At 39.2% G+C, this 72,089-nt stretch overlaps 2 protein-coding genes and 1 pseudogene across 2 annotated transcripts; 2 read left to right on the top strand and 1 right to left on the bottom strand.

Annotated features, from left to right (window-relative positions):
- The first annotated feature begins 48,369 nt into the window (after positions 1-48,369).
- LOC136231238 (probable leucine-rich repeat receptor-like protein kinase At1g35710) lies at positions 48,370-50,409 on the top strand. The gene has a single exon (XM_066020555.1). The coding sequence runs from the start codon at positions 49,145-49,147 to the stop codon at positions 50,261-50,263; it is 1,119 nt and encodes a 372-aa protein (XP_065876627.1). The 5' UTR covers positions 48,370-49,144; the 3' UTR covers positions 50,264-50,409.
- Positions 50,332-53,924, top strand: LOC136231239 (probable leucine-rich repeat receptor-like protein kinase At1g35710; annotated as a pseudogene).
- Positions 53,925-59,275: 5,351 nt separating this feature from the next.
- On the bottom strand, positions 59,276-61,800 carry LOC136228745 (PLASMODESMATA CALLOSE-BINDING PROTEIN 5-like). The gene is made up of 3 exons (XM_066017212.1): positions 61,196-61,800; positions 60,497-60,524; positions 59,276-59,705 (listed from the first exon to the last, which is right to left on the bottom strand). The coding sequence occupies exons 1-3, from the start codon at positions 61,536-61,538 to the stop codon at positions 59,522-59,524; spliced, it is 555 nt and encodes a 184-aa protein (XP_065873284.1). The 5' UTR covers positions 61,539-61,800; the 3' UTR covers positions 59,276-59,521.
- Positions 61,801-72,089: the final 10,289 nt, after the last annotated feature.

Here is a 72,089-nt window from a genome sequence, read left to right as displayed (position 1 = left end):
AATCGAGATTAACCTCCCGTTTCTTGAACTTCTTGAGAATATGCCCGTGTATGGAAAATTTTTAAAAGAACTGATCTCTAAAAAGAGAAAATTAGGAGATCATGAGACCGTAATGCTAAGCCAGGAATGTTCTGCCATGCTAACAAATCCGTTACCTAAAAAATCTAAAGATCCTGGTAGTTTTAGCATTCCATGTACAATAGGCAAGGTTCATTTTAAATGTGCTTTATGTGATCTTGGTGCAAGCATAAATCTTATGCCGTTGTCTGTTTACAGGAAATTAGGAATGGGAGACCCAAAGCCTACGTCAGTCACAATTCAGTTGGCTGACAGGTCTATAAGGCGTCCGGTTGGAGTGGTGGAAGACCTTTTGGTCAAGGTAGATCAGTTCATCTTCCCAGCTGACTTCGTGATCATGGACATTGAAGAAGATGATCAAGTCCCGATCTTGTTAGGGAGGCCTTTTCTCGCCACCGGACGAACACTGATTGATGTTGAGGGAGGCAAACTGATTCTCAGGCTTCAAAACGAGGAAGTTGAATTCAACATTCTAAAATCTATGAAATTTCCTGTTGATGATGAATGTTGTAATTTTCTGAGCGTAACTGACTCTTTCGTTGAGAATGTTTTCCAGGAAACTGAAGAACGGAACCTGAGTATTGAACTAGATGAGGAGCCATTGGATTTGGAGACCAAGGGAGAAGGTAAAGAGGGTTGTCATTGGGCCCAGCACGACGAACTCCTGGACAGAGGAACCAAGACAAGGCCTAAGACCTCGATTGAAGAACCACCAACCCTCGATCTCAAACCCTTACCTGCCCATTTAAAATATGTGTTCTTGGCACCTCCTTTACACTTACCTGTGATTATTTCGGCTGAACTTACAGGTCCTGAGGAAGATCGCTTAGTGGAGGTGCTGAGGAAGCACAAGGGAGCGTTTGGATGGCAAATGTTTGACATCAAGGGAATCAGCCCGTCTCTCTGTGAACACCGGCTCTATATGGAGGATAAGGTGAAGCCAACTGCTCAACCACAGAGAAGACTCAACCCAAAAATGAAGGAAGTAGTGAAGGCTGAGGTAATTAAGTTTCTTGATGCAGGGATGATCTATCCAATCTCTGACAGCCAGTGGGTGAGTCCCGTGCATATGGTGCCGAAGAAGGGGGGCACAACAGTGACATTGAATGAGAAGAATGAACTAATCCCGGTGCGGAAAACCACCGGGTGGCGAATGTGCGTGGACTACAGGAAATTGAACGACGCCACCAGGAAGGATCGTTTCCCTCTTCCGTTCATTGATCAAATGCTTGAACGCATGGCAGGTAAGTTTTTCTTCTGTTGTGTGGATGGGTATTCGGGCTACATGCAAATATCAGTGGATCCTGACGACCAGGAAAAGACCACTTTCACTTGCCCTTTTGGGACATTTGCATATAGACGGATGCCCTTCGGGTTATGCAATGCACCTGCTACGTTTCAGAGGTGTATGACAGCTATATTTTCTGATATGATAGAAAAATTCATGGAGGTCTTTATGGATGATTTTTCTGTTTTTGGTACCACTTTTGATAGCTGTTTGCATAATTTGGGATTAATGCTGCAAAGATGTGAGGAAACTGACCTAGTCCTAAACTGGGAAAAGTGTCAGTTTATGGTCACTGAGTGTATAGTTTTAGGGCATAAGGTATCACGAAAAGGGATTGAGGTAGACCCGGCTAAAGTTGAGGTCATTGAAAAACTACCTCCCCCTTCCAATGTCAAAGCAGTTAGGAGTTTTTTAGGCCACGCTGGTTTTTATAGGCGCTTTATTAAGGATTTTTCTAAAATTGCCAGGCCTATGACCCAATTGTTGCTGAAGGATGCCAATTTTGTTTTCACACCTGAATGTCTTGAATCTTTTAACACTTTAAAAGACAGATTGATTAAAGCTCCCATAATGGTTAGTCCCAACTGGGATTTACCATTCGAGCTAATGTGTGATGCCAGTGACACAGCTGTAGGTGCATGCTTAGGTCAGAAAGTGGATAAAATTTGCCGACCAATTTCATATGCTAGTAGAACTCTGAATGACGCTCAATTAAATTATACCACCACAGAAAAAGAGTTATTAGCTGTGATTTTTGCACTTGACAAGTTTTGTTCATATTTGGTGCTTTCAAAGGTTATTGTTTACACTGACCATGCTGCATTGAGGTATTTGTTTTCAAAACAGGATGCCAAACCTAGACTCCTTAGGTGGATTCTATTACTGCAGGAGTTTGATCTGGAGATACGAGATAAGAAGGGAGTTGAAAATGTGGTTGCTGATCATCTTTCTAGATTGGAACAAGAGGAGGTGGATACAGACACCGATGCAGACATCCAGGAGACATTTCCCGACGAGCACTTACTGTCAATTAGACATGTCCCTTGGTTTGCCGATTTTGCTAATTTCCTTGTAGGAAAGCTGATCCCTCCAGACCTCTCTTACCAGCAGAGGAGGAAGTTCCTGCACGACGCAAAGCAGTACCTCTGGGATGATCCCTACCTATTAAAGGTTTGTGGCGACAACATCATCCGTCGGTGCATTCCTGAGGAGGAGGTAGCTTCCGTCCTTGCATTCTGTCATTCTAAAGAGGTAGGTGGCCACCATGGCGTGGACAGAACTGCAGCTAAGGTACTCCAGAGTGGGTTCTATTGGCCCACAATCTTCCATGACGCTTTTAATTTTGTTAAAAACTGTGATAAGTGTCAACGAACTGGTAACATTTCACAAAGACATGCCATGCCTATGAAACCAATTTTAGTCTGTGAAATCTTTGATGTTTGGGGGATAGACTTTATGGGACCTTTCCCGAAGTCGTTCAATAACGAGTACATCCTTGTAGCCGTGGACTACATTTCTAAATGGGTGGAGGCTGTAGCCCTGCCTAGTAATGATACGCGGGCTGTCATCCGATTCTTGCAAAAGAATATCTTCACACGGTTTGGCACCCCCCGCACCATTATTAGCGATGGCAGGTCTCATTTTTGTAACCAAGCTTTTAAACAGGTCCTGCATAAATACGGGGTCACTCATAAAGTGGCTACCCCGTATCATCCCCAGACCAGTGGTCAAGTTGAAGTGTCAAATAGAGAGATCAAAACCATTCTTGAAAAAACAGTAAATTCCTCTAGGCATAATTGGTCACTCAAATTAGATGATGCCTTGTGGGCATATAGGACAGCGTTCAAAACACCAATTGGCATGTCCCCATTCAGGCTAGTTTACGGTAAGGCATGTCATCTCCCTGTAGAACTCGAACATAAAGCCTACTGGGCTACCCGTTTTCTAAACTTTGATACACGAGTTGCAGGTGAGAAACGGTTATTGCAGCTTGATGCCCTGGAAGAGTTCAGGCTCAGTGCCTATGAGAATTCACGGATCTACAAGGAGAGGACGAAAAGATGGCATGACAAGAGAATAATCAAACGCCACTTTGAGGTAGGGGATAAGGTTTTACTGTACAACTCCAGGCAGCGATTATTCCCTGGTAAGCTGAAGTCGAGGTGGTATGGACTGTTTGAGGTCACCCAGTTATTCTCCTCCGGAGCAGTCGAGATCACAGACGGCCACAATGCCCCTTTCAAGGTCAACGGGCAACGTCTAAAAATTTATGAAGATAACTTGGGCGTAGTGGAAACACTGCGTTACATAGAGGCCCCCTGAGGGAGTTTTTCCTATCCTATCTCTTTTCTTTCACTTACTGTTCAATTTCATAAATATGCATCTTTTGGAATTAAATGCATGATTTAGTGTGGGGGAGGAGGCAATAGGATAGGACATTTTGTACATGTACCAATTGCATGTTTTATGCCACTATTTGTATTTGTGTTTTGTGGCATGTTTAGCTTTTGCTTTCAATTTTTCGCTTTCAGTAGTTAGAAATAAAAAGAATCTTGGGCAGTTGATTTTTGATGCATCTAGCAATCCTGACATTACAGTTGAAATTGTGCTTTGAAAGTCTGAAAGCTCAGTTGAAATCGATGCATGCAAAAACTTGTGAACAACATTTGAGTCTCCAAAGAGTGTTATTTAACTAAGATTGACATGGAACGTTTCGTTAGGTGAGGCTAGGATTGTTGCAAATAACCCCTAAATTGTGAGCTAGAGCCTAAAGGTCAATATTTTAGACTCATTTTTAGGAACAATCGATCTCTTAGGTGTGGGATTACAGTTATTGTCATTATGCTCATAGGAATTGCATCCAATACTGGTTGAATATTGTGTTATAATCGAACTTGAAATGATTAGGCAATCTAGGTTTAGCCTTTTGTGAACTTAGCCTATTCTTTGATAAGCCAAAATCCCTTACCAACCCCACTAGATAAGCCCCTTTGAGCCTTATTTACCCCTTTTCTTTGATCAACCTTGTTACAAGCCCTTAGCCTTCCTAAATACCCTTTCTCACCCAAGTTAATTGACTCAATTTCGGTTAGAAAATCCTTAGGCACACATCCTTCAAATTTCCATTAGCTACCATTGAAAGGTTGTAATTCTAAATAGAAGAAGTAACCAATTCAAATTGACCCTTTGTCCCCTCTATCTCAAAAGAAAAGAAAAGAAATATATATGGTTCAAAATTGAACCAAATAAATTATAGAGGAAATGATAAAAGGCATTCTTTAATTACTTCCCAAACTGAAATAAATCAACCTTGAGCTTCTATCTCGCATATAGTGGGAAAAGTGCCAATTTTTGCAAAAATATTCCAGCTAGTTGAGTCATTAACTTTTTGCCTAAATTCCCTTTTTCCTACCCCAAACCTTAGCCTATGTTACAACCCGTTGAAGACCTATAATCTTGTTTGATTGTGATACGTAATTTCGACTGGATGGATGATGCAATTCCAACGTGACCATTTTGTGCAATAGACTGTAGAGCGTTTGCCAAATTCATATTTCACCCAAACACTTGAGTGCAAGAGCGACCACCTGTGAGCTAGCAATCATAGTCCTCGCCTTTTCGTTTTCGCAAAGTGTTGGTTGATAAAACTAATTAATCAGTTTTGGAGATTTATCTGAGGTTCACTTTGTTTTTAATTGTAACTTGCGTAGTCTGAGACAGTATAGATGATAAAAGTGCAGTGGATCTTTGTCTGTGTACGGGAGCTATTTGTTGAGTTTTCGTTGCCTTTGATTCTTTCTTGCTTGCGGACAAGCAAGATTCAAGTGTGGGGGGGTTGATAGCTCCCATTTATATAGGGTTTTTAGGATTGTTTTAGTTCGTTTTTGCTTTATTTCCATTCAATTTCAGTATCATTTTGCTATCTATTAGTTAAAAGGAATCATTTCCGTTATTTATGGCATTTTCTGTATTCTCAGGTGTTTTTAGGACGTTTTGAGCATTTTCGGGCAGTTCAAGGACCACCAGAACAAATGCTGGAAGCAGGGACCGAAACAGATGCGTCTAGGAGGGGTTTACGGACTTCTCAACACCTGTCTCGCTGAGACAGTGTCTGTCTCATCGAGACAGGCCCTCGTCTCGCCGAGACACAGCCTGTCTCGCCGAGACGAGGCGGCCCGATGGTTCCCAAAGGGAACTATCACGTGGTGTCTCGACGAGACACCCATTGTCTCGCCGAGACACCCTTTCGTCTCGTCGAGACACCTCTTGTCTCGATGAGACGAGACGCTGAGAAGCAATTTCCCAGCGTTTTCTCACCTTCAGGGCGCGAATTCTGGCCAAAATAAATGTCCAAAATACCCCTGACACACCTAGCACTATAAATAGAACAATGTGCCTCCTTTGTGGGGGTTACCTTTTTCTTTTTCTGCTTTATTGATCTCTTCCTCCTCCTTCCTTCTTCTTTTTAGTAGATTTTAGGGTTTTCTACCATTGTAATTGCTGTTTTATTGAAGATTAGTGAGGGGAGTTCTCTCCATTGTGTAATCAGAATCAGACGAAATCGGGTTTTATATTCCTAATTCCTTACTCTGTCTCTTGCTTTTTGCTTATTTGAATTAATGATGATTCAGGCTTATAATGCGTGTTATAGTTGCTTGTTTAATTTAACTATGAACTAATCCCCATCCAATCTGGGATGGGGATAAATTGATTGCATAACCATGTATGATTAGGGATTTAGTTTACTGGATTGTTTCCAATTGATTAGATTATGTGAGCTTAATGTCTAGATTTGTCAGAGATAGGATGATTGCTAGAATGAGATTCGATGATGATCAACTAGCCTGACATAGCAGAACCTAATGCCTTGAGTCTGACAAATTTAGGATTGCAGATAGGTAGATACCTGACCAAGGAATTACCTAATCCGAATTAGCATAATCTGACCTCGCTAGAGACCACTAGGAGTGCGGGCTAGTGGCTGGGCTACGGCTTTAGCCTTAATCACCACAGACCTTAATGCTTTGCATGCCCTAGGTTATATGCCTAATCAAGCCGTCAACCAAATGCATGTGAATAGACTACAGGAGACTGACAATCTCCACGTGGTTAATTAGGTGGTTACCGTCAATTATCATTATGATATGAAACTAAATCCCAATAAATCATACATGGGATCCAATTAAGGGAATCCCCATCTTAGATTGTCTCATCAATTAATTCGAATTCTTCCCTGTCAAACGTTTTTATCTTTCATTTAAGAAATTAGCCTCTTTAATCACTCTACTCCATATTTACCCTTCCGAACAATTGTGTTCCCACTTTGGGACGACTAGTTGTGATAAATAGTCCTTATGGTTCGATCATATGCTTAGCACTGTATTACTTGCTGCGATAGGATACACTTGTCCTGTCAACTGCTATATATTTTACGAGCATCAGTTTCTTCCTCTTGAACTTCGTCGAGTTCAATCATGCTTCCCTTTTGTGTTTCTTCGAGAAACTCTTTCTCTAAGAAGGTTGCGTGTTTGGATACTATTACTTTCTTATCATCTGGATGATAGAAGTAATACCCTATGGTTTCCCTGGGATATCCAATGAAGAAACATTTATCAGATTTAGAATCTAATTTATCGGACGCAACGCGTTTGACATATGCTGAACAACCCCATACTCTCATGAACGAGAACACGAGTTTCTTACCAACGAACAATTCATATGGTGTGGAAACAGCGGATTTAGTTGGTACTCGGTTCAGGGTGAAGAGGGCAGTTTCTAAGGCATAGCCCCAGAACATCTTTGGAAGTAAGGCCATGCTCATCATAGATCGTACCATATCTAATAGGGTACGGTTTATCCTCTCGGATACACCATTGTGTTGCGGTGTATAGGGAGGTGTCCATTGTGAGCATATCCCACATTCAGTTAGATAATTCAGAAAATCATCAGAAAGATATTCGCCACCTCGATCAGATCGAAGTGTTTTTATTTTCTTTCCTAATTGATTTTCCACTTCATTCTTGAAGCATTTGAACTTGTCAAAGGCTTCTGATTTGTGCCTCATCAAGTAGATATAACCATAGCGAGTATGATCATCTATGAAGCTAATGAAGTATCTGAATCCTCCTCTTGCTTGGACTGACATAGGACCACATACATCTGAATGAATGAGTCCTAGAGTGTCTGATACACGCTCACCTTTATTGCTAAAGGGTGTCTTTGTCATTTTACCTTTTAAACATGATTCGCATGTTTCCAATGATTCAGAATCGATTGGATCTATAAGCCCATCTGAATGTAGCTTTAGCATGCGTCTCTTGTTTATATGGCCTAAACGACAATGCCACAAGTAAGTTGAATTATCTAGCTTATGTCTTTTGGTATCAATTGCAAAAACAGGAGTTTTATCATCTAACACATAAATCCCATTTTGTGATATTCCTGAAAAATAAAAGATCGAATCTTTATAAAAATTGCAACTATTGTTCTTTATTGAAATATGAAAACCGTCGTCAACGAGACGGCTAATAGAAATAATGTTACGAGACATCTCAGGAACGTATAAACAATTCCTTAATTCTATTACAAGCCCAGAGGGCAAAAGTAAAACATAATCTCCAATTGCGAGGGCGGCAACTCTTGCTCCATTTCCCACTCGCAAGTTTATGCTTCCTTTCTTTAGTTCCTTAGTCTGTTTTAGCTCCTGCATATTTGTACAAATATGAGATCCACATCCGGTATCAAGTACCCAAGATTCAGACAATGAAACCGTATTTATTTCAATATAGAACATACCAGACGTAGAAGCACCGCCTTTTCCCTTCTTGAGGGTGGCTAGATACTCCTTGCAGTTTCTCTTCCAATGCCCGTCTTTACCACAGAAGTGGCATTCTCCTTTGGGCTTCTTCACTTCCTTTCCCTTGGACACATCTCTCTTACCTTTCTTGGGATGTTTAGGATTGTGAAAATTCCCTTTCCTTTTCTTCGATCCCTCGATTACAAGAGCCGGTATAGCCTTGTCTTTCTTCATATTGGGCTCAACTGATTTGAGCATGTTTGCAAGCTCTTCAAGAGAGGTTTGCAAGTCATTCATTTGGTAGTTCATGATGAACTGTGAATAACTCTCTGGGAGGGACTGAAGAACCAAGTCGGTACTTAATTCGTTGTCCATCACAAATCCAATACTAGAAAGTTTGGTAATATAGCCTATCATCTTGACACAATGTGTCATGACAGATGTGCCCTCTTGCATCCTGCAACGATATAACAATTTTGATATCTCGTAGCGTTCGCACCTGGTTTGTTTCCCAAACAATTCCTTTAGGTGGATGATGATGGAATAGGCATTCATCTCCTCATGTTGCCTTTGTAATTCCGATGTCATCGATGCAAGTATGATGCAAGCGGCATGATCATCATCGGCCTTGTGCTTCTGATAAGCATCAATTTCCTCGATGGGAGCATCATCTTCAGGGACAGGGGGTATCGATGTATCAAGTACATACCCAATTTTCTCGAACTTCAAAACAATTTTGAGGTTACGAAACCAGTCAGTGAAGTTTGAACCATTCAATTTGTTATCGGTAAGAATGTTTTGCAGATTGGTTTTAGTCATGATTTTAAGAGTGTGTGTTTAAACAAAACCTGAGAGTGAGAAAGAGTAAACGTATGTCATTCATTTGCTTTAAAGTATAACAATCTAAAATTATAGGCCTTTTAATTTATTTCAGATTGCTTCCACTATTTTGTCAAATTAATAGCCCTCCATATTAATTCGAAGAATTTCACAAATCCTTTAGTGAGCTAGGATCCTAACTCCTGAGATTTCGCCTTGAGTTTGCTCAACAAGCTAGTCCCATTTGTTAGGTAGATTCATGTAATCAATCACATCTTGAATGTGATTCCTAGGTTATTGGGTTACTAACCACATTAGTAACTAATATGTTATTCACATTAATCCCAACCATATTGCCCATTAGTTTATGACAACATGAGTTTGCTCATCCAATTATCATAATCTAATTTAAGTATTACCCCATATTCATGAAAGAATGACTTTCGATAATTCAGGTGTTACCATAAGACCCCGAGCTTGAGTTTGCTCAACAACCCAAAGGCCCCCAGTACTGCCGGCTGAATTATAATATTAGGGAGGGGCAATCGATTTTAATAACTTGCTTATTTACTTAACTTTTTAACGAGGGATTTTATTTAAGTCTCATAATCTAACTTAGTCTTGATTTGCTTTAGCATACATCAGACATACATACATTCACATACATTGGCGTTATGGACATATCATCTAAATTATTCCGTCGAGCCAGAGACGGAATAAAAGGCCAAACCTAAGGAAATACTAACTATTACATATTTCTCTTTAGGTCCTCCGTCTTCTCCATGGCGCCTTGAAATTACATATTAATTTCTATACTACTATAAGAAAACTTCAATTGAATTGAAGGGAATCAGATAAGAGGAGAAATTACAATAGATAGTAGAAAGGCAGGACGCGCATGCCCTATTTCAAAATACCAAAAGACTAAAAGAGGGTCCAAATATGTCCATAACTCCAAACATGCATAGACTCAATTAAATAAATTTAATTGGTTAATTACATAATCGGCTTATGTAATATTTAGGTTAATCACATTAACTCGTCAAATTAACTTTCATCCAATTTTACTTCTAATCGTTTTGTATCTTTACATTAATCCTTAGATTAATATAACCATATAAAACGTTGATTATGCACGTCCCAATTATTTTGATTTCAATTCATTTAACACTTTGATTTACATATTGGTAAAAACAAACATTTAAACGAATTTTTCATTCGATAATCAAAACAGAAAACTATTAATTTCTGAAACATATATATACATTTAATACAAAACGATTTTAAACCATTTAAAATCAAGTGGGTATCGGGCCGGGCCCGAGAGCGGGCTGCTGCCGATTGGCAGCAGCCCTTAGGGCACGCGGGACGCCGCTGCCTTGCGGCAACGGCGCCCCTGCGCCGCACGCGGCTGCTGCCGCGAGGCAGCAGCCGCGCGACAGCGGCCAGTCGCGCCGTGAGGCGCGACTCGGGCTGCTGTCGTTATATATTTATTTTTTTTATTAAATATATATATATATATATGTATATATATATCAGTTCTAAAACAATTTTAAAACGATTTTCAGAAATAGGAAAAACTACAATAGATTTCCGTTTTATCATTTAGAATTAATAAAACTAATTTTATCAACCTAACTATAAAACTAATAGATTTTGTTATAATGATTATCAACCGAAATAATTAGGAACATAAGCATAATCAAAACTCTATTTATCTTTAGAATTAATTAATCAAAACTAATTGTCAATTAATCCTAACCATAAATATTTATTCAATCCTATTGAAAACTTCTATATTTTCATATATGAAATAACGGATTTAACGATGGCTCTGATACCACTGAAGGAAATTAGGGCTAAGGTATAGCAGCGGAAATATAAAAATTTTAGCCTATTTCCTTTTAACCATAGGATCCGTTAATCGTTATTTCATATAAAGAGGGATAAGAAGGAATACCTTTCGATGAACAATCTACCGTTGTTAAAGAAGTGCCCACAATTCTTCTCCGAGATTCCAACCACAAAGTTTAACACGGAGAGGTTAAGATGAAATCAACCCTTATGAGATGCAACCAGAATAGATTGCCTCTAATTAACCAACACAAGATCAAAGAGAAAGAGGGATGAATAAGATTAATCAATCGATGGAATGCCGTATGAATTCTTGTCCACGAACTAGGGGATAGGAATTCTTTTTCTCTCTCTAATTAGTAATTTCGAAAATCACTATACGGGAGGTTAGAGGCTTGGTCGAAATTCACATGGGAGGGGGTATATATAGTTGCTTGAATCTAAACCCTAGTTAGATAGGAATAGGTTACTTAATAGGAATACAATTCGGAAAAGGATTCCTAATTATTATCTTAGGATAATAATAAATAACCTAATTGGATAATAATAGGAGTATATTAATCCAATTAAAACTCCTAATTTAATTATCTCTTAATTAATTTAATTCATAATCCTAATCAAATTAGGATTAATGGAATAAAATTAATTCCTTATCTCTATATACAAATTTCGCCCCCCTCCATATATTTGGGCCTTACTGGGCTCAATTGGGCTTCCATATATTAATCATATCCATCTCTCTTTTGGTTCCAAGTCTTATGTGTGATCCATTAGGTTCTTACTACTTCTGGCCGTATGCAACTATTAAATTAATTTCTTCAAGAATTATATTTAATCCTTGCATAACGGAATGATGTACTGAGTATGTTATTGGCAAGTCTGTAATCATTCCCCCAGAGTCCGTTAAGAAGACAGGTTGATTCTGTCGTTAACCCTTCCGTATTAGTTACGTTATAATACGATCCTTTATCAACTACATCCTTGAACTGAATCTTATGACTATGGGTAATGTCAAGTCACATATAGCGAGACGTTCGTTTTACTTGTTCTTGGCCGAGTCAACTCAAAAAGATAGGTTAAGTGAAATCTGTATTTCTACTCTTAAGCTATCACCTTGCAAGGGTTTAGAGTCGAGTCTTCCACAAGCGATCCTTGGATGTATCTCCCATTAATCGGGAGTGATAAATGCTCAATCCAATGTATAACTACCCTGACATTACTTCCCGTGACACCCAACCTTTGTAGTTCACACCCTAGAGTCATCTCTGTTAAGGATCGTGGGACCGCAGGATCAAAGTCTCACATTCAGTAATTCAGGATGACCAATTAACATTCTTTTGAGTCTGAGGATTAGTTATACCTAGTAATACCAATGAGATGAACAGTTGACAAGGATGAATCTACCCATCCTGTTATCTCAAATCGGATCCCCAATCCTAATGAACAACGTTTCACCGAATCTATGTAACTGTCCAGATATCTATATATATGAAGCTTGTGAGATCAGCTTTCTGTCGGACAGAAGACATTGTTACATACAAGTCTCAACCGTGATATATCAATCCTAAACATATCACTTGACTTGGGGTGGTTTTAAGTTTATTAGTTTATTATAAAGTTTTGTCTCACTTCATGCTTGTATGAACACTTTATAATCACTTTAAACAAACTTACAGATTTCCTTTTATTAGGGATTGCCTTTATATAGTTATAAAACATATATCTCATTAAAACAAATGATATAAAGAACAATTCATTTACAATAAGTTTGTATCCCGCAACAATTGACTATAGGACACTAAACCCCAACATCCTCTTCATTTTCCCCGAAGGATTCCACAACCATGCTTTCTTTCAGCCCGACTCCGATCATGCTCACCCTATGATTAGGCAGTGTATTGCGCCTAGTGGAAGGGTTCGCTGACGAAGGATCAGCTATCTTCTTCTCCTCAATCAAATATTGGATCTCGTGCTTCAACCTCTCACAGTTCTCAATAGTATGCCCATAACTGATGTGGAATTCGCAGTATCCCCTAGCTTGTATCTGCTGAGTGGGCGGAGCTTTGTTATAAGGAGTAAGAGCTTTCAACAACCCCTTTTTCTGCAATCGTTCGAAAACTTTTACGTAGGTCTGATCAAATTTGGCGAACTGCCTTTTTTCGATAGCATTAAGATCAAGCACTTTCACTGCTGCAGATTCTGCACTCGCACTTGGCCCTCCGGCACTATATCCAGACTTCGTCCACTTGGTATAAGCTTTCTTCGGTTCTCCATCCCCCTCAACTGTCAAGGCGCAGCTATACATCTGGTTGAAATCGGTAAAAGGCATGTACCGCAGCTCATTCTTAATATACGGCAATGTATTACCGACTACCATTCGGATCTGATCCTGCTCAAGCGGCTTCTGCTTCATAACCGCGGCCTTAGCCCTCCATCTTTTCACGAAATCGGAAAAAGATTCCCCGGCCTACTGCTTAGTGCTCTCTAGATCCTTCAGAGTAACCTCAAGCATAGTGTTGAAACTATACTGAGCGATAAATGACTTTGCCAACTGGCGGGTGTCGAATCCACCAAAAATAATTGATACTTTACTTGACCGAAATATGGATTTGCAACAAGGGTAAGCAAAGGTCGAACCCAAGGGAATATTACTGACTCAAAACAATAATGACTTGATAAATAAACAAAGCAAATAAACAGGGGGTTTTGATTTGTGAGATTTAACCAATTGAGAATTTCAAATAAAATAAAATTAGCAAGAGTAAATATGATTTGTAAACAACGTTTTGGAGAAATCCGATCAAGGGGGTTCGTAGGTAGGTAATTCACTCAGTATCGATCACAGACAGATAAAATAGACTCTTATACACATACCGGATCGGTTTGGAGTATTCTTCCTTAATATTAAACTGGTCAAGCACGCGCATATAACCAGTTCCTAATCAATAAATAATCCTGCCTTAGCGGTCAAGATTTAATCTATTGACAGCCTGATGAATTAGAAAAACCCGACCTTAGCCAACCGACACTCAGCGTAGACGATTCAGAAACTAAATTACTTGTTCATTCGACTCAAATAAACCTAATTAATTTTGTATTAATGTCACATGAAAGACAATCTCAGGTTGTCAAATCTGAATCTATTCTTTCAAATACAAAACTAACCTAATTTAGATTATCGATTGCTACTATGATTGGTTCGTTTAGGTGAAACTCTAACTTTACCAATTCAGCCGTATGACAATCCAATTCAAAGAACGACCTGCAGTTATCATTCGAAGATTGAATAATCAATTGAGAATAAATCCCTAAATGCAATGAACAAATAAACGGTACATTAATAAGAATAATTAAAGCGAAACAGTCTCACGATAATGAAGAAAAACCTCCTTTGAATTAACCCTTAACCGAATATAGAAGTTTAGCTATGAATAGCCATGGAAGAACACATGTTTCTGCTTCAAAGAGAGAACAAAATAATACTGAAAAATAAAGCCTAAAAAGAACCTATTCTAAGAACGTAAATGAGGCTTTTTGTAGAGAAAAGCCTCTCCTAAAAATTAGCTAACAAAATAATCTTTTTCCTAATCACAAATCTTTTCTAATCTGTCATATCTCCTAATTTCGTGCATGCTTAGTCATTGCCAACTGTCCAGGTTCATTCTTGATAGAATAAGGGAGAGTCCTGGTCAATCTGAACATCAGCAGATTCGGAGGTCCTTAGTCTTGGGCAAGACTAACTCCATTTTCGTTTCAGCTCCTCTGAATCAGCTCCAAATTCCCTTTTAGTCCAAATTTGCTTCAATTAAGTCCAATTCTGCTCCTTTTAATCATTTGAGTCCTGTGGAGGCAAATCAAACCAAAACAAGCAATAATACCCAAAATAACACCAAATTAATTAAATAACCTAGCATTAAAGTGGACATTTGAACGTTGAATTGGACACTTATCAAATACCCCACACTTACCCAATGCTTGTCCCTAAGCATATCAGATCATGTCAACAGCTCTTTTACTCTTATGATTTCGTGTTAACCAACCTTTCTCAACCCCCCCCCCCCTCATAATGTAAAGATTATCAGCCATCAACTCTCAAAGCCAAGACATTATTCATGTTTAAACATACAATGTAACCACTTGAAAAATCTCAGGAAACAAGCTTTTGACCATGTACATAAGGTATGAATTAAAATCAACAACACCCTCATGGAAGCCACTCATTGCACTCAAGTGTTTAGGCTATGATTAGTTTTCAAGGAATCACTCAAGTAGCAACCTAGAATGAAATTACCATAAGCTTGCCAATATATCAAATCTCCACCACTTAGTATGAATTCAAGACACTAAATCAAAGGGACTTAAAACAGGGTGTAATGTTGGCTGGGGGTAAGGTTTGGAAAGGAAATGAAGGAGAAGGGTAATTGATCAAAATGGAAATGGCCAAATGAAAACCAAAACACAATTATATACAAATTACTTACAATTCTCAGACTTCAGAATGAATGAATGAATGAGACAGACTTAATCAACTATAAACAAATTGAAATGAACAAACTAACAAGAATTTTTTTTTTCTTTTTTTTTCTGCCTCTGATTTTTTTCTTTTTCTCTTTTTTTTTTCTTTGAGGCTTTTTTTTCTTTTTTTCTTACTAAAGATCATACTTCAGACTAGAATAAGAAAGCTACTACTCTTCAAGCTAATGTCCATTTAGACACCTTTGAAGCACAACCATATATATATATATCTTAAGGATCATTCAGTTGAATCCTCATACTTTGATGAACTTATGGTTAATTTGAATATGGAAATTGCTCAAAGCAACAACTAAACACTAAGATAAATGAAAGAATGTACAGACTCCGATGGCTAGCATGTCCCTGGCCAAGGGATTCAAACAAAGGTGTGTCAAGAATGGGAAAAGGCTCAAATGTGGCTAACTAAGGGCTGGTACTGTTATTTTTGTTAGTCTTGAGCAAGACTAAGGGTTCGAATTTTCTTTGAAATGGCTAAGAAAAGAAACCTACTGCCCTTATCATTTTTAATGCTTGAATACATCAGTGTGGTCTCGAAATGCATAACATGGCAAGTTCTAGAATCCAAACTAGAATTGGATAACACTCAGAAAGAATAGAACAAAGTGTAATGTTTTTGTTCTTGCATTTAGGCGAAAAACTTTCCAAAAATTGGGGTAAATTGGTGTTGTTTCATTCAAAACGTCTGTCATGTAATGGGAAATTAACCAAGTGGTTCATATGCATGCTCAAGACAATTGTGCAACCCTGACCTTTTGAAATTGACAGTTTTACTCAAAACAAGACTTAGGGGTTTCGATACTGAGTTGGTAACCTATTTTCAACCAAGTGCAAAACTGAGAGCTAGCATTGTTATTTCTAGGGACAAAACAAAGGGTGGACACCCCACACTAGACTCGAGCATATTTTCTGGGTTTTTTTTCTTAAGGTGGACACCTCACACTAATTTAGCACATATTCCATAAAATTAAACCTAGAAAATTGCAGCAGTAAAATAAGGAAATTTCAGCAGCAGTAAATTTTCAAAACAGTCAGAAGCCCTTCTACAAATTAATCAGCCAATGAACCATGAAATCCAGCACTTCTATAGCAAAGATCCCTCCCCCACTTTTCTCCTTGCATTATCCTCAATGCAGAATTCAAACAATCAGGGGAGAAGGGCAGCAGATAAGAGAAAAATGAATTAAAAAAAAGTGTGCTTACTGCCCTGTTTTGAGGAGGATTTCAGAGGAGAATGAGGCTGTCGACGTCAAAGTTAACGGTGGCACTACCTTAGTGAGATAGGTCTGAAACGGCTGAGAACAAAATAAAACAAAATAAAACCAAATAAAACAAACTAAAAATAAAGGATAACTTGGGTCTTGAGCAAGACCAACTTGGGCTGCCTCCCAATAACGCCGCTAGTTAACGTCTTTGGCTAGACACTCTTGAACTCTAAAGCTAGTCTCCTGGGTCAAGATATTGAACTTCTCCAGAGACTCCAATTGGGAAATTCTTGTAAAATGGCTTGAGTCTGTGGCCATTTACTTTTTGCACTTTCCCATTCTCCAGGCTCTTAATTTCCACAGCACCTTGAGGGTAAATCTTCATGACCATGAAAGGTCCTATCCATTTGGACTTTAATTTTCTGGAAAACAATCTCAATCGATAATGGTGTAAAAATACCTTCTGTCCTATTCGAAATTGTTTCTGGATAATCATATCATTATGAAATTTCTTGGTTTGCAACTTATTGATTCTCGGGCTTTCGCAAGCTTCATTCTTCAACTCTTCAAGCTCCTGTACTTGCAGCTTCCTAACACTTTTAATTTCGATGCTCTTTTCAACAACCACATGTAATTCATCTTCCCTATGGAACTCAAAATCATATTGTGTTATTGGTTTGACAACATCTATACCACAAACAGAATGCACTTCGTTAGGAAATTTCATGGCATCATAAACATTAAATTGAACCATTTTACCATCAAATTCCATAGTCAGTGTCCCTTTGTGAAAATCTATCTTTGTCTGAGCAGTTGTTAGGAATGGTCTCCCTAATAAGATTTCTGATGCCTTTGAGGAATGATTATCATCCTCCATGTCGATAACAAATAAGTCAGCTGGAAAAATTAAACCATCAACCTGCACAAGAACATCTTCCAACAAACCTTCGGGATAAACCATAGATCGGTTAGCGAGTTGGATTACTACTCATGTTTCCTCTAAAGGACCAGCATTTAAAGATGAATAAATTGATTTAGGCATGACATTAATTGACGCTCCTAAATCACACATTGCTCTTTTAATACTAGTATTTCCGATTTGGCAGGAAATAGCAAACATACCTCTGTCCCTGCACTTTTGGGGCATTTTTCCTTGTAGGACAGCAGATACATTCTCACACATTGTTATCTTTTCATATCCAACTTTCTTGGTTTTATTAGCACACAATTCTTTGAGAAATTTTGCATATCGGGGTATTTGTTTTATAGCTTTAAGCAAAGGAATATTTACCTCCACCTTGCGGAATGTCTCAAAGATGTCTTTCTCCTCTTTTTCTTTCTTTGATTTGGCCAAACGACTAGGGAAAGGTGGTCTAATTACCAAAGGTGTGTCTTGATTTGTGGCTTTTTCTCCAGATGACTCACCAACTGAACCTTCTGTCTCTTTTTCTGTCACCCCCTCTTTGATTGCAGATTTCTCTGACACAGGCTGTTCTGATTCAGAAATAGACTTAGTCTTGGGCAAGACTAATGCTTTTCCGCTGCAAAGTGAGATTGCACTCACATTCTGTCTCGGATTCACCTCAGTTTGTGAAGGTAACTTCCACTGGGACTGTATTGCACTTAGAGTGGTCGCTATCTGACTCATTTGCTTCTCTAAATTTTGTAAGGTGGCTTGAAAATTGGCATTGACCTTGCCTTGTTCTTCCTGAAATTTCAGCAGATTAGACATTACAAACTGATCATTAGAATTTGACAACATACCTGAATTTGGATCTGTTTGAACATGTCTATATTGTTGAGGTCTTTGCTGATATTGTTGGGTTGCATTCGGTTGAAGCACAATATTTTGCTGCTTGTAGCTGAGGTATGGATCATACTTCTATGGGGGCTGCCCTTGATATCCAAAGACGGCATTGATCTGCTCCAGTGTACCTTCGTGCACTATGGGACATTCATCTGAGGCATGTCCGATAACTGAGCATATCCCGCATGTTTTCACTTGAGCTACCTTCCCTACAACCAAATTTTGTACAAGAGATGTCAAAGTATTTAATTTTTCTTCAATGGAAGAAGTACCTACCTCATACGCTTTTCGTGGAGCATCTTGTTGTTTGCCAAATTGTTAGGAAGTTGCTGCCATGCTTTGGATCAATTCTTTAGCAGCAGATGGTGTTTTTATCAATGAGGCTTCCCCCACTTGCAACATCTACCATTTTTCTTTCCATTCCTAACATTCCCTCATAAAAATATTGAATAAGAGAATGTTCAGTTATACCATGTTGGGGACAACTTGCACATAACCTTTTGAACCTCTCCCAATAGTCATGGAGTGTCTCAATATCTTTTTGCCTTATCCCACTAATCTCCTTTCGAATCATTGCTGCTCGAGAAGCTGGAAAATACTTTTCTAAGAATGCTTGTGCCATACCCATCCATGTTGTGATGGATCCAGATGGAAGGTTGAGAAACCAGTCTTTAGCCGCATCCTGCAAAGAAAAGGGAAAAGCTCTTAATTTCACTTGTTCCTCGGTTATTCCTTGTGGACTCATACCTGAGCAGACCGCATGAAATTCTTTGAGATGATTATGTGGATTTTCACTTTCCACTCCATGAAACTTAGGCAAATAATGAATCAGTCCCGATTTAAGTTCAAAAGCCGCATTTAGGACTGGGTATGTGACGCATAAGGGCTGTTGATCAGCCTGAGGTGCATGAAGTTGTCTTAAAGTTCTGGCTACCATCGTCTCCTCTTCAGATTGTTCACTTTCTTCACTGAAAATTTCTTCTTCTTCACTAGAACTTGAAGTTTCAACACCTTGAAGTTTCTGCAGCCTTGCTTCTTTTCGGAGTTTCCTTGCTGTTTTTTCTATTTCTGATTCAAAAAGAAGTTGTTCCAAATTTTCAGACCTGGTCATAAATTGCTTTAAATCAAGTTAGAATATTCCCCGACAACGGCGCCAAAATTTGGCGGGTGTCGAATCCACAAAAAATAATTGATACTTTACTTGACCGAAATATGGATTTGCAATAAGGGTAAGCAAAGGTCGAACCCAAGGGAATATTACTGACTCAAAACAATAATGACTTGATAAATAAACAAAGCAAATAAATAGGGGGTTTTGATTTGTGAGATTTAACCAATTGAGAATTTCAAATAAAATAAAATTAGCAAGAGTAAATATGATTTGTAAACAACGTTTTGGAGAAATCCGATCAAGGGGGTTCGCAGGTAGGTAATTCACTCAGTATCGATCACAGACAGATAAAATAGACTCTTATACACATACCGGATCGGTTTGGAGTATTCTTCCTTAATATTAAACTGGTCAAGCACGCGCATATAACCAGTTCCTAATCAATAAATAATCCTGCCTTAGCGGTCAAGATTTAATCTATTGACAGCCTGATGAATTAGAAAAACCCGACCTTAGCCAACCGACACTCAGCGTAGATGATTCAGAAACTAAATTACTTGTTCATTCGACTCAAATAAACCTAATTAATTTTGTATTAATGTCACATGAAAGACAATCTCAGGTTGTCAAATCTGAATCTATTCTTTCACATACAAAACTAACCTAATTTAGATTATCGATTGCTACTATGATTGGTTCGTTTAGGTGAAACTCTAACTTTACCAATTCAGCCGTATGACAATCCAATTCAAAGAACGACCTACAGTTATCATTCGAAGATTGAATAATCAATTGAGAATAAATCCCTAAATGCAATGAACAAATAAACGGTACATTAATAAGAATAATTAAAGCGCAACAGTCTCACGATAATGAAGAAAAACCTCCTTTGAATTAACCCTTAACCGAATATAGAAGTTTAGCTATGAATAGCCATGGAAGAACACATGTTTCTGCTTCAAAGAGAGAACAAAATAATACTGAAAAATAAAGCCTAAAAAGAACCTATTCTAAGAACGTAAATGAGGCTTTTTGTAGAGAAAAGCCTCTCCTAAAAATTAGCTAACAAAATAATCTTTTTCCTAATCACAAATCTTTTCTAATCTGTCATATCTCCTAATTTCGTGCATGCTTAGTCATTCCCAACTGTCCAGGTTCATTCTTGATAGAATAAGGGAGAGTCCTGGTCAATCTGAACATCAGCAGATTCGGAGGTCCTTAGTCTTGGGCAAGACTAACTCCATTTTCGTTTCAGCTCCTCTGAATCAGCTCCAAATTCCCTTTTAGTCCAAATTTGCTTCAATTAAGTCCAATTCTGCTCCTTTTAATCATTTGAGTCCTGTGGAGGCAAATCAAACCAAAACAAGCAATAATACCCAAAATAACACCAAATTAATTAAATAACCTAGCATTAAAGTGGACATTTGAACGTTGAATTGGACACTTATCACCAACTCCTTCCAATCTCTTTTCGTAACCATCGGCAACGCATGGAACCATGTGAGGGCAGCCCCCTCCAGATAAGTGTTAAACAGCCCCAGGACTTGATCCTCAGTCAGGATCGTGTGCTTCATTACTGCGACATACTGATTCATGTGGGGCGGTAGGATCCCTAGTTCCGTCAAACTTTTTCATGTCAGGAAGTCGAAACTTCAAAGGCAAGGCAGTTGCCGACAAACAATTCTTCAAATTATAAAAGTCCTGACTTCCGGAGCTTCCCCCACGCAGATCCTGCACCTCCTGAGTGATGTGCTGCTTCCACTCCTCTTCCTTAGCCTTCTCTTTCTCAAGCTGTTTCCGGATATAGTCCTGATAGTCATCCTCATTCCCGAAGCGGGGACCAGTGTTCACCTCATTCTCAGCGCGCTTACTACCACTCTTGTTATCCTTCAACGCCAACTCAGCTAGCTAGGCCAAAATTGCGGCCAACTGATCATTGATATTGTTCACAGAGTTTTCCAATTCGGCCACTTTTTCGTCGGTCGCAGACATACTGGCTGAAGACTGAGTATACTCGGACGAAGATGATTCAGAAGCCACAACTGCCGATTCGGAACTGTCAATCTGTAGCTGATCAAACTGCCTGACTAACCGGTTACTCTCGCAAAAACACAACCGCTTAATGATGAAGTCTGCGCGAACGGTCATCCATTAGTATGTATGCATGATTTTATATTCATGATTCGTGGTGTGTGTGTTTATTTATTTACGGATATATAAGATAAGAAGAACAAATGTTAGCCTAATTACACGTATCACAACATCTCTCTTCCACCCTTATTCCTCCACACACTCGATGGTCCAAGTCTCTTTCCTAGGATTTTGGTTTGGGGCTCACATTGCGGTCCAAGGGACGCATGATGCCGACGATTATTGCGGAAAAGTAAATCATCCATCAGATAATACAGTTCGTTTTAATGAATCCACGTTTAGTGACTAAGGTATCGACCAAGTGGGATTGTCCTTTCGGAATAACTCGTCTTTTGTCATTTCGCGAGACCCCGTAATTCAGGTTTTGACTCCCTTTGAGCGCGTCTCGGATTTTAGACGTGGTATGAGTTATTCTTTTGGTTCAATCGTTTGTTGTTGACAATGACTCGTTCCCTTTTATTCGTGTGGGGTCGTGTCTCGATTTTTGGATTACAACGGGATCGTTTGGATCTATCGAGAGATGTAACCACGTGTTCATTCAGTGATGAAAGCACTTTTTATTTTAAGGAACAGACTCATCGCGTAACGTGTTTGTTTTTAGCGTTAAGAACCTGTTTGCTCGTTTTGGCTACGTAAAAAGACGGCGAGTCTTATTTGAGCGCACGGTAATCTTTCGGCTATCAACAACTCTTTATTTCTTCCAATCTACGGGATATATCACCTTAGCGTGGTTATAGAAAATCAACGTTTCGTTGAATCGCATGCTTATTCGAAGCAGGGATATTACCGTTCTTTTTTAGTTAGGCACGAGTCAAGCAAACACGCAGATCGGGCCATACTTCTTGTAGTTTTGGTAACGGTCGAAATGATCGAGTCGTTAGTCAAACCCACAGTTTCGTCCATATGGTGCAATTATGCGGTTTAGCTTAATTCGGCTTTGTGATTTTAAACGGCGTATATACCGGCTCGAGGCACGTATTTAACAACATTGGTTCATTTTCTTTAACTACCCTCGGGATGGATATATATCGTAGATACAGAATGACTTTGGTCATTTGTTTATTTTTTCTTTTATTTTCTTAGTCACTTTCGCGGACACGTCCATTTCTCTCAAGAACGACACAAGGCATAACGTAAGAGCTCGTCTTTTATTCGGAAGGGACGAGCCACGTTTGCAAAACTCTTTACGTTACAACGGGGTCATTCGAAGCAGAAATGTTCTTTGTTTTCGTTTTGTCATAATCTCGTTTTATCCCAACCTATTTTAAAGAATGTGAATAACGACTACCGTTAATATAGTCTTTTGAATCGAGATATAACTATCCTCAATACCAAACCGATTCATACTAATACGTGCTTACGTCATAACGCATTTCCTGAACATGTGCCTTCTTCGGGACACGAAAAGGGACCAGGCGGGTCGCACAAGTTCATTCATACGAGGTGACTAAGTCATCTTTAGTTCGAATCGTTTCGATATTTTGGGGTAGTTTGTATATCGGTTTGAGAGTATATATTAACGTATCGTTTCATTTTCTTTACATATTTTAGGATTAGACACGTATCATGGCAATTTAAAAACATGAACTGACTCATTTATCACATCGAAAATAGTAACGGGTAATCCTATGGCAACTTCTAAGGCTACTATATGCTGACACGGCTGATCGCAGGACCTCACAGGACCGCACAAATTCGCCCCTAATGAATGGATGGGGACCCTTTGGCGCCTTACTGTAAGGGGGAACTTACACTAGCCTCTTTCGAGCGACGAATGGACTCTCGCTAGAGGTTTCGCGGAAATTACCCAAAAGGTTTGCAATAATGCTTATGAATGCATACGAAAAGAAATAATACGATCCGTCCCCGTTAAGGGCTTAATACACGCCTTCCGGAATCAAATTTCTCGCTTCCCCATGGGAGTCGCCAATTGTTAGATAAGGTGTCGTGGCCTAATCTCCCGGGCGGACCGGGGGGTGGACACCTCATGGCGATGTAAGCGGTGATTGGCGCCGAAAGCAACCAATCGTGGAATCAAGCTGCTCGGCAGGACCGGAGCTCGGAGTATGGAAGAGTCGCCACCCACGAATGGGAAAATGAACACCGATCCCTTGCGGGAGACCGGTGAGGGTTCGGGAAACTTAGGTACGAGCCGAGAAGGCTAGCTCCTTTCCGGAGAAAGGCTACTAGGCACCCCGACATCGCCCGGTTATGAACCACCAGCCTCCTACTCAGCGTGTTAGGCGATAACGGACTAATCGCATATTTCTTTAAGTTTAAAATTCATTTGAAACCTTTTCTTTCTCGCTTTGAAAACCATTTTGAGCATGTTATTCGAAAGCCATTTTAGTAAAGAATCACCCATTTACATGAATTGAAAATGCATAGGAGAGAGAAGGGGAAGAAGAAAGAATTGATTTGTTTACAACGTGATTCATGCTTTGTATCATACACTATCTCTAAGCTAATCTCATTCCCCAAAACGAGTTTATTTACATGGATCGTACCTAAATCGTCGTTGGAACGATTTAGGTACGTTTCAAAACCCCGTTTAATGGTGTTCACTCGAGTCGCCGTTGGAATGACTCGAGCATTTGAAAACGTTAAGCAAACAATTTTAATCTAAAAACGTGGTTAAGCATACAAGTCAATTTATTTTGTGCAAAGCCATTTAGTTAAGAAAACAATTCAAAACTCTATCATTTACAATGAAAAAAGATTTTAATTACAAGGTTCGCCTAATCCGTCGTTGGAACGAATTAAGGTTTTAACACGTGATGTTTTAGGAAATGGTTTAAAAACGTCAAGAAAAACGTTATTTACACTTTAGGAATATCTAGAAAGCTTAAGTTTAAATTAACCAATTAAACTCTTTTTGTGGTCTATTTTTCCTTTTTTCCACTCGATTAACTCTTTACTTATCATAATTACAACAATAAGCCAACTAAACTAAAATTTGTCAATTGAAAACCAATTTAAAACATATATCCCCAAATACCAAAAGGATAAGGGAAAGAATATATATATATATATTTTTAGATAAAAATAATGATGTACATATAACTTTGAAAACCAAGTAAAGAATATCATATAATATGGCTAAATATATGTATAATAATGAAAATAACACTAAGTAGGATACATTATAATCAAAACATGTAAAAATAATAAAGAAGATTCACAAATAAGAAAATAACCTTTAGTTAAAAAAAAACAATATTTACATCATAACCCAAAAACCAATTAATCATCCCAAAAGGTCACAAAAAAAACTATACATATATACTTATATATAATTAACAAAACCAAATTAGTATGAATTAAATTTTTAACATAGCATAAATAGATATATAATATGTAGATAATAATTATATAAACCAAAAATATTTTTATCAAGTATTTTACATAATTAAATAGAGATATATTTAAGAAGAAATGTCAAAAAGATAAGAAAAAGATTCCAAAAATGGATATTTAAGGTTCCAGCAGATTTACCGACGGAAAATCCGTCGGTAAACTGCTATTAGTGATAGAAAAAGGAGAATTACAGCAGCAGTCCAAAACTTTTCAGATTTATTCAAAACTTTAAATTAGATCTATTCTATCATTTTGGACCTCCGAGCTATCCAAATCGGATCATAGCCTATAACGGAGACTCCTAAAACGACGTTTTTTATTTTAAAACGTTATTTTGAAATACTTTTAAAACTTATAATTACAACGTTTTTAATTCCCGAACTACCTTTAAATCGAATCACGGTTCGTGTTGGGATATTAAAACGAGGTTTTCATTTCAAAACAAAACCGAACGTTTATTTAACACGTGACGAAATTTAAATAAATACAGAATAATAAATAAAACATGATAAATAAATAACTAAATAAAAAACTATAACATAAAAATAAATGAATAAATTAAATTAAGTAAAATAAAACGAGTCTAGTCCTCGGATAGTACCTTAAGATCGGTATCTGACAGTCGAAGTCGATTGATTCTACGAGTTGTGATTTTCTGGTTTTTTGATGAAATATTCGACTTTAGAAAATTTGGATTTTTTTGGGAAAAAAAAATATTTTTCTCCAAAAAATTGACTTTCTCTCTCTAAAAATGTTTAGAGTGAGAAAGCTCTAAAATCCTCCCCCTCCTAAAATGCATAGGGATCCGTGCCTTATATAGGCAACGGATCCCCGGAAACTTTGGGCGACGCCCAACCTAGTTGGGCGGACGCCCAACTTATGTTGGGCGAACGCCCAACTTTCGTTGGGCGAACGCCCAACGTTGCTGGGCGATCGCCCAGCGGCTGCCAGGCGTGCGCGCCCAGCGGCCGTCGGGCGTGCGCCCCGCGCTGTCGGACACGCGCGCCCAACGGTCGTCGAGCGCGCGCTGCCGGGCGTGCGCGTTCAGCGAACGTCGCGCGTGCACTCCGCGCTGCCGGGCGTGCGTGTCCAGCGGATGTCGAGCGCGCGCCCCGCGCTGCCGGGCATGCGTCCAACTGTCATCGGATACGCGTCGGCTGCCGCTAGGCGCTCGCACCACGTCGCTGAGCACTCGCGAGCCGTCCACTTGACGACCGCAACTCCCATTAACTTTTCCTTTCTTTCTTTCTTTATTATATATTTTTTCTTCTCTTTTTTTTTTAAATTTCCGAAACCAACCGCTTCGACCGCTTCGTTACAGTTTTCGTCACAGGTCCTCCGACTCGGTGTCTACACTTGGCCAAGTCAAGTATTTTTTAGGCATCGAAATAGCCAGATCTTCTGAAGGTCTCATTTTATCACAGGTTAAGTACATTGTTGATATGCTCAAAGACACAGGCCTCAATGAAGCTCACCCCGCATCTAGCCCTTTGCCATCCGGTGTCGTTCTTACTGATCAAAGCACTTTGCTTCTTGAACCTGACAAATACAGAAAACTGGTTGGCAAACTTCTCTACTTGGGATTCTCCAGGCCTGATGTCGCCTATTCGGTTCAACAATTAAGTCAATTCATGACTTCCCCTTGTGAGCATCATTTCAATGCAGGCTTACATGTTTTGCGATACTTGAAGGGAACTTTAGACTATGGTCTACTATATTCATCCAATGCTTTCAATAAAATTTTAGCCTTTTGTGACTCTGACTGGGGCGGTTGTCAGAAAACTCGTAGATCACTCACTGGCTACTGCATTTTCTATGGCTCCTCCATAATTTCCTGGAAGACTAAAAAACAATCTGTTGCAAGCAAATCTTCAGCAGAGGCTGAATATCGCAGCATTGCCGCTACATGTTGTGAATTAAAATGGCTCTCCAATCTTCTAAAGGACTTCCTGGTTGATTTACAGTTTCCTATCACACTCTCATGTGATAGTCAGTCCGCTATCGCCATTGCTCGCAACCCCGTCTTCCATGACAAAGTCAAGCATGTGGAGATTGACTGCCACTTTGCTAGACAATGTGTAGAGGAAGGTTTTATTGATCTTACTCATGTCTCTACTCATGAACAACTCGCAGACATTTTTACAAAACCACTTAGTCACAATCACATGCTTCCTGTTCTGTCCAAGATGGGTCTTGTGTAACTCTCCCAAGCTCCATCTTGAGGGGGGGATGTTAGCAACTATGCCACACCATATACAACCTAGCTCACACCAGATTATTTCCTTTTCTGTTATGCTGTAACAACTTGTAACAACTTTAGTTTCCTCTCATTTTTCTGTATAAATAGCTCCTCAAGGAAATAATTTGTAATCTTTTCTGTGATACTAGTTCAAATCAATAAGATGAATTCCACATTTCTACAACTTCGACTATCAATTAGCCAATCAATGATTTATTATTTTAATTTTCATGTGGAATCGATTTTCTTATTTTCATCAAATTCCTGAGATCCCCATATCACCCTGACCGTGTACATAACCAATCAAATTTTCGTTAAAATCCAGTGTAGATGTTATTGTTAGAGATAATATTCTAATTATCTCTGTAAATAGATTCCTATCTACTTAGAGTTTTACTCTATCTATATTCCTAGCTAGGCAGAGTTTCAATACGACTATACTTATGTATTGTATTCCTATACAAACTATTATTGGCTCACTATAAATACAAGGCCTCTGAGCCAGGATCATTAAGCTGATTCAATTCATTATTGTGCCTATTACTTATCTGTCTATCTCCATATTCCTATCATTATCAAATCATTCATCCAACATGGTATCAGTAGTATCAACTTCCGCATCCTCCGAATCCTCTGATCATCCTCAATCCCCGACCTATTCCCAATACAAAGCCGCCTTTACCGCCGCCTTTACCGTCGCCACTACGGCTGCCGCCGCCCCGTCTGCCGCCGCAGATGCAATCGTGTCCGGCGATTCAGTCGCACCGAGCTCGGGTTGGCGATTCACCTCTCCGTTTTTAACCGGTAAATCATCGTTCCTTGCAGCAAACAATCCTCCGCCACAAGCGTTGCAGCCGCCTCCGACAACCGCGACAGATTTGCTGCCACAGGCGGTTCTTGACGCCCTAGCCGCACAACAGGCGCAACAGCGTCAGCAACACCGTGAGCCACAGGCGGCCCTCACAGCGGCTGTCGTTCACCGTGAGCCGCAACCCACGCAATAGCAACAGACCGTCGGTGACCTCCTGCCGCAGGCGGTCCGCGATGCGCTAGCCGCATTCCAAGCGGCAAGCCTTGGCGGCACGAAGCAGTAGAACGCGCAAGCCACGATCCCCCCTACCGCCGCTGTCAACGCGATCCCCGCTACCGCTGCTGTCAACGCGCAAGCTGCGCCTCTCGTGACTCCGACGAACTCCACAGCCGATGCAGCGGTGCTAGCCGCGCTTGCGGCATACCAGGCAGCAGTTCCGCTGCCGCAAAATCAACAAACCCGGGTTCAGCAGCCATTCACTCAATTGCAACAATCGGCGACACCTCCAACTCTATTTTCTCCATCAATTCTTGCTGCCCTAGCAGCGTATCAGGCAGCCGAAACCAGTAACAGAAATCAGGTTATTTCTTAATCTTATACTTCACCGTTTTGTTACAATACTCAATTATCCCATGATCCCTCACCTTCTTTCTTCTCAAATTCGTTTCATAACACTGTTGATGCACCGTCAAACAATGTTAGACACAACTTTATTTCCCCATCCATTCCTCATACTAGTAACAATCCTGTCCCTTCAGAACCTATCTCCACTCATGTTGAACAACCAAGACAACCACCCACAAATATCAACATTAACATCAAATTAACACCAAACAACTACAAAGCATGGAGAATGTCCATGGAATCCACCCTTCAAACCTATCATCTTCTTCCTCATATTCTCAGTTCAACACCACCTCCACCCAAATTTATTCCTAGAACAGGTTTTGTGACATCAGCTACGGATTTAATCATAAATCCATCTTTTATTCAATGGGATGATGTAGAAAATGTGGTTAGGACTTTGCTCCTAAATTCAATCACCGAAGAGGTATTTTCTGAGATTGCATATCTCAAATATTCACATGACATTTGGCTAGCCTTAGAGGATGCCTACGGGCTAATTACAGGCAGCAAGCAGTTTCAGATGGGAGTCAAACTGCATGAACTTGAGCAGGGAGGAATGTCTGTTACGGCATATATGCAAAAAGTGAAATCCATCCTTGATGATCTGGCTGCCTCAGGGAATCCCTATCCTCGGCATCTACTACCGTCAGTCCTTTACAAAGGTTTAGCAGAAGAGTATCGCTCCACTGTTCAGAATCTTGTAACTCAGCGCGGTACAAACATCAACTATCAAGACATTTTGCATAGCTTGAAGATAGTTGAGGGCATGGTTCAATCGACCAGAAAGACAACTCTGCTTCAGCATGAGGCCAATGTATCCACCATGGAAACAAATCAAGCAAAGAAGCAGAATCCAAAGAAAAGAAGAAGTGGCAAGTGCTACAATTGTGGTGATCCAAGCCACTGGGCTGACAAGTGCAAAAGGCCAAAGAACAATTCAAGAGCACAATACAATCCTGGACCACAAGCGCATATGGCATGGCAACAACCACCGAATCCATTCATGGGTCCTAATCAGCCGTGGTACCCAGACACAGGAGCAACTAATCACATGACGGCAAATCCGGCTCATCTTCAACAAATGTAGCCATATCCAGGATATGATACAGTTCAGTTTGGCAATGGTCAAGGTTTGAAAATTTCTCACTTTGGAAATTCAAATATCAATAATCTGAAAATTAATGATGCCCTACTTGTTCCCAAGCTTACCAAATCTTTATTATCTGTTCAAAAATTTACCCGTGACAACTCATGTTTCTTTGAATTTTGGCCTAACCATTTTCTTGTGAAGGACCAAACAACTGGGGAAATCCTGTTACGGGGCCCGAGTAAAGATGGACTCTATGTGCTTACACCCACCCTGAAGGAGGCGCTAGTTGGAGAGAAGGTGTCTTTTGAAAGGTGGCATGCACGGCTTGGACATTGTCAGAATCAGACAGTCAGCTCAGTTCTCAAAGGAAACAATCTATCCTCTTCAAAACCAGTTAGCAAATGTTCTTTTTGTCCATTAGGCAAGCTTGCTATGAGCTCTTTACCATCTATTAGTCGCTCTAGCACATTTACTTTTGAAAACTTACATCTGGATGTTTGGGGGCCAGCTCCAGTTGCTTCTTGTCTTGGCCACCGTTATTTTTTAATAATCATTGATGAATTCACCAGATTTGGATGGGTTTTTTGTTTAAAGAATAAGAGTGATGTCTTTTCAACCTTCTGTGATTTTTATGCCATGATTTCTAATCAGTATAGTGCAAGGGTTAAGAATATTTACTCTGATCTTGGGGGGGAGTTTCAAAAACTACAACCTTTTTTCAAACGTCATGGCATTATACACAAGATTGCATGCCCTGACACTCATGCACAAAACGGTATAGCTGAGAGGAAAATTAGACATGTTGTTGACACTTGCCTTACTTTGCTAGCCAATGCATCTTTACCTCCAAAATTTTGGAACTATGCCATGATACACAACATTAGGCTAATTAACTACTTACCCACCAAAATCCTAAACAACAAGTCACCCTATTTCTTGTTCTACAAGAAACAACCTGCCTATAAGGCCTTACGCATTTTTGGCAGTGGTGTTTATCCCCTTCTTCGTCCATACAATCAGCACAAATTTGATTTTCGTTCCAAGCTATGTGTCTACCTTGATCCATCAGAAAATCATTCCGGGGATATATGTCTTGAATATGCCACAGGACGCATATACATCTGCAAATTTGTGCAGCACAATGAAGAAGTCTTTCCTGCATCAATAATCACTGCATCATCACCTTCAACTAGCAACTCAGGGGTAAGCACATCGTGTCAACTACCATCTCTACTCGGCCCGTATCCAGGTAATTTCTCTAATCCCAACCCTATAGTATCTTCTTCTAACCTGGTTCCATACTCTGCACCCATCACACCTGGACCCCATCCTGGAACCCCAACTACTCCTCCTGACTCTAAAGCCACACACAGTGCTCCTTTAGCTCCACCTCAATATCTGTCACCAGTGGTCACTACTGCATCAACACCTGTTCCTCAGAATGATCCTAACACTCCAGTTGATGCTGCGGACATCATCACACCGGAAATATAGAATGCAATTCCTCATGAGGAGAACATCATACCACAAACAGATTCTCCTCCTCCTGAAAGTGCACCACATGCTCCTATTCCACCTGAAAGGCCCAGGCCTCGCAATGCACCGCTGATTGGTCCACGACAACATTATATGCAACTTCGACAGTCATCTCTTCAGTCAAGAGGAAGGTTTGAGGGATTATTAGCTACACATCCAAATGGAACAGTGGATCCCACATGCTTCAGTAAAGCCAACAAACAATCAGAATGGCGTACTGCCATGTCTGAAGAGATCCAAGCTCTTCTGGACAATGGCACATGGCAACTTGTACCGAGACCACATGATCAGCATGTCATCACCTCCAGGTGGCTCTTTCGTACAAAGAAGAAGTCTGATGGAACCATTGAGCATCACAAAGCTCGCTTAGTAGCAAGGGGATTCACTCAAAAAGCTGGGATTAACTACAAAGAAACATTCAGTCCAGTAATCAAAGCCACAACCATCAGGTCTGTATTTGCCATCGCAGCAGCAAACAACTGGTTTGTCAATCAGCTAGATGTCTCCAATGCATTTCTACATGGAAACTTATCAGAAACCATATATATGGAACAACCGCAGGGGTTTTGGGATAGTGATCGACCAGATCATGTCTGCCTTCTCAAAAAGAGTCTCTATGGATTGAAGAAAGCACCGCGAGAATGGTTCACTCGTCTTCGAACATTCCTCCTCTCCCTAGGGTATAAAATGTCACAGGCTGACAACTCTTTGTTCATCAGACGCATCGATACTAAAAAGACTTACATTTTGTGCTATGTTGATGATATACTCATAACAGGGAACCACCCGGCACACATCACCAACACTATTGCAGCCATCGAACGTGAGTTTCCCATTCGCAATCTTGGCAAATCAGAATACTTTCTTGGAATTGAGATCCGATATGAGAAGGATGGCATTCACATGTGTCAAGCCAAGTATGTGGCTGACATCCTCGACAGAGTGAAGATGATTGACTCCAAGCCCACACTAACGCCCATGGCCACCACACCAACACTTTCGAAGGAGCTAGGCACCAGCTTAACCTCTGGAGATGAATATAGAAGCATTGTGGGGGCACTTCAATACTTAACATTCACTCGTCCTGACATTGCATTTGCAGTTAACAAATTATGTCAGTTTCTACACTGTCCAACTGATGAACACTGGAAAGGAGTCAAGAGGGTTTTACGCTATGTTCAGGGTACATCAGATTTTGGCATAGTCATGTCTGTCAAACCAATACAGCACATCCATCGCTACTCAGATAGTGATTGGGGAGGGTGTCCTGATGATCGACGATCCACGGGTGCCTTCTGTGTCTATCTTGGATCCAGCATTGTATCGTGGCAGACTCGCAAGCAACCCACAATAGCCAGATCCTCAACAGAGAGCGAATACAAAGCAGTAGAAAATGCCACTGCCGAACTACTATGGCTCAAATCTCTTCTCTCGGATCTCGGATTTCCATTACCCACCCCGGTTCAGTTATGGTGTGACAATGTTGGAGCAATCTATCTCACCTCAAATCCAGTGTTTCATGCTCGCACGAAACACATTGAGCTAGACTACCATTTTGTTCGTGAACAAGTTCACAGAGGATTTCTCAGTGTCAGATTTATTCCAACCGATGATCAGGTTGCAGACATACTCACCAAGCCGCTAGCTCCGGCTCGTTTCACGATGCTACGCTCCCGCCTCTTCGTTCGTGCGCGCCATCGGCTTGAGGGGGGGGGGGGGTGTTAGAGATAATATTCTAATTATCTCTGTAAATAGATTCCTATCTAGTTAGAGTTTTACTCTGTCTATATTCCTAACTAGGTAGAGTTTCAATACGACTATACTTATGTATTGTATTCCTATACAAACTATTATTGGCTCACTATAAATACAAGGCCTCTGAGCCAGAATTCATTATTGTGCCTATTACTTATCTGTCTATCTCCATATTCCTATCATTATCAAATCATTCATCCAACAGTTATATCTGAAAAAGAAATACTAATCTAATTGTTATTTTTTAATTTAATCAGGATTAGAATTCAAATGGAAATATTATTCTATTAATTCATTTAAAATAATCTTTTGTTAAAATCCTTTTATATTCTCGTATGTATTGTATACGTTAATTAAAAAAACGAGTTTTAGTAAAACAAATAATTATCGCGCGGATGTAACATACGTACGATTTCAAATTAAAAGAAACCGACCAATCTGAAATGTCATTTTGAATTTAATTAGAACCAAGACATATATTATTCGAATTATTTCATAATAAACTTAAATAACCTATCTTCTAAAATACTTTTATTTTTAATTTATATATTACTGATAACAAGTAGAGAAATTCCGATCAACTTCCGTCCCTGTGGGGGCGTCGTTGGGTTCGACGGGGGGAAGCTCCGATGCCAAAGTCAGTAAGGTAAATCAAGGGAACAAACTGAATTGACAAAGGATGTGAGAATGTGTACCTTGATAGCCTAGGGATGTAGGCTATATATAGCTCGGAAGTCGTAACCTTCAGCAACTAGAAAGTCTCCATTAATGCTCCATTAATGGCGGTTACAGGTTATCTTTAACCTGGCGGTTAGCTAATTGATAGCTCTTTAATGGTCTTTATGGCCGAGTCGGCGTTCAGCCGTTACAGTGGCGAATCAGGTGGAGGAGGAGATTCGCCTCATAGGTTCGCCAGCGGACCTCTCTGAGCAGGACCGTGGAGATCCGCCAGCCGGCTCTCCTTTGGGGATTAATACGCGGCGTTCTCAAGACGAATATCCCTTTGGTCCTCGAGATAATATCTCTATATTATCAGAAGCCCCCCTCCAAAATTCCTTTAAAGTCCTTTAGGGCTTTTGAGCTTCCGCGCGCCGTCATGAACATCCGTATTAATGAGCACTCTGTTCGATGCCAATCGAAGAGTGACACGTGTAACGGACGCATTGTCCCAGGAAAGAGAAGACATCCTTCTTCCTCCCTCACTTTCTCTTTCTTCTCCATTTCGTCTTCACTTTCTCCTTTACTGCTCGAAGCTTTTCCTGGGAATTTCAGAGTTTCGTTCCAAGCTTTCGATTTCAGATGTAAGTTCATCTTCTTCTGTTTAACTTTTGTCTGAATGTTTAGGAGTTCATCGTCGTCCTCTAGATCAACCTCCAAGATTTTTAATTTGGCTTCTCCCCCTGAAATCGTAGTTGATTTTAGTTGGACCACTTCGTCATCGGAAAATTCATCTTCCTCCGAGGACACGGTTAGCTCCGATTTAGCTGGGTTTAGTAAGTCGGCGCATAATCGCTACCAAACTCGCTCCACTAGGAATCAAGTTCTTTCTACTTCTGTCTCCGATACCGCTCCGGCCGTTAAGTCCAGGTGTTTTCCGGGGATAATGGCCTCCTCTTCAATCCAACCTAGGAAAAAGAACCCTCGAGCGGAGTCTACTCCGTCTCGTATGAGTGCCGCGAATCTAGTGGATCTGGCGAATCGCTTCCCTTGGATCGATAATTACGAGACTTAGTTAGTCGTAGCCCATCAATGACCCTCCTGTCCGCCTAGCGGTTTTCTAACAGTATATTGCAGTCATGTGGAGAGAGGGTTCCGACTTCCTCTCCCAAAGATGATGGCGGACATCCTCTCCTACTTTGATATTACGGCCAGCCAACTGCACCCTAACGGTTGGTTGGATATTGCTTTAGACTGCTACCTCGCCTCAAATTTAGGAGTGGTATATACGGGTCGTGTCTTTAGAGCTTTCCATAAACCCTCGAAACGGAAGTCCGAATCCTATCTCACTTTCGCCAAATTCGGAGTATATTCGCCATTCAGTGACAAAATGTCCAATGTCCATTGCTGGGATGAGAAATTCTTCTATGTGAAGATAAAAGAGGGCGAATCCTCAAAAGGATACTGGAAAACGTCCTGCGGAAACAGTGGTTGAGTCGCCACTAAAAAGGAGGAAACCTGCAGCTTCTGGAGGTCTTAAGCTTATGGCGGATGCCATGAAGCCCGCGATGCCTGCGGTGGAGATGGAACAGGTGGGTCATCTCGTTACCTGTTCATCCAGTTTAAGATCTGAGTTCTGATCCTTGAATGTTTGTGCAGATGGCGAAGCCTGATCTGGGCGGATACTGGTCCGCCAAATATGGCGCTCAAGGATCTCTGGAGAATGTATCCATCATAAACGACTTGGATGAGGCCCTGGGTCAGGTGGGCGAAGTGCAAAGGAATCAGAACCAGATCCCTGGTTCCATTCATGCGCAAAAGGGGAAAACGGAGCTCCTTATGGTGAGTCCCCTAGAAAGGATTTCTTTTTGTAGAAAAAGTTGTTCCTTTGCTCTTTAATTCTAACGAAACTGTTTGTTTTTGACAGATGTATACTCGCATACGTGCTATGGAGGCCGAGCTCCTTCAAGGTGTGGCGGATAAGGCAACCATTGAAAAGCTGGAGAAAGAGGTAGCGGATGCCAATGCGAACATCGCTTCTGCTAATGCGAACCTTGCCTCTGCCACAGCCGCCTTAGTCCTTAGAGACGCGGAGATTGAGAAGCTAAAGGAAAAGATTGTGACAGACGCCAAGAACCATGAGGACGCCCTAGGAGAAGCTGAATATACGGCAGGTGAGCAAGCCTTCTATTATGGCGAATTGCTCATGGCATACTTTTCCCTGGCGCATCCCGAGATCAATTTTATAGATCCGCAGTTCGCCATCCCCGACCCAGAGGACGTAGCCAAATATGACAAAATGTCAGACGCTAAGGAATACCTCCGCGAATATGTTCGGAGATGGATGAAGGGACCCATGGAAGAAAGCAAACCTTCCACTAATGTCACGCTAGTGGAGCTTGAGGAAGTGCCCCCCAAGGCGGGTGAAGAACCGATCACTGATAACGCCCTTCCTCTTGGTCCCATATCTTCCGTGGAAAAGGAGGTACCTTTGGCTGGCGTATCTGAGGCTGTGGAGAAGGAGGCTTCCCAGGCAAGCGCCGTAAGCAAGGATAGTGTAAAGGAGGATGCTCCCATTATTACTTAGTTGTTTACTTGTGATTTGTAAAAAATCATTAAGTACAATTTGTTTAATCCTTTATGGTAGCTATTTATTTTACTATTACGTTTGCGTAAGTAAATATATAGGCATCTAGGATTTATTTTGGAGTAGGTGGCCAGCCATACTCCATTGCATGGACCTTTGTGAAGGTTAGAAGCTGTTTTATTCCATTGAAGGAAGTAAAGTTGCCTAGGGGATCAATTTGCTACCTGTCTTTGAGGTGAAGTGATCCACCCGTAGGACTTGTGAATCCTTTTTTGGGAAGGATATATAAGAGAGTGTAAAGACCTTGCGTCCAAAGATCGTTTTAACTCTATCGGAGATTGGGATCCTCTTAGAGATGGATCCGCCCATAAGATTGATTCTCTTATGTCTAAGGAGAAAAAGTAGCTATGAGATAGCGATACTTTATTAATGCGGAGAGCGTTGGATGCCCCCCTTCTTTTTAAGACTGGAATATTGATATTGCTGCAATAAACTTTAAAAAGAACACAGATAATGGAACAAATGACGTTTATTGATAGGAGAAATGCTTTATTACAGCAAGCAGGTCTTACAGGTGAGCCTCGTTAAAACCTTTAATAAGAAAAACCACATGGGAAAAAGCTTACTAAAGGAAAAAGAGTACTCAAGACCGTGTGTACACTTCATTTTCTGACAAAATATTTGCGGAGATTTTGGAGGTTCCATGTGCGCGGCAATGTGTTGCCCTCCATGTCCTGAATTTTAAATGTGGCGAATCCAATTTTGTCAACTATCTGATACGGACCCGTCCAGTTGAGCCCTAACTTGCCATTGCCTTCTCGAGACTGGATTTTGTCGGCCTTTTGGAGCACAAGATCACCCACATTCAGATCCACAAGCTTCGCATTTTTATCATGGTAAGCGGCGATCCGTTGTTTATACGCCGCCATGCGTACATAGGCTTGGTCTCTTCGATCTCCTACCTAATCCAGACTTTCCCTTAGCCTTTTGCCGTTGTCCTCCTCGTAATAAAAGGCCACTCTATCGCTTGGGACCTGTATTTCGACCGGGATCACAGCCTCTACACCATGAGAGAGGGCGAATGGTGTTTCTCCTGTGGCCGTCCTAGGGGTGGTGCGATAAGCCCATAAAACGCTTGTCAGCTGATCCGCCCACTTCTTATCATGCTCTCCCAATCTCTTCTTTATCCCTTTTACGATCGTCCGATTCGTGACTTCGGTCATTCCGTTGGACTAGGGATAATAAACGGAGGCAAATCTGTTCAGAATGCCCAACTCTTCACAAAAAGTTTTAAACTCGCTACAGTTGAACTGTGTTCCATTATCGGTGATGATGGTATGCGGAACACCGTATCTTCCCACGATGTTGTCCTTGACAAATTCCACCATTCGTTCTGCAGTGATGGAGGAGACAGCTTCGGCTTCTACCCACTTGGTGAAATGATCCACTGCCACTACCACGTACTTCCTCTGTCGGCGAGTTGGAGGAAATGGTCCGACGATGTCTATTCCCCAGAGGGCGAATGGCCGTCCTTCTATGATGGGCCTCTGGAGATGTTTGGCAGTATGTGATTCATTCGCATGAATCTGGCAATTATGACAAGATTCTACCAATTTTTGTGCATCCAGTTCGGCCGTGGGCCAGTAGAAACCTGCTAACCTGGATTTCTTCAAAATGGTGGCAGATGCTTCATGGGCCCCACATGATCCCTCATATAGCTCCTTGAGGACTTGTTGTCCCTCTTCCGGCATAATGCACTTTAACCAAGGGTGGCTAAAAGATTTTCTATAAAGGCCATCATTGATCATGGAGAAATAAGTCGCTCTCCTAACTATCCGCCGTGCCTCTTCCTTATCCTCAGGTAAAGTTCCACATAGCAGATATTGGCGAATGGTCGATCTCCAATCATCTTCTACTGTTGTGAGTAGGGATACTTCCTCCGAAGCGAAGGCTGGAGCTATTTTAACTTCGAAGGGACATTGTGGATCCGTCCAGTTCTCCTCACTAGAGGCCATTTTAGCTAAATGATCCGCCTCAGTGTTAGACCCCCGGGGTACATGAATCAGTTCCCATTTGGTTTCTTTTGCCTCAAGGTGATCTAGCAATTTTTTGACTCCTGCTACGTATTTGGCCAAAACATCATCTTTTACCTCGTAATTCTTGATTACTTGATTGACCATTAATTTGGAGTCACTATAGATCACAATCCGCTCGGGAGTGATTTCTTTGAGGAGGCGTAATCCCAATACCAGAGCTTCATATTCAGCAGCATTATTAGTTGCATGAAAATTCAATTTTGCTGCGTACCGTAACTTTATGTATTGGGGACCCTTGATCACAATGCCTACGCCAGCTCCATCCGCCGAGGAGGCGCCATCGGTGTACATTTTCCACTCTTCCATTGGAGGCTTGGGATGATCTATCCCCTCTTCAGTGAATTCATTCACAAAGTCTGCCAAGACCTGACTCTTCAAAGCTGACCTGCTTTCATATCTCACATCGAATTCACCAAGGCGGATTGCCCATTCCATCAACCTTCCAGAAGTGTCCGGCTTCTGCAACACCTTTCTCATCGGTATATTCGTTTGAACCACCACAGTATGAGCCTGAAAATATGGCCTAAGGCGGATTGCTGTGGTGACAACAGCCAGCGCCATTTTATCAAGCTTAGAATATCTGGTTTCGACATCTTTTAGAACCTTGCTCACATAATAAATCGGAAACTGCTGGCCATCTTCCTCTCGTATCATGACCGTGCACACAGCTTTATCCGTAACCGATACGTACATGTAGAGGTCCTCTCCTTTCATTGGCCGACTCATCATGGGCGGCTCCGTGAGAAACCGTTTGATCCCTTCAAAGGCCTTTTCACAATCTTCGTTCCATTCGAACGCCTTTTGCTTCTTGATAACCTCGTAAAAGGGCTGACACCTGCGCGCTGAACAGGAGATAAACCTGCCCAAGGCTACGATCCGCCCGTTAAGGCGTTGCACTTCTCTGATGTTCCGTGGTGCTTGCATTTCTAGGACAGCCTTAACCTTGTCAGGATTTGGGCTAACTCCTTTTTCGCTGATCATGAACCCTAAGAATTTTCCATACGTCGCACCAAAAGTACACTTCTCTGGGTTCAGCTTAATGTTGTGGCGTCGGAGTACGTCCAGTACCTCCTTTATATCATCTGCATGCCTTTCTATGGTTGTGCTTTTAATGATCATGTCATCCACATAAACTGAGTAGTTATCACCTCTGCTTTCTGCGAATATTTTGTTCATCATCCGCTGATAGGTGGCCCCTGCGTTCTTAAGCCCAAAGGGCATGACTTTGAAGCAATAAGTGGCTCGGTGAGTCACGAACGAGGTTTTGATTCTATCTGAAGGCTCCATGGGAATTTGATGATAACTCGACTTCACGTCTGTAAAGGAATACATCGCATGTCCGGCAGTTCCATCCACGAGTATGTCAATACATGGCAAAGGGTAGTTGTCTTTGGGACAAGCCTTGTTAAGATCTGTAAAGTCGATACACATGCGGTAAGATCCGCCTGCCTTCTTCACCAGAACGACGTTCGCCAACCATTGAGTGTAAAGTACCTCATCAATGGCGTCCGCCCATTGAAGCTTGGCGATCTCTTCCTCTATCACCTTTTGTCTTTCAAGCCCATGGTTTCTTCGCTTCTGAGCTACGGGAATTGCATATTTGTCAATGTTGAGCTTGTGAGTGATCACGTCTGGACTGATCCCGGGGAGAATCTCATCCTTCCATGCGAAGACATCCTCCGCTTCACGGAGTACCTTGGTGATTGCGTCTTTAATTTTGCCCTTGAGCCCTTTAGCCATTCGCACCTGCTTCTCATCCGCCATAAGGTACATTTCTGTCTCGCCCAAGGCCATTGTGACGAGCTCCTCCTCATCCTCTTCTTTAGATTGGGGGCGGATCATTAGTGATGCCGAATACGTCTCCTGGGCCACCTTTTGGCTACCTCTGATCATTACACCTCCCTTGGCTGTGGGGATGTAAAGCGTTAAGTGGCGTATGGAGATAAGGGCTGCAACTTCAGAGATAAAGGGCCGTCCGAGGATGATATTGTAAGCTAACTGACCATCCAAGACAGAAAATTCCAGATCACCTTTCCAGACCTGATCATTGTCTGTAAGCTCGCAATCCAGAGTGACTTGGCCATTTGTTTGGATAGTGTGTCCCGTCACTCCTAGGATATCGACCACAGTTGGCTCTACTTAGACTGGATCAATCATGAGTTTGGCAAAAGCTCCTCTGGTGATGACATTGCACGAACTCCCAGTATCAATCATCACTCTTTTCATCTCCCAGCCTTCCACCATCATAGTGACGACCAATGCATCCGCATGGGGAGAGATTTCAGGACCTACATCGGCAAAGGGGCGATTTAACGATGCCCTGTCAAGAGCGATGGTCTTTGCCTTTTTCAGCATTGGTTGATATCCAGGTCCGCCTGCTATGACATTAATGGTACCCTTTCCCTTCTTCTTTGGGTCCTCTTTGGATCTATCGCCATCTCCTTTCTTGCCATCATTCTGGATGAACCGATCCAATTTGCCTCTCTCAATGAGACGCTCGATTTCCCGAGCTAACTCCCAATATGCATCGGTGTCATGGCCATTTTTCCTGTGATATTTACAATAATTTTTAGGATTTTTACCAGTATTGGTGTACTCCCCCCCCCCTTTGGTTCGGGGTATGAAATGCTCCGTTTGTGTTGACTGTTCTCGATCCACATAAGGACTTCACTTTTAGAAGCGTTGAGAGGTGTGAAAGAGGTGACAAACGTTGATTTGTTCTTAGAACCCCTTTGCCTGCTTCTAGAGGAAGAATCCTGAAGCTTGTCTTTGTCTTTATCTCGATGGCGAGATTCGCCCTTGTCCCTTTTAGGCGATGACAGTGATCCTCGGCGAATGTCATCCACCTCGATAAAGTCTTTACAACGCTCCATCAATTCTGCCATGCTGGTGGGTTTCTTTCAAATTAGATCTTCTTGCAAACTCTTACAAGTGGTGTTTCTCACAAAACATTCCACTGCTACGGAGATATCCACATCAACGATTTGTATGCACAATTGGTTAAAAGTGTCTATATACTCCCGAAGGGATTCGTTCGCCTTCTGCTTTAACTCAAAAAGCTTCCCTGATTTAACCACTGGAGGAATACAGCCGGCGAATTTAGCGCAAAATTCCCTGCTCAATTGATCAAAACTGTTTATTGAGCCCGTATGTAAAGACTGAAACCACCCGTAGGCTGGACCTCCTAGCGTGGTGACAAACATTTTGCAGAGCACAGGCTCGGTGGCACGGTTGAGTTTAAGCAGTATTCGGTATTTTCTGACGTGAGCTTCCGGATTGTCAACGCCTGTGTATATAGCGAGATTAGGTATTTTAAAAGCTCTATCAGTTTCCTCTGCCTCAATCCAAGCTGCGAAAGGCGAATCTCTATTGGCGAACGGATTATGCCTGGCATTTTCCTCATTCATACGGAGCACCAGAGCTCTAACTCTATCATCAAAATTCTCCGGATCCGCCTTTGGGCGACCCCTTCGTGGAGATCTGCTTGGAGAGGAAGAAGAGCTTGACCCAGATGATGGATCTGATGGCGAACGCCCTCCTCCGCTTCCGCGTCCGCCTCCTCCTCCGCTACTGCCTCCTCCGCCCCCCCCCCCCCCTTCCTGGGGGAGCTTGCCCACTACCCCCTCCATGGCTTCCCGACGGGATGTGTCCAATAGTTCCTGGGGGTGGCGGCGGCGGTGGTCCACTCAAATGGGGTGTCTCCCTTGGCCTTTTACTCCGTCTACGACCAGTAGATGAGGGCGATCTGCCATAACAGGAGGATCTCGGTCGTCGAGGCGAAGGTGATTTAGACCGCCTACTTTTCTCCTTTCTATGCTTTTTGTGTGTTCGCCCCTCGGATCCGCCAAGGGAGAGATTCGTCCGTGGGCGCCTCGGGATATCGGACCCACCTAGATTTAATCCAGGACCCGTAGATCCGCCCGGAAGGGTTGAATCATTCCTTTGACTTCCTTCTGCGCCATCAGGGAATAACTCTCGATTGATTTGTCGTTCTCCAACTGCCGCCGTAGTAGTTACCATGGAATCCGTGTTGTGAGCTTGGAGAAATGAAGAACTCTGGGCGCCCGGTCCAAAGTTTAACAAGGGCCAAGATGATACAGCCGATGTGGACGCCATGCTCCAATGCGGAGGGAGGGTCATAAACGACCGCAGGCGATTCCCTATCTCGGGTCCAAACCGCTCTCCGATTGCTTGTGCACACATGTTGATGAAAGCATCAGGGTTCATACTACTTTCGACGTGCGTTGCAGGAGCAGTTGAATCTGTGCGGCCAGCACTAGACGGTGTAACTAATGGTGTTTCAATCCCTGAAGAGGGATTCTGATCTCCAGTTGTCATAGTTTTTTAATGTGAACGAAAAACCCTTTGTTTGATTAAGGATTCCACGATCACCGCACCAATTGATAACAAGTAGAGAAATTCCGATCAACTTCCGTCCCTGTGGGGGCGTCGTTGGGTTCGACGGGGGGAAGCTCCGATGCCAAAGTCAGTAAGGTAAATCAAGGGAACAAACTGAATTGACAAAGGATGTGAGAATGTGTACCTTGATAGCCTAGGGATGTAGGCTATATATAGCTAGGAAGTCGTAACCTTTAGCAACTAGAAAGTCTCCATTAATGCTCCATTAATGGCGGTTACATGTTATCTTTAACCTGACGGTTAGCTAATTGATAGCTCTTTAATGGTCTTTATGGCCGAGTCGGCGTTCAGCCGTTACAGTGGCGAATCAGGTGGAGGAGGAGATTCGCCTCATAGGTTCACCAGCGGACCTCTCTGAGCAGGACCGTGGAGATCCGCCAGCCGGCTCTCCTTTGGGGATTAATACGCGGCGTTCTCAAGGCGAATATCCCTTTTGGTCCTCGGGATAATATCTCTATGTTATCAATTACATATGTGAATTAAAAATTGACTTTTAGTAAAATAAACATCGCATTTATACTATGCGTACGACCCCAAGTTAAAAGAAAATGAGTTAACCTGAAATATTATTTTGGATTACCAAACTAGAAAACGTTACTCGAATAAGCCCTTATATATTTAAAATTACTTATGTCACGTCCTTTTCTGTTATGCTGTAACAACTTGTAACAACTTTAGTTTCCTCTCATTTTTTCTGTATAAATAGCTCCTCAAGGAAATAATCTGTAAAGTGATAGTAGTTCAAATTAATAAGATGAATTCCACATTTCTACAACTTCGACTATCAATTAGCCAATCAACGATTTATTATTTTAATTTTCATGTGGAATCGATTTTCTTGTTTTCATCAAATTCCTGAGATCCCCATATCACCCTGACCGTGTACATAACCAATCAAATTTTCGCTAAAATCCAGTGTACATGTTATATCTGAAAAAAATACTAATCTAATTGTTATTTTTTAATTTAATCAGGATTAGAATTCAAATGGAAATATTATTCTATTAATTCATTTAAAATAATCTTTTGCTAAAATCCTTTTATATTCCCGTATGTATTGTATACGTGAATTAAAAAAACGAGTTTTAGTAAAACAAATAAGGGTTAAGGTGCAAAAATACCCCTAACGTTTTGTACTAGGAGCAATTTTACCCCTAACGTTTAAAATGGTGCAATTTTACCCCTAACGTTGGAAGTCAGCAATTTTACCCTTAACGTTGATAAACTGGGTCAATTTCAGACACTATTATAAAACACAGATATTTTCGTTCCTTATTATGCACCAATTGCATAACAATTCGTTCTAAAAAACGATTTCATGTTTTTTATAATTTAATAATAGAATTTGAGATTAATATTTATAAATTCGGTGAATTTTTTTTTTTGTTTGTCTAATTCGTACAAAAAGATAGTATATTTTTTTCTTTTTTCACATCTCAACGTATGTTTGTGATTTGTTAGTGATCAAATCACACACATGTGAAATATAGATGACAAGATTCATGACCGAAAAGACAGTTTGATGAATTATTTCTCAAATTGACCGAATTTATGAACATTAGGGGTAAAATTGCTCTTGGCTTCCAACGTTAGGGGTAAAATTGCACCATTTTAGACGTTAGGGGTAAAATTGGTCCTGACCCAAAACGTTAAGGGTATTTTTGCACCTTAACCCAATAAATAATTATCGCGCGGATGTAACATACATACGATTTCAAATTAAAAGAAACCGACCAATCTGAAATGTCATTTTGAATTTAATTAGAACCAAGACATATATTATTCGAATTATTTCATAATAAACTTAAATAACCTATCTTCTAAAATACTTTTATTTTTAATTTATATATTACATATGTGAATTAAAAATTGACTTTTAGTAAAATAAACATCGCATTTAAAATGCGTACAACCCCAAGTTAAAAGAAAATGAGTTAACCTAAAATATTATTTTGGATTTAATTACGATGATAACCAAACCAGAAAACGTTACTCGAATAAGCCCTTATATATTTAAAATTACTTACATATATGTTATATATGTGAACTAAAATAAGAAGCGTCATGTGTATGTGATACACACGATTCAAAATTAAAAGGAAGCTAATACGAGATGTTATCTTACATTAAAAAACAAAACAATTCGAATTGGCATGTGAATGTCGTTTGGAGCATTTCATAATATAGTTAATGTATTCTTATTTAAGATTCATATTTATTTCCCTATATATGATATATGAAAAGTCAAATTGATTTTAAATTAAAAAGACACGATTACGTATCTGTTATATCTACAATCTCTAATTGAAACGAATCCTAAATCCTAAAACTCCGCGACAAACTACATGAGTAATCGTCTTACAAATAGCAAACATATATGATATCATGATAGTACCAATTTATCAGATGGGATAAGGTGAGATTACGTGTTTTCTCTGCACGTAACTGGAAAATAAACTCAAAACTCTCTGGAAACCATCTTTATCCGAAACCAAATAACACAAAGTCAATTCAAAGCAGATCGGACATCCAATCACGCCAACAAATAACAATAATTGGTAGCGGCTCTAAACATAAAAGGAAAAAGAATGCATTTCCAAATCAAGAAATATTCAGAGCGCCCCTCACACCCCTACGAACCCAAGGGTGCGGCAAATGGTTATAGTCATAAAATATTATAATAAAAACTAGGCAAAAAGCATTATTAGATCTCTAATCTTTCATTTTTATTCATTAAATCATTGATTTTTTATTTGCATACATAAGCCACTGATCATTTATTTTTGGTTTTATTAAGCCCTTAATGACCAAAAATAATAATTTTGAACATAAAATTCCGTTAACAAACTGTCATTCATTGCACCTACATTTTTTTCACTGTATTAAAGCAGTTTTGGACGTGTAATGAGGCTATAGAAAAACAGTAAAAATCTTAATTCAAATTGTAATTTTTTTTTAATAATTTCAAATACAGATGAAGTTAATAACATATTTTTAACAGAATTAGATGTTCATAACTTACTAATTTGGTCATCAAGGTCTTAATGAGACAAAAATAAATAAATGATCAAAGACTTAACGTGTCCAAATAAAAGATGAAAGGCTTAATGATACAAAAAATAAAAAATCAGGGACCTAATAATATTTTTTACCTAAAACTATTACTCAATTTTACTTATTAATTTAAATTTTAGGGTTAAATTATATTTTTATACTATTCAACTTTAGTGATTAATTTTAGTTTTGAAATTCTAATATCTCAAATTGTTAATGAAACACTTCAAATTTTAGCATTTGAATTAAATAGTAGGTTGACAATATTACCCCTCTTAGGCCAATTTGTAAGCCAGTGAGCTGGTGATGTTAATAGGTTATTAAAAGAATATAGTTGGGAGCTAGCTGATCATTAATTACAATATCAATCCACAACAGCAACAAAATCAATTTCATTGTCAATAACATAAATTTTCCTATCCACTTGACTATAAATATCTATGGTCTAATACATTTTTAGTCCATGTATTTATCCAGAAAAATTAATTGCTCAATATACTTTAAAAACGTTATATTTATTAACTGAAATTATTAAAATTGACTTATTGATTTCTTAAAACCCACCAGGGTAGAGTAAGAGGAGAAGATTTTAATTAAGTTGATTACACATAGAATTAATTAATTAACTAAAAAACACATAGAATTAATTAATTACACTCTCTTAAAAAAATTAATTAATTAAACAATGTTAATATTTTATTAGTTAAAATCCTACCTTATATTAAATTATGATATAATACTCATTTGCCTTTGGGGCTTCAAAATCAATTACAACCTTAAACTATCAAAATCATAAATCAGTTCTCTGAATTAAGAAAAAAACATCAATTGAGACTTCATCCTAAAAAAAAATTATCAATTGAGATTTCATGAAAAATCATTCGGTTGAACAGTTTTAGACTCTTCTTTCCAAACTTATTTTGAACTAACACATATATTATTATAGTACATATCAAATATCAGTTTTTTACTTTATTTTAAGATAGGATGATGACTTAATTAATGATTTTTTTTTTTTTGTCTAATGTTCTCCCAATCCTCTTAACTTATCCAAATTGGGTCATTGTATCCCTACAACTAATCTATTGTCTATAAAAGTTGTATTTTCACCCCCTCAACTTGTCCATTTACCCATCCAACTCATAGAATGACCGATTTACCCCACTAACTCTAGAAAAGTGGTATTTCTCACCCCTTACAATCCGTTATCAAAACCTAAATTGATACCCTTTTTTAAACGTTAAAAATATATTGGTGTTATTTTGTACGAGGAACCTAAATTGATATTTTCCCAAAAAGCATAAAATAGTTATTAAAGGCGCGCCTCGGCTAAGGCTCCAGCCTTAGCGCCTTGGTAAGTCAGGCGCGCGCCTTACCTACCTTAGCGTAATTTATGGTATTTTAGGGATTTGAGGGTGTTTCAGGGTTAGGGTATTTTAGGGTTTTTTAAGTTCAGAAAATAAAAGAAAAACAAAGACAGACAAAAATCGAAAGTTTTTACTACACATATCGCATCAGACAATATGTCTTAGTAGTTAACTAGAATTTAACTCATGTATTTTATGGTTTTATTGTTGGTGACTATTTGTGACTAGTATTATGAATTTATGATTTTTTTTGTGCACATTGAGTCGCTCGGGCGCGCCCCTTAAGTTGCGTGTTGCGCCAAGGCTCCAGCGCATTAGTGCGCCTATAATAACTATGAACCATAGACATATTTTGGTACCTCATCCCTACGTATAATGTCTTTAACTTTTTATATTAATGTTCTTGTTGTTTGTATCTTTTATTCATTCCTTCTTTTTGCAACTTTTTTTGCTAGTTAAATTTTGATTATCTAATTATTGTTATACAATATTATTGTAATAGACACATGAAGAATCAATATCATTATCAAATTAAAACAAAATAAAAAAAAAGTTTATATTAAAAATATATATTTTTCAAACTCATTTGAATAAGTGTTATTAATTTTGCACTATAATGGGATAAGAAATACCACTTTTATGAAGTTAAGAGGGTAAATAGGATCATAAGAGGTGAGAAATACCACTTTTACGGAGTTAAGGAGTAAATAGGACATTCGATTAGTTGGAGAGATAAAATGACCAATTTGAACAAGTTAAGGAGACCGAAGGAACATTAGGGTTTTTTTTCCGATGATTTTAATATTTTAAGTTTCTAATCAATTTTGAAACTTTTACTTAAATGAAGTCATATGAAAACGAAAAACATTGACTTAATGCCTTAATTGGGGATTTTCCCAAAATGATAACTCAAATGATAATTCATAAGCCATACAGCAACTCATCTTCCCAAAATGCCTATAAATATATTTTTCCACTTTAACGATGTCGAAATCACTTTCCTTTCTTCTGTGCTTTCATTTCCTTCTTCTTGCTTCTTCTGCTTTTTCTTTTGTTGTTAATGAGGAGGCCAAAGCTCTTTTGAGATGGAAACCACTATCAGTCTTTCCGGTTATGGTTTGACAGGTACGCTTCATAATCTCAGATTCTTGTCTTTTCCATATCTTATCGAGCTTGACCTTAGCAACAACTCTTTCCATGGCAACATTCCTTCCCAACTTTCTAGCCTTTCTAAACTCCAACTCCTTGACTTGTCTTCCAATGACATCTCAGGTTCTATTCCTAAAGATATTGGAATTTTGAGATCTCTCGGTTATCTTGATTTATCCAACAATCATCTCACTGGTGTTATCCCTATTTCTTTAGGAAACATGACCAACTTATCAACTCTTTACTTATATGACAATAAACTTTCTGGTTCCATACCTCCAGAAATTGGAATGTTGAAATCTATTACTGTTCTTGCATTGTCATATAATAATCTTACAGGTACTATTCCAACTTCTATGAGAAATTTAACAAGATTATCAATTTGTCGCCTTGGTGCCAATAAACTCTCTGGTTTTATTCCCCAGGAAGTTGGAATGTTGAAATCTATTACAGATCTTCAATTGTCAACTAATGATTTTGTTGGTACCATTCCAAGTTGTGTAGGAAACTTGACAAACTTGTCAATTCTTTATCTTCATTCCAATCAACTTTCAGGTTTCATACCTCATGAAGTTGGAATTTTGACATCCATCACTGATCTTGCATTGTCAAATAATGGTCTCACTGGTTCCATTCCAAGTCTATAGGAAACTTGACAAACTTGTCCATTCTTTCTCTTCATTCCAATCAACTTTCTGGTTCGATACCTCGTGAAATTGGAATTTTGACATACATTACTAAGCTTGCATTGTCAAATAATGGTCTCACTGGTTCCATTCCAAACTCTAGGAAACTTGACAAACTTGTCCATTCTTTATCTTTATTCCAATCAACTTTTTCGTTCGATACCTCATGAAATTGGAATGTTGACATCCATCACCGAACTTGATTTCTCAAATAATGGTCTAACTGGTTCCATTCCAAGCTCTATAGGAAACTTGACAAACTTGTCCATTCCTCATCTTTATTCCAATCAACTTTCTGGTTCGATACCTCGTGAAGTTGGAATGTTGACATCCATAAGAGAACTTGATTTGTCAAATAATAGTCTCACTGGTTCCATTCCAAGCTCTATAGGAAACTTGACAAACTTGTCCATTCTTTATCTTTATTTCAATCAACTTTCTGGTTCGATACCTCATGAAATTGGAATGTTGACATCCATCACCAAACTTGATTTCTCAAATAATGGTCTAACTGGTTCCATTCCAAGCTCTATAGGAAACTTGACAAACTTGTCCATTCTTTTTCTTTATTCCAATCAACTTTCTGGTTCGATACCTCGTGAAGTTGGAATGTTGACATCCATAAGAGAACTTGATTTGTCAAATAATAGTCTCAGTGGTTCCATTCCAAGCTCTATAGGAAACTTGACAAACTTGTCCATTCTTTATCTTTATTCCAATCAATGTTCTGGTTCGATACCTCGTGAAATTGAAATTTTGACATCCATCACCAAACTTGATTTCTCAAATAATGGTCTAACTGGTTCCATTCCAAGCTCTATAGGAAACTTGACAAACTTGTCCATTCTTTATCTTTATTCCAATCAACTTTCTGGTTCGATACCTCGTGAAGTTGGAATGTTGACATACATAAGAGAACTTGATTTGTCAAATAATAGTCTCACTGGTTCCATTCCAAGCTCTATAGGAAACTTGACAAATTTGTTCATTCTTTATCTTTATTCCAATCAACTTTCTGGTTCGATAACTCGTGAAGTTGGAATGTTGACATCCATAAGAGAACTTGATTTGTCAAATAATAGTCTCACTGGTTCGATACCTCATGAAATTGGAATGTTGACATCCATCACTGATCTTGCATTGTCAAATAATGGTCTAACTGGTTCCATTCCAAGTCTATTGGAAACTTGACAAACGTGTCCATTCTTTCTCTTCATTCCAATCAACTTTCTGGTTCGATACCTCGTGTTGGAATTTTGACATACATTACTAAGCTTGCATTGTCAAATAATGGTCTCACTGGTTCCATTCCAAGCTCTATAGGAAACTTGACAAACTTGTCCATTCTTTATCTTTATTCCAATCAACTTTCTGGTTCGATACCTCGTGAAGTTGGAATGTTGACATACATTACTAAGCTTGCATTGTCAAATAATGGTCTCACTGGTTCCATTCCAAGCTCAATAGGAAACTTGACAAATTTGTCCATTCTTTATCTTTATTCCAATCAACTTTCTGGTTTCATACCTCATGAAGTTGGAATGTTGACATCCATCACCGATATTGATTTGTCAAATAATAGTTTTACTGGTTCCATTCCAAGCTCTATAGGAAACTTGACAAATTTGTCCATTCTTTATCTTTATTCCAATCAACTTTCTGGTTTGATACCTCGTGAAGTTGGAATGTTGACATCCATAAGAGAACTTGATTTGTCAAATAATAGTCTCACTGGTTCCATTCCAAGCTCTATAGGAAACTTGACAAACTTGTCCATTCTTTATCTTTATTCCAATCAACTTTCTGGTTTCATACCTCATGAAGTTGGAATGTTGATATCCATCACTGATCTTGAATTATCATATAATAATCTCATTGGTTCCATTCCAAGCTCTATAGGAAACTTGACAAATTTGTCCATTCTTTATCTTCATTCCAATCAACTTTCTGGTTTCATACCTCATGAAGTTGGAATGTTGATATCCATCACTGATCTTGAATTGTCACATAATAATCTCACCGGTTCCATTCCAAGCTCTATAGGAAAATTGACAAACTTGTCCACTCTTTATCTTTATTCCAATCAACTTTCTGGTTCGATACCTCATGAACTTGGGATGTTGACATCCATCACTGATATTGATTTGTCAAATAATAGTCTCACTGGTTCCATTCCAAGCTCTATAGGAAACTTGACAAATTTGTCCATTCTTGATCTTGATTCCAATCAACTTTCTGGTTCGATACCTCATAAAGTTGGAACGTTGACATCCATCACGGATCTTGATTTGTCAAGTAATAGTTTCAATGGTTCCATTCCAAGCTCTATAGGAAACTTGACAAATTTGTCCATTCTTTATCTTTATTCCAATCAACTTTCTGGTTCAATACCTCATGAAATTGGAACATTGACATCCATCACAAAACTCAGTTTTTCAAGAAATAGTCTCACTGGTTCGGTTCCAAGCTCTATAGGAAACTTGACAAACTTGTCCATTCTTCATCTTTATTCTAATCAACTTTCTGGTTCGATACTTCATGAAGTTGGAATGTTGACATCCATCACTGATCTTGGTTTGTCAGATAATAGTTTCGCTGGTTCCATTCCAAGCTCTATAGGGAACTTGACAAATTTGTCTATTCTTGATCTTAATTCCAATCATCTTTCTGGTTCGATACCTCATAAAGTTGGAAGGTTGACATCCATCACAGATCTTCATTTGTCAAATAATAGTCTCACTGGTTCCATTCCAAGCTATATAGGAAACTTGACAAATTTGTCCATTCTTTATCTTCATTCCAATCAACTTTCTGGTTCGATACCTCATGAAGTTGGAATGTTGACATCCATCACCAAACTTGATTTGTCAAATAATAGTCTAAGTGGAGTTCTTCCCAAAGGGATTAAAAATTTAACTGCCTTAATTCTTTTCCAAATTCACAACAATTGTTTGAATGGGCAGTTAACTGAGGGCTTATGCCTTAGTGGGAAACTTCAATACCTTTCAGCACATAATAATTATTTGAGCGGGCCTATCTCAAAAAGCTTGAGAAATTGCACTAGTTTACTCAGACTTCAACTGCATGATAATCAATTCACAGAAAATATATCTAAAATTTTAGATATATGTCCCCGATTGAATTACCTGGACTTGAGTCGTAACAATTTTTATGGAGAGCTTTCATGGAAATGGAAAACTTTTCTCAACTTATCAACCTTAAAAATTTCAAATAATAATATAAGCGGCACAATCCCATCTGAAATTGGAAAGGCACCTCGGTTAGAAGGGATAGAGCTCACATCAAATCAGCTTGAAGGGACAATACCAAAGGAATTGGAAAAATTAATAAAGTTGGTCAAAGTTTTTCTCGATGATAACAACCTTTCAGGTGCCATTCCTAATGAAATAGGAATGCTATCTAGTCTTGAACACCTTAATTTAGCAGACAACCATCTTAGCGGAGCAATTCCGTATCAGCTTGAAGGGTGTTTCAGACTATTGTTTTTGAATCTTAGCATGAACAATTTAACAGAAAGCATTCCATCAAACCTAGGTAGTTTACGCTCTCTACAAGTACTTGATCTCAGTCAAAATCAGTTGGTTGATGATATTCCACAACAATTTGGGGGGTTGCAAAGACTAGAGGTTTTGAACCTATCGCACAATTTGCTATCAGGTTCAATTCCTAAAACTTTTGAAAATTTGTTAAGCTTGACAACTGTGGACTTATCATGGAATGAATTGGAAGGTCAGATTCCAGACATTAAAGCTTTTCGTGAGGCTCTGCTTAGAAATTGTATGGGTTTTGCTCACATCCCAATCACACTTTTTTGATCTACGACTTCATTGAAAGAGGAAGTTTGAGAAAGATGCTAAGTGACACAGAAGAAGCTATGGAGTTGGATTGGATTAAAAGGCTCAATATTGTGGAAGGAATTTCTAATGCACTATCATATATGCATTATGATTGCGTTCCTCCAATTATTCATCGAGACATTACGAGTAACAATGTCTTGTTAGATTCAGAATTTGAAGCTCACGTTTCTGATTTTGGAACAGCTAGACTATTGATGCCAGACTCCTCAAATTGGACATCATTTGCATGCACATTTGGATATACTGCTCCAGGTACATTTCTTAATTTTGTTTGTTTATTTGTTATATTACCTATTAAAAATTTCTTATGCTTGATTGCATATTATGATGTGGATTTAATTTTTGTTTTTATAGAACTGGCATATACAATGAAGATTAATGAAAAATGCGATGTTTATAGTTTTGGTGTGGTGACACTTGAAATAATAATGGGAAGGCATCCGGGAGATCTCATCTCATCCTTTTCATCATCTTCTTCACCCACCTCATCAATTTGCCAACAAATATTGTTGAAGGATATGATTGACCAACGTCTTTCGTGCCCTTATAGTAAAACTGCTGAAGGAGTGATAAACGTTGGTATGATTGCATTTTCATGTCTGAGTACAAATCCTGAATTCCGACCAAATATGAGACAAGTTTCGTCACAGATACTAGTAGCTAAATGGCTTCCTTTAACAAAGTCATTCTCCGAAATCAAATTGGGAGATATTTTGATTGATGGAAGTCTCATTGGCTAAACTTAATATTATAAGTGTCTTAGCAATTTGGTCTCACTTCTTACACTCGGGCTCTTTATTTCTGTTTGCCTTGTAATAGCTTAATTTGTATTTTCTCATTTGGTTTCACTCGTTTTCTTCTATTTTCTATAAAATATCGTCAAGAGGTAATCCACATATGTTCTTGATAATGCATCAATTCGTTTACACATATTTTGCACTAAAATGACAAAGAAATGACACAACAGCAGCTTCATATAACATTGTTCGCACTCAATTCATAATTATAATCAATCGTTTGTTTTATAAATTCATAATTGCAGACTAACAATTAAATAACAAGATAATTGATTGGTTCTTAATAAATCAATTAGTTCTTATGCCTTTACTTAATAAATTCATAAATTCATATATATATATATATATATATATATATATTAAGATCATTAAGTTTCGTCTCAATCAACTATATTGATAGAGATAGTATTGGAATAGGAAGCAACCGATGTAATTAATGTAATTAGGAACTCTAGTCCTGTAAGGACACCAGGTCGGCTAGGGTTAAGAGAGGAAACCTCTTTACTATAAATACCTATTGTAATCTTACCTTTGTGAATACAGAAAATACACAATTGATTCCCCCAATTATTATATGGTATCAGAGCCCTAAGGGTTTCAAAACCAAATTACCAAAATCATGACATCCTCCAATTCTTCTTCTGCTTCGGCCACCTCCTCCAATTCGGCGAACTCGTCGACATCCTCCCCTGCCATGTTTGGATTGAACAACAACCCGTTTTTACCACACGCACCGAGCCTCTCGCACAGCCTGTCCTCCAAACTTACCTCCTCTAACTTCTTGATTTGGAGCACCCAAGTGCAATTGGTTCTTAATGGCTGTGACTATTCCAGTCACATTGACGGTACTGCTCCTCCTCCTGCAAACAGTCCCGAATTTGCCCCTTGGAGACGTCTCGATCAGCAAATCATGTCATGGCTCTATGGTTCGATTTCTGATAATATGCTGCCTCAACTTATCGGTTCTAACACTGCTTGTGAAATCTGGAACCGCCTTAATGATTCCTTTGCACAAGGCTCCCGTCCTCAGGTGCGGAATCTTCGACAACAACTTCTAACTATCAAACGTGAAAACTCTGAAGCAATTCCAGTTTATATGCAAAGGGCAAAATCTATCTTCGATCAACTCGCCACGTTGCAAAATCCCTTTGCACAGGATGACTTCATCGACTGTATCTTGGCTGGCCTATGATCATCTTATCATCCTTTTGTTCTATCCCTAGAGGCCCAATTGAACCCGGTTTCATTTGATCGATTGCTCGGATTATTGATGAGCGAAGAAGCTCAATTGGCTAGAGATGCCATGGACGGTTCTATTTCCGTAACACCCACAGTAAATTATTCGGCTCGAGGACAATTTCACCGCGGTCGACACAATATCGGTAGCCGAGGATTTTCCGGCAGTCCCTCTTCATACAACCAGCCTCGTTTTCCATCGACAGATTGGTCACGTGGAAATCAAACACATCATGCTTCTTATGATCTCACCACACCTACATGCTATAACTGTAGGGGTAAGGGCCACATCTCCAAAAATTGTTCATCCCCGGTCTTTTCCCGAGAGCCACGCGGTAACCCTCGCCCAGCCACTTATCTTGCCGCAACATCCTCTGCTAATAATCAATGGATCATGGATACTGGAGCAACACATCACTTAACTTCGGATTTGGAGAACCTGCAACTTCACTCAGAATATCAGGGACCTGAACAGGTTCATCTTGGTAATGGTTCTAAACTTCCCATAAATTCTGTTGGTTCCTTTTCATGTCATCTTAACGGTAAAGAACTTCAGTTTAAAGATGTTTTATTTGTTCCCTCAGCTTGTTCCAATCTTCTTTCCGTTCGTTCTCTAACCGAGACTAACAAAATTTCTGTTGAATTCTTTTCTGACTCTTTCGTTGTTAAGGATTTGGAAACGAAGGCCATAATCCTCAAGGGGCGGAGTAAAGACGGCCTGTACTATCTTCCAGTTTCATCTTCTTTTCCAGTACAAATAAATGTTGCGGGTCTTTCTACATGGCATGCTCGTTTGGGTCATGCCGCAACTCCAGTAGTTAGAAAAGTTTTAGCTACCAATGAAATTTTGTTTAATTCTGAGAAAATAAAATCTCTTTGTGAGGATTGCTGTTTGAGTAAAATTCACAAATTACCTTTTGATAAATCCAATTTTGTTGCCACTCAGCCTTTGCAATTAATTTGTTCTGATGTATGGGGACCAGCTAGAATTAAATCGCATGATCATTACTCGTATTATGTTTTATTCTTTGATCATTATACAAAGTATACATGGATTTATTTCCTAAAGAAAAAGTCTGAGGTTCTTGATATTTTCATTCGGTTCAGGAAAATTGTCGAAAAATCTTTTGGGCTTCCAATTAAAACTTTCCAGTCCGATTGGGGGGGAGAATTTCGTGCATTATCAAAATATTTGTCTGACAATGGTATTGTTCAACGCTCATCATGTCCATACACTCCTGAGAAAAATGGATGTGTTGAACGTAAACATCGCTATATCGTTGAAACAGGTCTTGCGTTACTTAATCATGCTAAATTACCAGCTTCTTTTTGGTCATTTGCTTTTGATACTGTTGTTTATCTCATAAATAGACTTTCCACTCAGACCTTACGCCATGATGTGCCTTATCGTATTTTATTTGGCTCACTTCCTGATTATAAGCAATTACGTATCTTTGGGTGTCTTTGTTATCCGTGGTTACGTCCATACTCTGAGCATAAATTGTTACCTCGTTCTATCAAATGTGTTTTCTTAGGTTATAGCAAATTACATAAAGGATATAGATGTTATGATCCTATCTTGGGAAAATCTTATATCTCACGCCATGTAATTTTTGATGAACAGGTGTTTCCGTTTCCTGAGTTAATGAAGTCGAGCTCGTCAGATATCCATGATTCCAACTCGGCATTATTACCTACACCCATGGTCACCTTTCCCTTGATCTCGCCCTTACACACAATAGCCAACACACATGCCCCTGCTTCCCTAAATGTTTCTGCTCCTATCATGTCCACAGTACCCCTAAATAACTTGCCTGAAACTATTGTTGCAGTACATACCAACACAAATGCAGAACCACTCACACCAGCCCTTGTGGAATCTGTTGCCGATTCCGCCACCACCACACCATCCCAACAAACAGCTCATGCCTCCCTTATTAATCCAATGATTTCCTTAAATTCACCCTCGCTCGGTTCCACTACTTCCTCGCCCTCGGAAATAGCCACCTCTTGCACACCGCGCTCTCCAATTGTTGAGGCTATGACTCAACCGCCTCCTTCACACTACATGATCACTAGAGCCAAGGCGGGTATATTTAAACCCAAATTATATACTGCTGTGCTTGCACCGGATCCCCATACTTTTAACCAAGCCTGTAAATTTCCTCACTGGAGACGGGCCATGTAAAATGAGTACAATGCCCTCATGACTCACGGCACTTGGACTTTGGTTCCATTACCTCCGGATGCCAATCTCGTTCATTCACGGTGGGTGTTGCGCACAAAAACAAATGCGGATGGCAAAGTAGAGCGTTACAAGGCACGCCTTGTTGCTAAGGGGTATCATCAACGTCCCGGCATTGACTTTAATGAAACATTCAGTCCGGTGGTTAAGCCTACCACCATTCAGTTGATTTTGGCTCTGGCAGTATCTCATGACTGGTTTGTATTTCAGCTAGATGTCTCTAATGCCTTTTTACACGGTGATCTTCATGAAGACGTTGCATGGCTCAACCCCCTGGGTTTGTGGATCCTGTACAACCTACACTGGTTTGTAAACTTCGGAAATCTCTATATGGGCTTCGTCAATCCCCACGTATGTGGCATGAGAAGCTTACTTCAAAATTGCTACAATTTTGCTTCTCCGGGTCTAAAACTGACACCTCCCTCCATTTTTGCATCAAAAGTACCATTCGTGTTTATTGCTTGATTTATGTGGATGACTTGCTTATCACGGGAAATTGTCCATCCCTTATGCGGAAACTTATTCACTTTCTGGAACATGCCTTCTCTATTCGCAACTTGGGTCGGGCAAACTATTTTCTCGGTATTGAGCTCGATTGGTCTGACAAGGGTCTTGTCCTACATCAACGAAAATACTGTGCTTCTATTCTGGAAAAGGTGAAAATGGTTGGGTCTAAAGCAGTGAACAGCCCAACTAACGCAAGTGATAAATTGCGACTTGGGGACTCAGCAAATTTTTCAGATCCGTCTCTATATAGAAGTGTCGTTGGCAGCTTACAGTACCTGACATTCACACGACCTGATATTGCTTTTGCTGTGAATAAGGTGTCTCAATTTATGCATTCTCCTACTAACCTTCACTGGGCTGCCGTAAAACGAATTCTCCGGTACTTGAATGGCACCCAGGGTCACGACATTCACATGGTAAAGGGATCTGTCGGACGGCTACACTGTTTTTCTGATGCGGACTGGGGGGCTGTCAAGATGATCGCATGTCTACAAGCGATTATGCTGTATTTTTAGGGACTTCTCTTATATCATGGTCTTCCCGGAAGCAACGTACAGTCTCTCGTTCCTCGACGGAGGACGAATACCGCTCTATTGCCACCGCCACATCTGAGATCAGTTGGCTTGAAATGTTGATGCGTGAAATCGGGTTTCCACTCAAATCTCCTCCAGTTCTTTGGTGTGACAATTTAAGCGTTGTTTATCTCACAGCCAACCCAATTTTTCACAACTCCACGAAGCATCTAGAGATTGACTTTTATTTCGTGCGTGATCGCGTTCGCTCCAAGGCTTTGGTCGTTCGCTATATATCCACAGTGGATCAAACTGCTGACATATTCACCAAGCCATTGAACAAGGGCCGTTTTCAGTTTCTTCGAGACAAGCTTACAGTTCGGACACGACCTACACAGCTTGAGGGGGGTGATAGAGATAGTATTGGAATAGGAAGCAATCGCTGTAATTAATGTAATTAGGAACTCTAGTCCTGTAAGGACACTAGGTCGGCTAGGGTTAAGAAAGGGAACCTCTTTACTATAAATACTTATTGTAATCTTACCTTTGTGAATACAGAAAATACACAACTGATTCCCTCAATTATTATATATATCATTCTTTCTTTTATCATTATACATATGAAAGTGCAAAATACCTTTAGTTACATAAGTAAAACGGTTATCTTTTTACTTTTCAATTTTAATTAACATATTAATATTAATAATGAAATTTGTGTAGTACATGTACATCAATATTTATATACTTGTTAATATATTGTTTATGTTCTTAAATTTGTGTGTAGTATTAATAATTATGTTTTCTCGCGGTTTGGGATTTTAGTAATAAAGAGACATGTGGAGGGGGAAAACAGAATTATTAACCGAGTTAAGTGATTAATATTGTCTAAAGTTAGACTAAGAAGCTATCAAAGTTACACCTTTAATTGTATCACTTTTAACGTCCGAAATATTACTCTTGGCTCCCAACGTGTTGGGCATTTTTGCACAAAATCCCAACTAAAAACTTACATGGAAAGAAATAAAATGGAAAATAAAAGATCAGTAACCCAATTTATTATCAAAATCAAGGATTTTAATGAACCAAAGATGCTTTTTGCCTAGGAAAAAAAATAAAAATTAGTTGATGAATGATTTCAAGAACATACATACACAAAAGCAAGAAATCAGCTACTGATATTTTTAACACGAAATGCCTAACTCCTGACAAAACAGCCGTCGTTTTCCGTAAGTAATTTAGCTCAAAACTACTTGAATGTGTGACAAATAAGCTCTCTAATTTGCTCTATTCATCACTATAAATAAATACAACAACTCACCGATGACAAAAGGCCAGAACCATGAGCCAGCAATCTGACTGCATCCGCTTAAATCTTCACTGGCCGGCCCCATTCCGATTATCGTTGTTGTTGATGTCGATGCCGTTGAACTCGAAATGCCGTCATTCTTCACTGATAAGCTGCAGAACCCAAAACCCAAAATGTATCATCTCGTCTATGCCAACAAAAGGATTTTTTCAGGCATCCATTTCAAGTACAACACCAACATATAGGGGGAACGCAGTTCGCTCGTAGGCTAACTAACCCAAGTATATCAACACAGCTCTAATAAGGAGGTTTCAGCAATGAGTAGCAATGAAACGTATGCCACATGCCAAGTTAGTATAAGAACTACTATACAGTACATGGACTATTCAGCCTACGATCTTTTGCCACCTCTGGGCAAGTGATCTGCCCCATGTCATCGAGGCTAGGAGGTAGGAATCCGGCCTTCGTAAAGAGAGGCAAATGTCTCCATATGGACACTGTGAGACCATCAACCCATAGTGTACCCTCTTACGAGGATCAAGGTTTGATACACAGGGGAACGAATCAGTATTCGCAATTAGAACACCGGTATTTCCTAAGGTTCTGTTATAATCACGGAAGTAGAATTTAGCCAAAAGCTTATATGGCACAAATCTACTAGGTATAGTTGGCTAGCCATAGACTTAGGGGAAGTCTTGGCGCCACACGGGGATTTTAGCATAGCCCAAGTCTCTCCCCGTGACACTTTTGATGCACCCGGCATTCAATTCGAGATCGATAGAAAAAATTTCAATTAAAAAGATGAAAAACCTAAAATTTGGTCCTGCAATTGATTACAATTTGTCATTTTGATCCCTGTGTGTCACATTTGGCCCATCTAAAACACTCACATTGTAACAGAAATCATAAACAGGGAAAACAGAAACTGATTCCAGAAAATTACCTTGAAGGAAACTTACAATTATCATGACCTGAAAACACAAGAAAATTATATAAAATTAGAATCAATCAACTAAAACACTAATAATCCAAATTAGTAACCAATCAAACCTAAATAACCCATCTTTAAGCAAGAATTAGCAACCCAAAATCAAGATTCAAACAGATGATATAAATTAGAACCAATCAACTAGAACACTAATAATCAACTGAATCATTACCAAATTAGTAATAAATCAAACCTAAATAATCCATGTTCAAGCAAGAATTAGGAACCTCAAATCAAGATTCAAACAAATGATATAAATTAGAACCAACTGAAGCATTACCAAATCACTAACAAATCAAACCTAAATAATCCATCTTTAAGCAAGAATTAGCAACCCAAAATCAATATTCAAACAGATGATATAAAGTAGAATCAATCAACTAAAACACTAATAAATCAACAAAGCATTACCAAATTAGTAATAAATCAAACCTAAGTAATCCATGTTCAAGCAAGAATTAGGAACCCCAAATCAAGATTCAAACAAATTTATAAATTAGAATCAACTGAAGCATTACCAAATTAGTAACAAATCAAACCTAAAGAATCCATCTTTAGCCAAAAATTAGCAACCCAAAACAAGATTCAAACATTCCAAGAGCAAACTAGAGTTCAAAGAACACAAACAAAGGCTAAAAAATCGAATTGACTAACTTGGGTTCAAGGAAGTAAGAGCAGCTGTGTTGCTAAAAGAACAAGCATCATCAGACAATCCATTTTTCAAATAATAATCATTAAAAGCCCAAGAAGCCGTTGTCTGAATATCACTGGGGTCAAAACAAGGTCCATTTTGTTGAATTGGACCACAGTTTGCTCCGCCGGCGCTGCAAGCCCAGTCAATCGCCGCCTGCAGTGACTGATCATCGGCGTTGTTCTTCGCCACACACCATAGATCTCTCGGAGCTATGCCTTTTTGAGCCTTGGAACATCGTGGAAAGGCAAGTACTAGTACTAGAAGTAGCATAAGAAGAGACCCAGATGAGGAGTTTCTAACCATGTTTAAATTAACAGAAAAAGACGGCAGCTTTTTTATCTGACGGAAGTGAAAGGAAGGGGGTTTTGAATTGGGAAGTTGAAGAGTTGAAAATTAGTAAGTGGTTTGATCAAAATGTGACCGTTGTGGATTTGGGGAAGAAGAAAACAGAGATCTAAGAAGAAGCAGAGGAGTGAGAAAGACTGTGAAAGTGAGAGTTGAAAGGGGGGGAATTACAAGGAAAGTGATGGGAACCTGTTTTTTGTCCTTTGATGGTTAACTTAAATCTCTCCAGAAGAAACTCACAGCTTCTTTTGGCCTTTGTTTGGGAGTTTGAGGGGTTAACGGAAGTGAGAGTTAAAGGAGGTAATGGAAAGGGAATGGAATTGATGGAATGGAAAGTTAAAAGTTAACCTTGTTTGGAGTTTATAGGATGTAAATGAGGTTAAATGTTAACCTTGTTTGGGAGTTTAAATATGGAAGGGAATGAAGGTTAAATTTACACTGCAGAGACAAGAAATTTTAAAAAAGTTTACGTTACTCCCATTAACCTCCAATTTGGAGGTTAGAGTTTGGAGGTTAGAGGAAGTAAAGATTTAACCTCATTAACCTCCATTTACTCTCAAAAAATAACTCCCAAACAATGTTAGTTAACCTTCCATTACTTCCATTTACTCCCATTAACCTCCTCCCAAACAAGGGCTTGGGCAAAAATTACAGCTTTAATAGAACCGAAGTAAATTATAGTTTAATTATGGGTAAATTATAGCCATGTTCATTCAATTTTTACATCATTAATATTAGGCTTCTTAATACATTATTTGTCCCTAACTTATCTTAAAAAAAAAAAAAAAAAAACTTGATTGCCCTGAACTTTTAACCCTTGAACTTACATAAAATATTCAGTTAGTTCTCTGAACTTGCATAAAATGTAATCAACTGATCACTCGGTTGCAAAAAAAGTAAGTTAAATGCGAAAGATGTATTGCACGAGCCTTTAAAAAAAGTAAAACGACCAAGATCGGAGTATGTGGTTCTATTATTAGAGAAGACAAGTTTTATAATTAAGCAAGTAATAACTTCTTTTTTTAATCTATTTTTAAATTATGCAATAACATTCTAAAATGCATGAAATATATCTTCCGCATTTAACTTACTTTTTTTTGCAACCGAGTGATCAATTGATTACATTTTACGCAAGTTCAGGGGACTAACTGAACATTAATCCAATAGTGTAAACAAATAAAATAATAGTTGCTTTGTCAAAAACAAAGTAACGGTAGAAGACACTTATAAGATAATCTTTTATTTTGTTTCAAAAAAAATATAACATTTTATTTCATAATTTATCATATCTTTTTTTTTGTTAAAAAACACGTGAGTAGTAAGCAATTTTAAAAGTAGACACTATAACCACATAAATTATTATTTTTACATATAATTTATTTTAATCATAAATATTGTCTAAACCAATAGTAGACAACTAGATCATTTCTTTTTATATTAAGAAAAAGGTAAGCAATATTAGAAGGTTTGAAAATTTCAAGTACTCAATATGACTCTAATAGATGACACTTTTTAAAAGTTGTCAAAATCATTATTACATCATTAATAACTCATCTAAGCATCTTCTATTCTCTTACCAGTCAAATTTTTCTTTATTATCATTAACCACTCAACTTTAAAATCTACCATAAAAATAACTCGATTTTAACTTTTACTAACATTAAAGTCATTTAACCTTGATGCTCTAATAGAAAGTAACCTTTGGAAATAATACTGTAAGTAATTTTAATTCTGAAACTTTTAAATTTTGAGGTATTTTATTACATGTTGCTTTGTTAAACGAGAGAAATGATGGGAAAACGGACCAACAACGGTAACAACAATAATGCGGAATTAACCTTCGTTATTAATCCTTTCCCGACTTGAATGAATCTATGAGGAAACTAATTAGTAGAGCAACAACCAAACACAATGGTAATAAAATGGCAGCCACACAAACACAATGAACAAGCACGATTTTTACGTGGAAAACCCCCTCAATGCAAGGAGTAAAAACCACGGGGACCGTAGTCCGCTTAAACCTTCCACTATATCAAATAATAATTGGCAATACACAAGTTCATCCCTAGATAACACTAGAGGCATACATAATCAACATACAATCTTGGAATTTTCACTCAAGAAGTATGGAATCAATCACAACACAAAAGAAAAGAAGAACCTCAAAGAAGTCACAAATCTGTCTACGATCTGCCCCTGGTACGAACTGGTCTTCCAAGCCTCCGAACGACGATCGCTCCGGTGAAAACAAGCGAACAGGTGTTAGGAAGCTCCTGTCCAAATTTCACGATGATCCAACGGTTCAATCTCCGTCTATAGGCCATTTCGTGTGGCTGGGCGAAATGGAAGAATAATGGACTTTCACTTTCTCTTTTCTTTTGTGGTGGCCGAAAATTAGGTCTAAAAAACACTCTTAAACTTACCTTTATATACTCCTAAGGTTAAAACATGGGCCTAACCCTAATTGGGCTCCTTATGGGTCAGAAAAGCCCAACAAATCTCCCCCTTTCTGACTATGAGGAGGAATCCGCCATCCCGGCGATAGAGCAACACACCTTTAGCTTCTCCCTTGCTAAAGCCTTTGTCAACATATCGGAACCATTATCATCGGTATGAACTTTGTCGAGTTCAAACATCCCTTCTTCAAGAGCATCTCTAATCCAATGATACCTCACATCAATATGTTTTGTTTGAGCATGGTAAGTAGAGTTTCTAGCAAGATGAATCGCGCTTTGACTATCACAAAGAATCACATACCGCTACTGTTTAAAGCCAATCTCTTGCACAAACCTTTTCAACCATAAAATCTCCTTACCTGCTTCCGTTGCTGCTATATACTCTGCCTCTGTTGTAGAAAGTGCAACACATTTCTGCAATCTTGATTGCCATGACATAGCTCCCCCTGCAAAAGTCATCAAATAACCAGAAGTAGACCTCAGGTTATCCTTATCTCCTACCATATCAGAATCCGTGTACCCAACAAGCACTGGCTTTCCATTTCCAAATGTAAGACCCAATTTGGAAGTACCCCGTAGATATCTGAATATCCACTTAACTGCTTCCCAATGCTTCCTACCTAGATTTGACATATAACGGCTAACAACACCTACTGCATGAGCTATATCAGGCCGTGTACACACCATAGCATACATCAAACTTCCTACTGCTGAGGCATATGGAACTCTATCCATCTCTTCCTTCTCTTTATCCGTAGAAGGGCAATCTTTTCCAGTGAGCTTAAAGTTGGTAGTAAGAGGAGAACTAACCACTTTAGCTTTATCCATGTTGAATCTGCAAAGCACCTTTTCAATGTACTTCTCCTGTGACATGTGCAATTTATTGGCAACTCTATCCCTGCTAATCTTAATCCCAAGAATCTGTTTTGCTGGCCCCAAGTCTTTCATAGCAAAAGACTTGCTTAACTCTTTCTTCAACTGGGCAATTCTTCCAGCATTCTTGCCAACAATTAACATGTCATCAACATAAAGCAACAAAATAACAAAGTCATCAGGGCCAAACCTCTGAACAAAAACACAGTGATCTGAAGTAGTCTTTTGGTAGCCTTGCTCCCCCATAACTGACTCAAACTTCCTATACCACTGCCTTGGTGCTTGCTTCAAACCATATAGACTTTTCTGAAGTCTACACACATACCCCTCTTTTCCTTTCACCTGAAACCCTTCAGGCTGCTCCATGTAAATCTCCTTATCTAAGTCACCATGGAGAAATGCAGTCTTGACATCCATCTGCTCAACCTCCAAATCAAGACTGGATGCTAAACCGAGAACAACTCTGATAGATGCCATTTTCACAACTGGAGAAAATATCTCATCAAAGTCAATACCTTTCTTTTGACTGAATCCCTTGACCACCAATCTAGCTTTGTACCGTGGCTGTGAAGAGTTCTCTTCTTGTTTCTTTCTGAACACCCACCTGTTCTTCAAAGCTTTCTTGCCCTTAGGCAACTTCACCAACTCAAAAGTATTATTCTCATACAAGGACTTTATCTCATCTTGCATGGCATCAACCCACTCTTTCTTGTGCTCATCTTCCATAGCTTCTGCATAACTCTCAGGTTCTCCCCCATCAGTCAACAACACATACTCATCTGCAGGATACTTGGTGGAAGGATGACGATCTCTGATAGACCGCCTAAGTGGAACAAATGGTGGAACATCTGGTACATGTAACTCCTCATGGATAATCTCATCCATCTCTTCCTGTTGTGGAGCATCAACATCATCAATACCCAGTTGGTCATCATTCTGAACACCATCTCCTACATCAACATGTCGAGGAGGAACTGGATCCAAGTCAATAAGGCCATCGGTCTGCTAAGGAGCTGTCTTAACCCTATCAAGAAGATCATCAATATGCTGAGGAACTGACTCTGCCTTCTCAACATCTTTCAAAGTCTGATCTTCCACAAAGATAACATCTCGGCTTCTCACAATTTTCTTCTGAATTGGATCATACAACTTGTAACCCAACTCATCTTGTCCATAGCCAATGAACACACACTACTTAGTCTTCACATCAAGCTTAGATCTCTCATCTTTGCGAATATGCACAAAAGCCTTGCATGCAAAGACACGTAAATGATCATAAGAAACATCTTTGCCGCTTCATACCCTGTCAGGAACATCAAATTGCAAAGGAACACTAGGTGTAAGATTTAGTACATGTACCAAAGTACTCAAAGCTTCACCCCAAAATGATCTAGGCAACCCTGCATGAGACAAAATGCATCTGACTCTCTCAACTAGAGTTCTGTTGGTCCGTTCTGCTAAGCCATTTAACTGTGGAGTCTTTGGAGGAGTCTTTTGGTGCCGAATACCCTGATCTCTACAATAAGCATCAAAGAGGCCTATATACTCACCTCCATTATCTGAATGGATACACTTAAGCTTCTTCCCGGTCTGTCTCTCAACTAATGCTTGAAACTGCTTGAAAGCATCCAACACTTGATCTTTTGTCTTCAAGGTGTACACCCACATCTTCCTTGAATAATCATCGATGAATGTAACAAAATAAAGACAACCACCAATTGTCCTAGTTGACATAGGACCACACACATCGGAATGAACCAGATCAAGTATCTTCTCCTTCTTGTGAGGAGGACGACTCTTAAATGAAACTCTGGTCTGTTTACCAGCCAAGCAGTCAAAACATTTCTTCAATTGTATACTCTCCAACCCAGATAACTTCTTCTTCTTTGACAAAATAGACATGCCCTTTTCACTCATATGGACAAGTCTTTTATGCCACAAGTCAACCACATCATAATTCTCCACTGCATTAACAATGCTCTTGGAGATTTTTGGATGTGCCATGTACAACCTAGAGTGCTTACTTCCTCTTGCCACAACTAAAGAACCTCGAGTGAGCTTCCATTGACCATTACCAAAGCTGTTGTGGTAACCATCATCATCAAGCAAGCCTGTAGAAATCAAATTCATTCTCATATCTGGAACATGTTTCACATTATGTAAAACCACCTCCATTCCAGTGTCAAACTTCAAACAGACTTCTCCAATACCAACAACCTTTGATTTTCCATTATTACCCATATGAACATCACCATGATCACCTGGTATGTAGGATGAGTAAAAATCTCTACGTGATGTAACATGACATGCAGCACCACTATCAACAACCCAACTCGAATCATCATAGGCAAAATTAATAACATCACAATCACCACAAATTAGGAAATTATCAGTAGTATCATTTACCTTGGCTTTCTCATTACCACTGTCATCTTTCTTCTGATTGTTTTCAGCACCCTTCTTATTGTCTTTCTTCAGCTGTCTACAGTATCTTTTGGTATGCCCCTTCTTGCCATAATGGTAGCACTCAACATTGGCAAACTTACCCCTGGAACTGTTGCGCTGCTTCCCTCTGTTACTCGGACCTCTACTCTGACTTCTCCCATGCCTCTCTGTGACTAAGACATCTGACTGTGAAGAGGAACCTTGTGACTTTCTTCTAATCTCTTCATTCAACATGTTTCCCTTAGCCAATTCCATGGAAATAATCCCATCTGGTGCAGAGTTAGACAATGATGTTCTAAACGTCTCCCAAGAGTTCGGTAATGTACCAAGGAGCCATAAAGCCTGTACCTCCTCTTCAAACTTGATCCCCATTCCAGAAAGTTGATTTATGATTCCCTGAAAGGCATTCAAGTGATCTGACAAAGGAGCCCCATCTCGGTACTTCAAATTCATCATCTGCTTTATCAAGAACAACTTGTTATTCCCCGTCTTTCGAGCATACAACTGCTCAAGCTTGTTCCACAACTCCTGTGCATTTGCTTCTCCACTAATATGATTCAAAACATTATCATCCACCCACTGTCTGATATAACCACAAACCTGACGATGCAAAATAGTCCACTCAGACTCTGACTTACCCTCAGGCCTATCTGAACTGAACACTGGCAGATAATAATCCTTCACATAAAGAAGGTCCTCCATTTTCCCTTTCCAGACATGGTAATTTGAACCATTTAAATTCACCATTCTACTTGTATTAGCCTCCATCATTCAAACAAATCCAACAACAACAATAGCCAAGCTCTGATACCAATCTGATGGGAAAACGGACCAACAACGGTAACAACAATAATGCGGAATTAACCTTCGTTATTAATCCTTTCCCGACTTGAATGAATCTATGAGGAAACCAATTAGTAGAGTAACAACCAAACACAACGGTAATAAAATGGCAGCCACACAAACACAATGAACAAGCACGATTTTTACGTGGAAAACCCCATCAATGCAAGGAGTAAAAACCACGGGGACCGTAGTCCGCTTAAACCTTCCACTATATCAAATAATAATGGGCAATACACAAGTTCATCCCTAGATAACACTAGAGGCATACATAATCAACATACAATCTTGGAATTTTCACTCAAGAAGTATGGAATCAATCACAACACAAAAGAAAAGAAGAACCTCAAAGAAGTCACAAATCTGTCTACGATCTGCCCCTGGTACGAACTGGTCTTCCAAGCCTCCGAACGACGATCGCTCCGGTGAAAACAAGCGAACATGTGTTAGGAAGCTCCTGTCCAAATTTCACGACGATCCAACGGTTCAATCTCCGGCTATGGACAATTTCGTGTGGCTGGGCGAAATGGAAGAATAATGGACTTTCACTTTCTCTTTTCTTTTGTGGTGGCCGAAAATTAGGTCTAAAAAACACTCTTAAACTTACCTTTATATACTCCTAGGGTTAAAGCATGAGCCTAACCCTAATTGGGCTCCTCATGGGTCAGAAAAGCCCAACAAGAAAGTGATTGTTTAAGAAAAGCTTTAAAAATTGTGATTTGAAAAATTGCAAACACGATTTCATGGTAAATATAATTTCCAACAACTTTGATTCTTGGATTTATGAGTTGATAAAAAAAAAGTGAAGGCAACTATAGTGATTATGGTAGTTCCTTACATATTGTTCATCCAGAATCAAGGAAAAAATTTGGGTTATTGATTATAGATAATTAAAATCTAAAATTTTAATAAAATAGATAGAAAATTAAAGAATAACACTTTCTTTCGGGTAAATTTCATCAATGGTGTACAACCTTTGTCCCATTTCACACTTTCGTGTACAACCTTCATTTTGTCTCATTAATATGTACGAACTTATAGGTGACCTCCCATTTTGGTGTATGGCCGGTTAAAATGACCGGTCAACGGCAGTCAATGTGCCACGTCATCCTTTTTTTCATCTCTCACATTTAAAATGTGGGACCCATAATATTGAAATGTCCAAAATACCCATATTTCTCCATCTTCCCCTTTCATCTCTCTGCAAATCTTTTTTTTCTCTCTATCTTTCCTTAGAGATACATTCTCTCTCCTTCATTCATTTTTTTACTTTCTCTCTCTAACTACTGTCTATAATCAACCCAAAATAGAAAAGATTTCACTGAACTTTCTTCTATATCTCTATGCAGCAACTTAAAAAAATGAACGGAAATCAAACTCAATGGCAGCTAAATTCCTAGAACTTCTATCATTAACCAGACAATTAACTCAAAAAGCTCATCAGTCTGCTTATCTCTCATCAACCTTGCTACACGAAATTTTCTGAACAGATATCACGGACCAACTTATCTCTCTAATCAATCCATTCCAATTGAAAAAAAACCCAAATCGTAACAGAACCTAATTCGTCTTCGTCTTATGCTACTAGATTTATAAGGAATTCTTCGAACAAGAGGCTTCTTCTTCTTATGTCCCAACACAAACAATTAATGCAAACAATAAATTATCAAACAAATGGAATTTTATATCTGTATAAGAACTCGATTCATGATAGTGGGTTATTTGGATTATCAAAAGAGCTGGTGTAGTGGGTTATTTGAATTATCACTAATCTCTTGGCCTCTTCTTTCTCCATTTTTAAATTCACGAAATGCAATCAAGCTTTACCAAAACCAGTATCAGCCATCTCGCATCTTATCTGTCTTTCTATAACTATTTTAATTTCAGACTCCCATTGATGAAATTTACCCGATCTTTGACGCTTGATGGATCGAAGTTCTTGTCCTGTAGTGCGTGGTCGGATAGCAAGCAGAGATGAGAGCCTGCAGAAAAAAAATCGGATAGCAAGCATAGCATATCCAACTTTGAGGGTTCGTAGTCTGTCCTCAATATATCAACCGCCTGCAGAAAAAAAAATTTTTGTATGAGTTACTGTGGATTTAGTAAGAATAAAATATGACAAAGAAGTAACAAATGATATATTAAAAAGACAAAAAAACAATTTCCATTATACTCTTGATATTTATTTAAGAGAGGAGTTAGAGAGAGAAATTTGAAGATAGAGAAAGAAATGGAGTGAAGAAGATGAATAGATGGAGAGATAGGGGTATAAAAGTAATTTTATTTAAGTGGTTGAATTTTTTTTGCTTTTTGACCGGTCAAAGCTGAGGTGGCGCGTTGACTGAGCGTTGACCGGTCATTTTTATCTGATGTATACCGTAGTGAGAGGTGACTATAACTTCGTACATATTAGTGAGACAAATTGAAGGTTGTACACCAAAGTGTGAAATGAGACAAATGTTGTACACCATTGATGAAATTTACCCCTTTCTTTCTCTAAATTGTTTCTTTCTAGAAAAAAGTTTTCTAAAAATTCTAAAAGTATTACTATCAATTAAAGTTATTTTTTCTCAAATTGTTTCTTTTTATATCTAACGTAGTCTCTCCTGGAGTGAGAGTTTCTTTTTGTCTCTCTGGTTGTGAGAGTTTGTTAATTTCTTTGCTTTTCTTCGGCGATCTTTGCCCGGCGGTTCTTGTTATTTTCTCCTTAACCCTAAGACGCTTTTTGTCTGTGGTTTCTTTGCTCTAAATTTCAACTGTTCCTGCTGTGATATGGAATCGGCGATGGATGGGTTGTTAATCACCGAGGAAGAAGAAAACGCCCTTGATTTCTCTGATCGAATCAGGCCGACGGAGATCAAAACCCAAAATCTTTCTATGATAGGCAGGTTTGCTTCTGATAAACCAATTAATTTCAATGCTATGAAAAATCGGTTAGCAAGTTTGTGGAGACCTGGGAAGGGTATTGCCATTACTGAATTAGGGTCTAATCTCTATGAATTTGAGTTTTTTCATATAATTGATCGGGATAGGGTTGTTGCGGGGGGCCCTTGGTCCTTCGACAATTATCTTTTAGTTTGGAGTGAATGGCCTGATGGTGTATTACCAAAGGATATTCCTTTGCAATTTGCAGCTTTTTGGATACAAGTATATGATCTACCTTCAGGGGCATTTTCAGAGAGTATTGGGAAGCAGATTGGAGATTATATAGGAATATTTCAAGAGTATGATAATTCAGAAGAGTTAGGGGAAAGGCGTACCTTTTTGAGAATCCGTGTTAAGGTGGATGTTACTCAACCACTTAAGCGATGTAAACGAATTAGAAAAGCTCAACAGGAATGGTCATATATTCATTTTAAATATGAAAGATTGAGTATCTTCTGTTATATCTGTGGTATTCTTGGACATTCTGAAAGATTTTGTAATTCTTTATTCACTACTACTGATCTTCCAATCAAGCAGGAATGGGGTGAATGGTTAAGGGCTCCTATGAGAAGAGGAGGAGAACAGATTGGAGCCCGATGGCTCAGAGAATCTAGTGCAGGGTCGGGTCCTAGTATAAGTGCGGATAATCGAAGGTTTGTGTTATGAGGTAAACTACAATCTGATTGTATAATGAGAGCAACTTTAAGAATGAAATCTGGGAAGGAAAATCCATCTTCTGTTGGGGGTGATCGACAAAATGAGTCTGAACCAACTAATGTGTCTATGGATCTTGGGGAAGAGGAGGGGATGGATTTAGTGGAACAGAAGAAAAGGAGACGAGATGATGCTATTATGCGTAGCAAAGGAGTTGAGAGCTCTCATGAAGGGATGAATTCAATCAATATGGTGCTGGAAGTTTTTGGTGGTAATACGGATCTTTCAAGCCCCTCTGTCAGAGAACCGATGA

Source organism: Euphorbia lathyris, chromosome 5 (assembly GCF_963576675.1).
Source record: "Euphorbia lathyris chromosome 5, ddEupLath1.1, whole genome shotgun sequence".
Lineage (NCBI taxonomy): Eukaryota > Viridiplantae > Streptophyta > Magnoliopsida > Malpighiales > Euphorbiaceae > Euphorbia > Euphorbia lathyris.
The sequence above is the reverse complement of the archived record's forward strand: the minus strand, read 5'-3'. Positions and strand labels throughout refer to the sequence as shown.

Coding starts and splice junctions, on each gene's coding strand:
- LOC136231238 (XM_066020555.1), top strand. CDS start 49,145: ATGGTCTCACTGGTTCCATTCCAAACTCTAGGAAACTTGACAAACTTG.
- LOC136228745 (XM_066017212.1), bottom strand. CDS start 61,538: ATGGTTAGAAACTCCTCATCTGGGTCTCTTCTTATGCTACTTCTAGTA. Junction 60,525..61,195: donor TCTTACTTCCTTGAACCCAA/GTTAGTCAATTC, acceptor TTGTGTTTTCAG/GTCATGATAATTGTAAGTTT. Junction 59,706..60,496: donor AATTGTAAGTTTCCTTCAAG/GTAATTTTCTGG, acceptor TGGGTTCTGCAG/CTTATCAGTGAAGAATGACG.